We start from the raw sequence: 70512 nt of genomic DNA on the forward strand, positions 1-70512 counted from the left end.
CTAATTTGGTAGTTACTTGGTGTTTCTGGCAGCTACAATGTGACCTGTTGCCAAATATCACTAATTTTGTAGTTTCCTGGTGTTCCTCTCAATATATCTCAGCGCATCCTGGGAGTTCTTCCATGATATTGGTACCAAAATTTTCACATGCCCTTAAAGATTCACTTTGTACCTTCAATGACCACAAAACCCCCAAATTTAGCAGCTACAATGTGATTGGTTGCCAAATATGACTAATTTGGTAGTTTCTTGGTGTTTCTGCCACTTTATCTCAGCGCAGCGTGGGAGTTCTTCCATGATATTGGTACAAAAATTATCAAATGGCCTCCACGGATCCTGGTGTACCTTGAATGACCCCAAAACCTCCAAATGTAACAACCACAATGTGATCAGTTGCCAAATATCACTGATTTGGTAGTTTCCTGGTGTTTCTCCCACTATATCTCAGCGCACCATGGGAGTTCTTCCATGATATAAGACACCTTACTCAAATCTGGTACAAACATTAAATCAATCTCAGGCCTAGTAGAAATTTAGGATATTGGATATGATGAGTCATATATACAAGCCATTAAATTTGAACAAAATTGATGTAGCATGATATATTGAGACTGATTGTTTGTTTTTTTTTTTTTTTTTTTTTGGAAAGTAGATTTCAACACTTTTGCAAGGTTCAAGTGACAATAATTCATGCCTCCCCATTCCTCCTCCCCCCTTCCCCTCCCTGCCTGACTTTACAGACTATTTTTTCTCAGGAATAATTCATATGAGTATGTAAAAATGACCTATTTGATTGGCAACAAAATGAAGCTTTTACTATGGTTGAAAACTAAGAAAGGAGGAAATCAAGGGAAATAGAGATGATAGAAGGGTTATGATGTTGCAGGAAGGAAACAAATTAAAGAGAGATTTCAAAAAAAAAAAAATGATCAATATAATTTGATCAATATATGCCATATTGATCAATATATGCCTTCCCAAATTCATCCATGTTTGTAGTGTCGCTAAGTATGCTACACGTGCGCAGTGCTCCTTGAAGTTCTTCGTCATCTGGTTCTTCGGACATTGGTTCTAGTATGTAGTCCTCCAGTCGCCGAGGTCGAAGATGCATCTTGATCTTGCGCTCCCATAACGGAAAGTTAGTCCCGTCGAACTTTGGGACGTTCACGTGATCTTTGTCTGGGCTGTAAGCATCGTTCTTCGGAGCTTGGGGAGTTTGTCCAGATGTGGAGCTCGAGCCTTGCGTGCGCGTATTTACCATCTCGTACTGCTTTCAGCTGCCGTTTGGTTGGGTGGAATCGAGCGTTCCGAGACTGTAAATCTGAAAATTTTGGAGCAACTGAAATGTTTTCCTTATCTCAATAACTTATTGTATTTACATATTTATATTGAGATAAGTGAAAATGAAATCTGAATGGAGAATTTACCTGAAAGCAGCACGAGTGGGTGCTTTGCTTCTAGGGATAATGCTTCTAAGTTGCTTCGTCTGGGTTTGAGCTGAGATGAGAGAGATGACTGTCCGAGGGCGGGTCGATGCAGGAGCCAGTCAACTAAGTAGCCTGGTCTTATCCTGTCGGTACGGGTTTGGTTTCTTTTGATCTGCTTGTCGCGCATAGCTCGGATCAAGTCAGTCATCTGCTTTTTTATCCTTTCCTGGGTCACAGGAGTTGGACTACTCACCGGCTGCGGTGCTGGCCGTGATCCTATCGAGTAGGAGGGCTGGGGTCTGACTGCCGAGACGGTCTGCGAGGGATCTACAAGAGTAAAGTTGGTCAGCTTATCTGAGCCATAACTTTATCTCTCCACAAGCACGTACCCGGAGGCTGAGTCTATTCTTCCTTTCCCCGGTGCGGTTGCCGTTACGGTTTCCGTATCTGCAAGTGATCAAGCGGGGCTTGTCAGCTCGAGATTGGGTTAGGTTTTGGGTCTGGACTGCTCGAGGGGTCTTACCTCTTTGCGCAGCTGGGTCTATGTTTCTGGCTAACCGCGCGAGCTTCCTTTGCGGTTGCTGCGGGTGGTCTGGGCTTGGCCGCACCAGCTTCCTTAGCGGTTGCTGGGGGTGTTCTGGTCCTGTATTCTTACAGACTTGACTTGTGGGTAGATGGATCAGTTGCAATATAGTGATTGGACAGGGGACCCATGCTTCTTGCCACTCCAGTCTTGCTGCTTCAAGAGTTTCAGTGTGTTCCATTTATCCGAACTCTGGAAAGGAAGATGATTCCTCAGTGCTACAGGGCCATCCTAGGGTTTCTGGGCGACTATGTACGCCCTAGCTTAACAAAGTCCCTCTTCGGGATATGCTATGTATGAACCACTTTACAAAACAGGTCTCATCCAAAACAAGTGGGTGCAGAACCCACCAGATGCCTCTGCGACTTTGTAATTGAGAATTCTGTATGAATACGGGGGGGTAGAATTTTACAATCCTTTTTTTACAAGGCATAAGCCTTGTAAATTGTATCCATTGTGAAATTACCACAAGCCGGGAGGCATTTATAATTTTGCACACCTACTCCCATATTTTCCACCATTGTGAAACAAGCATTGTAAAAGATACTTTGTAATTTTTTTGTGCAACGGACTGAAATGTAATTTCACGAGTGATTGTCTTACAAGGATCTCCCTTGTAAAAAATAAGGCTCGCAAAAAAGCTCGTGGGGCCGAAAAACTTGAAATTAACAAGGGTTCACTTACAAGGGATACATTTTTGTCCTCCCAACAGTCGCAAATTTCTGACCAGGCAAAAAGAAATGAGAATTTTGCAAGCCATATAAAATTTTGCAAGTGATAAATTGCAAAGCAGGAAACAAAAAAACCAAAAAGAAACCACAGATGACCGCCCACCATCCCTCTCCCAAAACACACAAATATGAGTTTAGCAATCAAATCAAGCTTGCAACGCTTGCAAAGCTTTGCGGGTACTTGATCGTGAGCCCACACGTATGGGCTTCTGCTGTCGGTCGCTAGGTATCTTCACTTTGCCCGAAGTCTTTTGCTCTTCAATCGTTGGGTTGATAGTCGTGCTTGCCTGCCTTCCTTTGATGGGACATTTCTTCTCTTCGATATTTGAATCTGCGATCATTGGTTGAGGATTATTAGTCTTCAAGACTTTCAATCGTATCCTGAACTCGCCCAATGCTTTCCGTTTAAGATCACCCGGCTTTTCCTCTCCAGAGGGGGCGCCAATTGTTGCTTGGGCTGCTCCAGATGGAGAGCTACCAGCTTCTTGAAGTCGTGTGACCTTCTTAGGTCGCCACTTCTTTTTTTGAGCGGTGGCAACCTCCTTCGCATCCAAGAGTATTTTGGGTGCTTGCTTGTCTGATACCGCCGCGGTATGTTGATCTTCAATTGGCAAATCGTCCTCATTAAGCGGCAAATTGACCTTCTTAGGTCGCCGGTTCTTTTTGGGAGCGGCGGCAACCTCCTTCCCATCCAATAGTATCGACTTGGGCCCTTGCTTGTCTGATAGAGCCGCGATTTGTTGATCTTCAATCGGCGAATTAGGCGAATTGTTGAGAAGCATGCCCAGATGGGCAAATGGCAACGATCCAGGCGCTCCCGGGTGGTCACGAGCGATGTTCGCAATGCTCTTGGAGACGAATTCGTCTTCGCTTGAGCTCCACGGTCGTGAGTAAAACACCCAGCTCGTGTTGGGTGCACGTCCAGCAATTGTGCTCTGATCTGGACTGATCAGCCGAGCAATCCCACCGTTCTGACGGTCGTCGTGCATCCATACACCCGAGATGCCGCCGAGATTCTTCAGCATCTTGCACCAGTAATGCGAGCCGTTCCAGAAGCCGCGTGCAAAGAGGGTGTATTTGACACCATGGAACTCCAAGTAGCGGGGAAAATCCAATCCCGCCATGAAAGTCTGCTGCTCGTCTGACATTTTCTGCTCGTCTTTGTTGAAGATTGTTGAAACTTGAGCAAACAAGTACAAGTGTTGGGGTGCTCCCCCATTCTCAACGGTCAATACGGACTTTTCAATGATATGGTGAGGTTCGGCTGGCTGTTTTGTCGAAGGGCATGACTTGCAGCAAAGTCCAGAAGTGGAGGCAATGCCATCCGAGGCCCAAGTCGTAATCAAACCTTGGACCGAACAAGGTTCCATGTTTGCCGCTTCAAACATTTCCTTCTGAATCCGCAACACCGTAACATCTCGAATTCCACGAGGATGCGGCTGTTCAATGTCTGGTCGAGCTTCACATGTTGCCGTGCGGACTTCGGTGACCATGAAGAGATCTCGAGGAGGATATGAAGTTTTCGGATTTTTCCTGAGGAACGGATCAATGAGCAAGTCAATGAAAAGATTGGTTGAGCAAAAGACACCGGCGTTGAAACTGCCTGGTGATAACTTGTTGGCAGTTGAATGGAGGGAATTTTGACCGGCCGTAAGCATAGAACGGATTTGACCAGTCAGAGTCAGTTCCCAGGTGCTCCTTGCATTGAAATGCTTGACAAGGGTGGTGAAAATGTTGCTCTTGAGGCCATTTGTCCCACGAAGCCAAAGTGGGTTGAACAGGGCATATAGGCTCTCGAGTGCAGCGGCTAACCAGCATCGAAACTTCCTTGCCGGAGCGTCTGAAGCCGCATAAGAGATGTAGGTAGTCATGGAGTCCTTGATCAAGTTGCGCAATCCGGGAGGCCGGCCTCCGGAATTCTTAGGGAGCAAGGCGGCGGTAGTGTCAGGAGCTCGACCGTCATTGAGCTCGGCTTTCTTGCGGTTGGCAGGGTTGCGTTTGGGTGGTTTCTGCCAACCAATCGACAGAGCTAGGTCTTGCTGCCCTTTATTCTTTGCGCCGTATTCGATCGAAACTCCCCGCATGACAGCGTGCCAGTCGTCTTCAAGGGTCTTGACAAACGCATAGAGCTGGGCCATGCCGATTATCAGACACTTTTTACCTTCACTTGAGACTCAAACATGGCAATGGTTAGTCGTTGGTAGAAGGAACTTGAAACAAAAAGGGAAGAAACAAACCTGATCATGTAATATAGACAATGCATACTCTCTTGTGCATTTGTAGTATCTGGGAGGTTGTCTTTGCCGTTTCCCGAATCAGAGATCATCATTTGTTTTGAAGGAAATAAGATAGCCTCGACATCCAGCATGGTCCACCAGTCTAACCAACGTCTTGTTTTTGGGAAGAGCCGTCGTAGCTCGTCAATCTTCTGGTCATGAGTTGGCTTCCCTGCTTCGGGTAAGACCAAAAGATCGAGGCAGAGCTTCTGGAATTCTGCCTGTGAATCAAATGGACATGTCAGACCAGCCGGCTCAAAGAGTAAATCAAGCAGCGTACCTCTTGTTCAGGTGGGACCACGGCCCAATTACGTTTAACACGGGTGACTTGAGCTCGAAAATGCTCATGGCACCCTTTCAACTTTGACAGCGCCTGTTGACGATCAGCAACGCTGAATACCTTCATGTAAGCCAAGATGAATCCCTCCCTCTGGGCCAGGGAGAAGTCGACAACCTGACGGACAAGTGTCTCCCGATCCAAGAAGCTGAAAGAAGGCTGAAGAAACTGATCAAAGAGCGTGGTGAAATGTGCCTGGTAGTATTCGGCGCTGAGCCCTCGGATCCACGATAATTGGACAGGTATCCAGCGACCGGTCTCCTCGCAGAACATTGAGTTTGATAGTAGATAGCCCATCTCAAACAGCCTGTAAGTTACGTCAGATAGGAGTCCCCCACTGTATACCTTGTTGTTGTGATTGCAGGTGATCAGACGTTCCGCCATCCACTTGGTTTGGAATGTAAAATGTTCCACGCCGGGTCTGAAGGACACTGATATGATGAGGAGACCCACACTAGAATCTATGCATCAGCTGCTATTCAACGGGGAAAGTTGTACGCAAACAGACTTACTGGTTCCAATGAAACATGTCGCCGACACCAGCACCCCCTTTATCTGGATTGATCCCTAGCTCAGTGAGAATGAGGCGCCGATGGTAATGTAGTCAATCACTATTCACAAATGCTTCGTGTATCTTGGTAACACTCTCAAATGGGTTCAAAGGAGCTGTGGGCTTGCCTAACTGCAGAATTCAATCATTTCTTATTGGATTAGAATCCCGAGCAATGGTGATGAACAAAGATGGCAAAGGAGAACCTACTTTCAGTTTGAAAGCACCTGCACTGGGATTCTTCTTGATCTCATTTTTCAGCTTAAGTTTTGATAGGGGGTCTGGCTTTTTTGGAGCTGGCCAAGGGTGGTTGTGAGTGCCGTGGTGACGGAGAATGGCCCAGCCAGTTAGCTTGTTTTCATCAAATTGGATGAGGGTGTTCTTGCAGGCTTGATGTCCAACCTTTCCGGGGAATTTTCCGGCGGAACCGGGGCATTTTGGATCCCTATTGGCCATTGTGTCAGCAGGGAAAACAGATAAGCTGCAACTAAGAAATGAATGAGATGAAATACGTCTCCAAATATTCCTCGATCGCACCCTTGGCAGTTGGCGGAGACCCCACCCACTGGCAACCTGGTTGATTGCAGATAAGAGCCCCAAGGCAATACATTCGGACACCTTTCCAGGACCTATCGGCTCACCAATCAACACTCGTAGTCTTGGGGAATCCTACATGCCCAAAGTTGTGGATGGTCATCTCTGGGGTTTTGACAAAGATGGTCTGGCGGTTAGGATATAATGGATACCCTTCGTCATCTAGAGTGCAGTTGTGGTCAATAAAAGTTTGTTCATTTCCAGAAGGGGCAAAGAAAATTTTTCTGCCATTTATTGGCTCGTTGTCAGGGTCTTTGGGAGGAGAGTGCGGCTGGGATAAATCTTTGTGATTGCTACCGCTGTCCGACATGGCTGGAATAATCACAGACTTGAAGAGGTGAAAATAGAAGCCCAGAAGGATGGATAAATCAGCCAATGCGGTAAACACAGAGGTGGAGGCGGAGTGAATGAGGTGGGGGGACAGACCTATAAGTGGCTGGGCATCCATTGTAATCAAACTGTTGAGGCGTGCAAATTTCAACCATCATCGTGAGGGGGTATGTTTTTCCGGCCGAATACAGGCTTGTAAAACAAGGCTCGTAACCTGTACGCCGGAAAACTACATATTGTGTTGGAATGTTGATATTCCAGGTGTGGTGTCACGAGGTTTGTGAAACATGCAGTGTAATATTACATAACTCTCCTGTACACAGTATGTTTACAACGTATGTATTACAATGTATGATTTACGAGGGCTGAGAAAAGTCCGAAAGCCCTGGAAAAATATGTTTTACACCATACTTCCTGTAAAATTCCAACCCATACGTTTCACAAGTCATAAGCCTTGTGAAACAAGTTTTGTAAAATTCATGAACCTGTATGAATACATCTCCATGAACCATCCATTCTACACTCTTTCATGACACAAGTCCAAGTCTCACGCAAAGATAAACCGAGTTTCATTGGTAAAATGTTTGGAATGGGTCCCAATCCTTGGACTCAAGTTCCAAGTTGTGTATTTTTTGGAACATCTTCTCATGAAGACCCCATGATGCCGGTGGGCCGGCTTACAACTCACCCAATAAAAAGATCAGCTCGCCCGGCGCTAACCACAACAAAAAAGTAGCCAGTGCCATCAATCAATCTCTTGACCAATCATGTGGCTTCCTCATTATTTACTTGTTTTTGTCTCGATTAGCCAGCTCATGATCAACACCGGCGCCATCCTTGATCGCTTCAGTACATCAAGCCTTCTTTGGCTTCCGGATGAATTTGAGCAGAGCTCCTCAAAGCGTCTGAACATCTTTCGGTCCAAGCAGAGCTCCTCAAAGTGTCTGAACATCTTTTGGTCCAAGCAGAGCGAAGATTTGGCGTCACACTTAGGTATGTTCTCACCTTGCTCAACGGGTCCAAATCTTGACCGGAGCTTCCTGTGCATCATTTAATCAATTTTCTCTCTTGAATCTCACCTCTTACGGATGTGCACGAAGACGACATTTCCTACTTCCAGAACCGCTTCAGAACTCTAGATTTCAACAAAAAGTTAAAGCTTGTGAATCAAGTGTCAACCCATCTTCTGCGCCACAAATCTATGCCTCTGGAACATCTACAGCATTGGTGCAAAGTACTGGTCGATGAAGAGGCTCCACATGAGGAATTCCAAATCACTACGGCAATTCTCTATACTTTTTATAATCTGCTACTGAAGTATCACGGCAAGGAAGAATTCACGGGGCCAATCAATTTGATGGTGAAACAAGTCGAATCAAAATTACCTGGTTGGTATACATATGATCCAAAGTTCCAATGGGCGCAGGGTATGTCTTTAATATTATTCAACTGAATTGTCTTTTCTTTTGGGATGAGATTTACGTTCTAAAATCTTATTTCGGAAAAAAACTTGAAGAACAAAGCAGAAATTTTGGGCTGATTCTGATCATGTTTTATTAAATACGGTTATCATTCAGGCACATGGGAAGAACTCCACGAACTGTTACTCCATGAACCAAGGTTGAAAAAACTAACAAAAGCAATAAATGAGCAAGACCAAGAATATATTGACACTAACTTGCACCAAATCATGCGAGATATCTTCTCAGACCCACCTCCTAAAGACATCTCTACTCAGACTAGATTGGCCTCCATAGCTGTACTCTTTCATCTGCTGCCTACGAGGGACAAGGTAGTTTCTAAACTCATTCTTTCACTCAGATGGTGCCATAAACTAGAACTCTGGCGAACCCACTACCACCCCAGCTTCTTATTTGATCATGAGAAAAAACTACTAGAAATTTTGCCACGATTAGCTCGAAAAAATCTCTTTTCCCTCATCCCTAGATCCTCATGATCAATTATCTCATTGTCTGAAACCAATTCTTTTCATAGTCTAAATTTCATATCATCATAAATTTTGATCGGCATCTGTCATGGTAGCCATAAAACCCAACATCTAGTGGTTTATCTTCTTTTATTTGCAGTATCTCATTTAGTCTGACACACAAAAAAGCACCCAGTCTGACACAAAAAAGCACCACCCCGGGCTTCACTCTTGATGGATTCCCTCGGTCGCAGGTGGGGAGAGGTGTAAGAGCGGGGGGCAGTTGGCCTGCGTTCCCCGGTCCAAGAGCACATGCCACAGCAGTCGCGGCTCAGAACCAATTATGGACTGGCAGTTCAAGCCGCAATCCAACAGACAGATCACTCCTCCAGCACCACCCACCACCCTTGTTCTGGTCATCAATAGCAACGGTGGGCCGCTACGCTAAACTATTGGCTATTTTAGCGTTGCGTAGTTCCTGACACAGTGGTGTTAGCTGTAGCTCCCACTACACTAACGGTGTGGCTAGCAGACAACTACAAATTGTACAATTCTTGTAAATTTACCTAGAACTGGCTGAAAATTGAAGTTTCTAGAGGCCTAGATAAAGATTCTCAAGGGAAATTATACTGGTGCATATTAACAGGCACACAAGTATTGCCTTGCTCCTGGAGGAAGCTTGAGGAATAATTCAAAACCTGGTCTGAGAACTCCAATGTGAACAGTCAATGCTTCAATTTGCAGACAAATCCCAGTGTGGGCAATACCTTTTGTCTTGTAGATTCATCATCTTCACATCTTTTCCACAACCATAATTTCCTGTTAAATTTCTCCTTTTCATAGCATTATTTCATCACAGGTACCTTTGTTTCCATGTGCATGGTGCAACAAAATGGTGTTGATTGCTTGTATCACATGTTCCTTCAGTAGAACCAGTTGTGAGCTAAAACTCCTGCACAGTGGACCTGCTGGATCCTGACCACTCAAAATCATTTGAACTGGGACAGCAAGATGGGCAAAAATATGTGATTAAAATCATCAAAAAAACTTGTGTCCGGGAGCTTGAAGGTTGACACAAGTGAACTACGGCCGCGTGGGAAAACTTGGATTGGCTGAGCATCCCCCTGTTTCCACAATGAGTTTTTTTTTTCTAATGTCATGTCCACCCTCACATTTGTGCAAAAATTGGGGTGGAAATTTACAAGCAGCTTGCGCATGTACCCAGAATTTATGAGCAGTGTGTGCTTTTCATCACGCTGGGAGAGTCACATCTCAATGACAACCACATTCTGGTAATCTGCTGGGATTTTGCAAGCTTTCCGGACAGTACATACTGCCTACCAATCTCAGAAAAGCTGTCAGCTGGCTACTATGTCAGAGCCACCGTGACATAATATCAAAAGCAAACATGAAATATCATTACATAAGAAAGAGACATTATTACTACCATTACTTATACTTACACATATAAAACCCGGAATATTATTCCATATTCTTAATCTAAGCCAAATTTAACCTAGGGTACCTCACTTCAAGGTACCCTTAATTGTTATTCCTTCCTTGTGTAGATTGCCTTCAAAGTTTAACAGGTGCACCACGTCCCGTGTGAATGCACCTGTATGCTTATATACATATGTACATATGCTTATAACACTCCAATAACCATGAAACTGAAGTGTTATGTTTGGTTTAGAAGATAGCCCAACTTAGGTTGAGTTAAAACCAAACCCGCGTGCTGCGCACTTGGCCCAAAGACGGCACAGAGCTCCAAAAATGAATGAAACCCCAAAAGGGCTACCTGTACATTACAGCACGCCCACCAGGGAAGTAATGACAGCAAGTCTGCCCTTCCACCGCCATGTGAAACACTACACACATTACATAATCTGTACATATGTAATGATGTCACATGGATGTAAACAGAATATTCCTGACACAGCAGAAGGACTAGTACATGCACAGTACACTAGATTGGGAAATACTGTGGCCCATTCTGGAACAAATGGCCACCTGTCTCAGCCCCTTCTGTACCACACATGTAGCAAGGTTGAACTGGGTATCAAAATACTGATTTAGTCTCCCTTGGCACACTCCCAAAGGGTTTCAAGCCTCTATGGCGCCATCAACACGGCAAAAAACCTGTTTGCAGGCGCCCACAAGTTGGCCAGTGCCCCTGAGGCTCCCCTGGGCGCCCCAGAGGGCTGCAAAAGGTATTTAAAGAGCCCTCTGTCCGCCCAAAAAGCCCTTTCATCATGCTATTACACCTACTTTGATTATTACCCGCTTCCAACACGTGCTCAACGTGAAGGATGTCTCCACTTAACCAATTGGAGGAGAATCCCTGTGTATACTGGCCACACTGTGGAGAAACCCATTAGTTGAGTTTGAATCACCAGATCTAACATGATTTGATACATATCAGATCAATATGAGTTCAGTATAAACATAAGACTGGCCCAAAATTCAGTTACAAATGAGGCAATGGTTCATATCACTTCTAGAGAGACATGACAGTCTGGCACTCTCTGGAGAGTGCAACACATTCCCCCCCTGGTGACACCAATCTGAATGGTTTTGGAACCATTTTGCCCTCCTGTACTTGTTGCTGTGGAGTGAAAAATCACACACCAATCAGACATTTTTCAGAACAGAGGGGTATTTGCGGCGGAGCAATTTATGAACTGTGTCATCCTTGTGTACCCAGCCAAAATTCAGTTCTCCTGCTCTTGTGCAAATACTCAAATTTTTGCACTTCTGATATTTTCTTTAGGGTCGGCCTAAAGGCACGCCAAAAGATTACTCAAAGCACACCATGTTTTTGGCGTGCAGGGGTGGGTACACCAAGAAAATTGGTGTGAACTGCCAAAAAATGCCAAATTATTGGCGCATCGGGACGCGTACGCCAAAAATTTTAGTGTACGGTTCCCAGCACACCAACACCAGGAAAAAACAATGATAACTTGCCTACAAGTGACATGAGAAAGTACAAAGGCCCCTTTTTACTTTGTTATGTCACTTGCAGACAAGTGATGATTGTTTTTTCCTGGTGCAATTTTGCAGGTAAAATTGGTGTGCCTGCCTCAGGATGCCAAAAATTGGGGCATAGAAAATTGGCACGCCCACCCTTTGGGCGTTCAACCAATCCGCACGCCCACCCTTTGGGCATGCAACCAATCCGCACGCTCAATAAAATGGTGTGCTCACGCTTTTTTGCCAAGAGGGAAGTTCCTCCCGGCAAGCTTGTATGTGTATAACTCGCCAAGAGGGACTCTGCTTCTGGCATGTAGAGGTAGTATATGTTGGTACACCTCACACCTGTGGATATAGCTGATCAACGGTAGAGCAACCCAGCATGCATTGGGGAGATGCGGGTTCGATTCCCCCTGTCCGCACTATTCCTTTTACTCGCTCTACATGGCAAGCTGGTATGCATATACCAGCTCGCCAAGAGGGAATCCCCTCCCGGCGAGCTGGTATCAAGAGGGGAATCTCCTCCTGGCGAGCTCCTCTCTTGGTGAGCTGGTTGTGTATACCAGCTCTCCAAGAGGGACTCTCCCCCCGGCGAGCTTGTATACCAGATTGCCAGGATGGGAGAGTTCTTGGGGGGACTCTCCTACCAAAGATTTCTCTTGGAGAGCTGGTAAAAATCCATCTGCAGGCAATCTACAAAATCGCCTGGAAGGACACCCTTCCTTTGGGCTGGCTCGCCGGGAGGAATAGAGTTCTTGGGGGGACTCTCGTACCAAAGATTTCTCTTGGAGAGCTGGTAAAAATCCATCTGCAGGCAATCTACAAAATCGCCTGGAAGGACACCCTTCCTTTGTGCTGGCTCGCCGGGAGGAATATGTAACTCTTGGCAATCTAGAACTTTGACCTGCCCAACCTCTCCAGCTCGCCAAGAGCTCTCCAGGCAAGGAAAAATTACCTCCATCTCACTGAGAGATCTTGGCCAGCTGGAATTTTACCGGAGCACCAGCATTGGCGTGCTAAGCCTGGGGACGCCAAAAATGTTGGCATGCCCAGCTTGTATAAACCAACATTTTTTGGGGGATTGGTGTCAATGGTCTCGTACACCTGCAGACTTGGCGTATGGGAGTTCTCACACCATTATTTTTGGCGTAGTTGAGCTACACACCATTCAAATATGGCATGCCCGCTGTTATGAATGAGAAGTGGGCTGTGATCTTTGGAAGGGCTGGATATTTAGTGGGTGTTCAGCAAGATCTGGGTAGGTTGAGTTGTTTGGAAGATTGTTTGGGTCATGAACACATACATAGTTGGTGCATCCTGTGAGGCATAAAAGTAAAAAAAAAAAAAAAATGAAAATTTCAAATTCAACCCCCGCCCCCCCCCCCCCCCCCCCTCAAAGCATGCTTTTTGGGAGACACTGTATCTGTTTCTGCCTGCTAGGTTCAAAAAGCAGAGGAAAGGGGCCATTTCTGTGAGCCATGTGGGTGATTTTGGCTTGTGTTCTGGCTCTAATCATACAATAAAGATGTATCAAATACATTTTTATGTTTTTCTGTAACAAGTTAGGGTTTACAGATGTGTATGGTTGGTCCTGGTGGATATACAATTTTGTTTCCTTTGTTTTGATGGGGAATGCCATGTTGATATTTATTTCAATTTATCACCAGTTAAATGAAAACCTGTCTTGGTTTGCATAATATTATTTCTTGCACTTTCAGCAGGTCATATTTTTCCACATCTCCACTCTCTACAGAATAAAATTGACAGTAAAATCATCAGTTTATTTCAATTCCTTCTGATTATCATTTGGTGTATTAAATTATCAACTGCCCCAAGTGCCATCCACATAGGCAAAAATTGGAATTTTTCATTAAATGGATTCAAGAAGAATCCTGGTTGTCCAAGTGGTGAATATCACTATTTATTCAAAAATTAGATACTTAGAGTTTTACATGCATACTGATTAAATCTTTAAGCATTATGATCAAAGCACTTAAAAGAGAACACAGAAATAAATTACCAAATTTACTTTCCCTAAACTGTTTATCAGGCAGAAATAACATCCTACTTGGGGATCTTACATCTGATGCAAGAGGTCAGTTCTTCCCTCAGATAATAAAAGGGATCTTATTTTTCACTTGGTCTGATGATATCAAATTTTTGAGGGCATAGATTTAAGGAATAGTTGGGACCAAAACCAAGGTAAGCTTCTTTTGTTCATTTTCTTGAAGTCCTCAGGATTTTTTGCTGTATAGTTGATTCACAATGTTATTGATTCACAGATAAGGTTAAATTACTTCATAATAATTCAAAGCAGGTAGATAGATGCCAAAAAGAACTTGAAAGGCAGTTTCAATGGCTTTTGAAGAAGAAGAGGACAAATGATTTTGATTATGTAGAACTGGCTGAGATAATGAAACTATTTGAAGAATCAAAAAAATAAATCAAAATGCTCAAAACATTGAAGTTGTTTCAGCTGGGATCTTCTGATAGAAGCAGAAACATGTTGGATGTAATCTACGGGCCATGCAAGGACTCAAAAAACCCCTCAGATGAAATCCCAAGTTTCACATATCATTGAGGACTAGAGTCCAAGGCGGCTGCGCCGCTGCACTTTCAAGGGCATCAGTTTGAGTACCCCCTGTAGCCCCACCCAAGTGCCCTTTAGCCTTGGCCAGATGAGCTTCCAGCCCCCAATTTTGAATGTTGCACCAAGTCACAATATGATGTGGATTGTTGTGATATCTGATCAAGTTTTGGCAGGCCTGATCAGATGTCACATACAATGTCAGGGAAGAAAACTCTTACATTGCCTCAATTAAATTGGCACCAAACAAGGCCTGTAGAAACAATATTGAAAGTACATATTCTACACAAATTGTCTTGGCAAAGGTATTCCAATGGTATTGCTGACACCCTGAATTTGATGGTGGAAGTTTCTGACACCACCAATACAAAGGTATACATTTCTTGGTGACTTCATCATTATGAAGCCAATTATGGAAATTAATCTCTGTCCCATAAAAATAGTAAAAGGAAAAGAGAACAGAGTTTTTGTCAATTGCCTACTCCATCTTCTAGAAATAAGGCTGGAAGTGTAGGTTTATGTACATATATCTATGTGTATAACTGTATGTCCATGTCAAGCATGTAGTTACAACAGAAAGCTAGACAGAGTAGGCCAATAATCTACTCGTGCCAAGGATTCGGGTGGTCAACACTGTAGACTTAGTCAGTTTGATAAGATTGCTGCTGTTCCAATGACCGGCTGTGTTGCCCAAAGAACCCAATCAACCGGCCGGCCGGCGACTTCTTCGGGCGCTCGGCGGACGACCCACTGGAGGAGAGAATTTCCTAAACAGGCAGGATGTTTGAAGGCGTCTTCTGCTGGTCCTCTTAGGCAGGCATACTTGTGGTGTGGATGGAAAGCAGCGCGGGCTGGTTTAGCGCGGCGGGATTCCAGTGTCAAGGAAGAGTAAGATCATTTATCCAGCTGCTAATGAGGCTGGGGGACATTTGAGGAGACCGACTGACCACCTGAGGATGTGCATCTTTTTGGAGCCAGTCAGATAACACTGGCTTTGTCAAGCTGAAGGCCTTTGGGTCAGGGTGATCTTGCGGTAGCTGCTGCTTATTTCACGAATCAAATACATACCAAGAGTCGGTCCCCGTTTTCTGCGAAAGCGGTCCGGCGGTGGTGCGCGGCATGCTGATGGGTTTCTGCAGGAGCAAGATGGGATTGGCAGCGATCAAGGAAGAATCAGCAGACAGTTTCTTCCCGGTGACCAACACAGGGCCGGCGGAGGTAGAGACGATTGTACCGGGCCCATTACTCCGCATGTTATTAAGATTTTTGGGGGGACGCCAGGTCCTTGAACGCCGCCAATGACAAGCTGACCATTTCCCAGTCGCAACAAAGCATGAGTGTAAGAGCCAAAGGCGCGAAAGATAGGAGAAATTCAACGTTAGATTTGTCCGAGGGTTCTCGCGAGGATGGCAAAAGCGAGGGTGCTCGGCGAGCCAGATGCGTTGATCCGCGGTCATCGGCTCCAGTTGTCCCGGTGTGTATTCAACAGCATCAGCGCGAGGAGGAGGAGCGCAACGGCCAGTTTCATGACCGCTAAATACAGAGGTCACACAAAAAAATGAAAATCAGTTCCTTGATTTAAATAAATAAATTAAGCGGGAAGTGTGCGTACTGCATGGCCTGGATCTAGCAAGCAATAATCTCCTGAACCCGCCCAAAGTGATCTCAGGCATCGAGGGCAACAGGACGGCATGAACCCAGCGGCGGCTTCGAGTGCAAAGACTGCGGCGACAGTAGTGCTGGATGCCTTGAGGATCTCCGAATTGGCGAGCTGGTTCTTGAGTCGTGAGTTGAGAAGATTGATGATTTCCGCCGACTGTGTATGTTGTTTCAGATGGTGAGTGTGAGTGCTGTGGTCAGAGATGGTAGGGATATTGCTGAACTGAACAGTATTCCATGAGGAGGGATGGCCATGCGCTCAAGGACAAAGCAGATCTGGTCGGGCGGGAATCCCGAGTCGCACGCCCATCAGGGCTTGCATGGTTCCTGGTGGGTCGGGGTTTGGGCGCAGGCAAGCAATTGCCGTGGTGGATGGGGGCCCGGTGTTTGGCGGTGTTGTTGTGTAGGGTCTGTGTGGTGGTGGGAACGTGGCTTGTGTTGTGCTGGCGCTGATAATGATGTCGTTGTTACCATGGTTAGTTGGGGAGGCGTTGTGGCGGTTGGTAAGGACGCGGTCTTGTCAATAGGAACCGCGGTGAGGTGGGAGGGTTCCCGTGGCTGGAGTGTGGGGGAGGTAGTAAGCCTTGGGTGGTGTCCAGGGGGGGCGGGATTTGCTATAAGAAGAGGGTGGTGGTGAGTGGTATTTCCTCAGGCAACTCGAAGGCTGTAATTCCAGCTCAAGAGTCACCTCACCCCTGTCCGCTGTAGCAATTGCGCAGTCTGGCGGGGCATATTCAGGGAACCCCCTGTGCTTTTGGGCTGGGGGTCCTCCTCCCAACGCTTTTTAACCCTGCTAGACAGGGATGGGCGTTGGGCCACGGTGCGTCAGCTTGCTGCGCTGGGTGGCAGGGTGCGGGTTTTTTTGGGGCTTGTGTGCGCATTTTGTATGTATGTAATTGGTTAATTTTTTGCGTTTTTTTTGTACTTTGTTTGTTCAGGTGGCCTGTGCGGCCTTGGTCTTCCATGTTTTGTAGGAGGGAAAGCCTCTGACTTTTTTTTTGTATTTTGGCAGGTTGTAGGGGAAACCCTTGAATTTTTTTTCTACAAACCTGAGACTTTTATATACTTGGATATTCAGATATACATATTAGAAAACCTATATTCCCTGTCAATCTTTGAAGCAGTTGATAAGATCTTCCCCATATATGGGGAAGATATACCATGCTTTTAGAAGATGTTATCCTAAATAAAAGGTTCAATAATAATGTAGCCTGGGAGTATAAGGGTCAGATATGGTTTTTTTTGCTTAGGAATGTATTATGGTGTTCAAAGTTGGTTTGCATAATTTTATGCATGCATAAATCATAAAATCATACGGACTTACTTCGCGCACTGCAAAAAACTCTTTGCGCACTGCACAGTGCGCGCAGTCCCAAACACTTCGCGCACTGCGGGTGAAATACACAACTTTTTCAAGATTGTTTTTGCCCAATCAATAGAACACCTTTTAATTGGCCTCTCTGAATTTTTTGGGATTTTTTTGAAGCATTCTTTCGTGTTAACAAAATCATGAAAAAGTAGAACAAATGTAGGATGAGGGGGCCTTAAAAACAAGGTTCCCATTGCCCAACAATTCCAAATATTTTATTGAGTAATTAAAGATATGAGAACAGCTCTTTTGGAAATTTTTAGCTAATTTTTGGAAGGATAAGGGTCTGACAAATGAGGATATTTTAGAGGCAATGTGCTATCATGTGGTGAAATTTCCTCATTTTGCATACCCTTATTTTTGCACAAAGTGGCTCAAAAGTATCAAAGTAGCTGTTCTTATATATTTCATTACTCAATAAATGATTTGGAATTTTTGGGCTATAGGAACCTTGTTTTTTAGGCCCCCACATCCTGCCTTTGTTCTGGTTTTTTATGATTTTTTTTAACGTGGAAGAATGCTTCAAAAAACTCCCAAAAAATTCAGAGAGACCAATTAAAAGGCGTTCTATTGATTGGTCAAAAAAATCTTGAAAAAGTTGTGTATTTCACCCGCAGTGCGCGAAGTGTTTGGGACTGCGCGCACTGTGCAGTGCGCGAAGAGTTTTTTGCAGTGCGCGAAGTAAGTCCGAAATCATAAAAATACGGACCTGCTTCGCGCAGCAGCGGAAAACTCTTCGCGCACAGAATTGACCGTCCCCCGACGTCGAGCCCGCTGTGCGCGCAAGCCAAAAAATACTTTGCGCACAGTGACTTCCCCCGAAAGAAGGAGGTGATTTTTCCGGATTTTTTTTTGATTGATCAAAAGAGGGGGTCTTACTTGCCCCCTCCAAAAAATATTGGATTTTTTGAAGGTGTCCTTGTGATGCAAAAAAAAAATCATAATATTAATGCAAAAAAAGGCACCCGCTACCCCGATAGCCCACCCCGGGGCCTTTGTACCTGCTCAAACTTAAGCGGTCGGGTACCCAGCCCCTCGAAAACAAAGTTCGAGGGGCAGCAGCTCCGGGCCCCCCCAGCCGCCGTGCCGATGGCCGGCACAGGCCATCGAGCGGAGTTGCACACTCCCCCGATGACCGGCCAGCACATGCGTGCATGTGGCACAAATTACCGGTCATTGAGGGGATTATGTACTCCTCTCGATGGCCAATCTATCCCGGTCATCGAGTGGAGCACATACTTCCCTCGATGACCAGGTCCGTTCCGGTCATCAAGGGGAGTACATACTTCCCTCGATGACCGGGTCCGTTCCGGTCATCGAGGGGAGTGTTCACTCCTCTCAATGACCGGAGCAATCTGGTCATTGAGGGGAGTATGTACTCCTCTCGATGACCGGGTCCATGCCGGTCATCGAGAGGAGTACATCCTTCCCCCAATGACCGGGTCCGTTCCGGTCATCGAGAGGAATGTTCACTCCTCTCGACGACCGGAGCGTGGTGACCTGGTTGCTCCGGTTGGCGAGAGGAGTGAACACTCCCCTCGATGACCGGAACGGACTCGGTCATTGAGGGAAGGATGATGTACTCCTCTGGAGAGGAGTACACTCCCCTCGGTGACCGATTACTCCGGTCGTCGAGGAGAGTGAACATTCCTCTCGATGACCGGAACGGACCCGGTCATCGAGGGAAGGATGTACTCCTCTCGATGACCGGCATGGACCCGGTCATCGAGAGGAGTACATACTCCCCCGATGACCAGATTGCTCCGTTCATCGAGAGGAGTGAACACTCCCCTCGATGACCGGAACGGACCCGGTCATCAAGGGAAGTATGTACTCCACTCGATGACCGGGACAGAGTGGCCATCGAGAGGAGTACACAATCCCCTCGATGACCGGTAAATAGTGCTAGATGCACACATGTGTGCTGGCCGGCCGGTTATTGGGGGAGTGTGCAACTCCGCTCGATGGCCTGTGCCGGCCATCGGCACGGCGGCTGGGGGATAGCCGCGCCCGGAGCTGCTGCCCCTCGAACTTTGTTTTCGAGGGGCTGGGTACCCGACCGCTTAAGTCTTAGCAGGTGAAAAGTCCCCGGGGTGGGCTATCGGGGTAGCGGGTGCCTTTTTTTTGGATATTAATTATGTTTTTTTTTTACATGACAAGGACACCTCCAAAAAATCCAATATTTTTTGGAGAGGGCAGTTAAGACCCCCTCTTTTGATTAATCAAAAAAAAATTGAGAAAAATCCCCTCCTTCTTTCGGGGGAAGTCGCTGTGCGTGAAGTATTTTTCGGCTTGCGCGCACAGCGGGCTTGACGTCGGGGGACAGTCGATTCTGTGCGCGAAGAGTTTTTTGCTGCTGCGCGAAGTAGGTCCGTAAAAATATTTTGGTGAGGAAATTTTGTATTACATAATCAGACAGTCATATCCCCTGCAAAAAAGATTTTATAATTTTATGATTTATGCATGCATAAAATTATGCAAACCAACTTTGAACACCATAGATTTATCAGTGAAAATCCTCAAACTTGGTTTACTTGAGCACCAATCATAAACAAGTAAGCCATAAATCCATAGATATGATCCGGTGGGAAAAATTTATCTAGATTACAGATTTGTATTGGCAAGATCCCCTGCAAGGAAATTTTTACAGTTTTACAATTTATGCATCCAAAATTCTCTTTAGATCCTTATTTATTCAGCCTAATTGCAATTCAAAGATTTACAATGTGCTGTCAAGATGATTGGCTTGGAAAACTCAGTACTCCAAAAGACACACTTGGAGTGCTGTGATAGTGTACTCCAAAACTCAGCAGTGCCTTACAGTCAAGCACTCCATGGGCTTTGGATTGATGTTCCCGCTAGAAGCCTGCTCATCAGTTGCCAACACTACGGCATCTGTGGTCAAAAAAAGAAGAGAAGAAGGCTGCTGCAACACTCACATTGAAGGTGCAGTGTCCCAATCTTCCATGACTTGCTTGTTGTTGTTTTTTTTTTTTTTGATGGGGAAGTGCAAGGCCTTATCCCAACGGGTTTTATCATTGGACATTGGAGTGAATGAGATGCCCCAAACAAGGATTTTCTGGTGCAGATATCCAGCTCTATGATAGAGATAGCCCCGTGGGACCCGGGTACCCTTGCAGGACCAGGGTACCGGGTCTTTTTTTCTGAAAAACAGACACCTGGTACCGCACCTGGTACCGCCTGACAGGGTACCAGCGGTGCCTTATGGGGGTACCAGGGGTACCTCCCAGCTTTTTCTAGTAGTAAAATAATTTATTTTCCAAACTTCAGGCACATAGCATTTTTTACAAAACTATTGAAGATCACTTGTCATCATCCACAACAATGACCTTTCTTTTACCTTTTCGCTTTGTCTTGTCTTCTAATATGCGCCCTTCTTTCCACTTCATCAAAGTGCCAGGTTTGATCTTGTTGTTCTTTGAGTAGAAGGCAACTGTCATCCCCCTGGTCAGCGACCAATGCCCAAGTCTATGCCGCTTTGATGTGACATAATCTCGCCCAAAGCTAAATGAGCGCTCTACGTCAACGGAAGTTCCTGGAAAGTTTAATCATATGTATGTGCATACATACAATGTCTGAACTCCTTGGAAAAGCTGTGTGGTGGACAGATGGGTACACGCATGGGGGTCAAGTTTTTCTTGCGCATGGTGCGCGCCGGCGGCCCTCATTAGGTCCCGCAACTCAATGAAATATGATTAGGTAATATGATTAGGTCCCACGACTCAATGAAACTTTGATTGGGTCCCGCAACTCAATGAGAGTTATGGCGCAGTCCCCAGCCCTCAAGACTTTCTCAGGTCCGATAGCGCGGCGTGGCGCGCATCCTCAAGGCGTTTCAGGATTTCTTCCTCTTTCTATTCTCTTCTATGTATAGAGTCTATGAGGCCCAACTCTCAAGAGATGTGGTGAGGGTGAAGGAGGAAGGGAAAAGTACCATGTGTGGAACTGCAGGATCAAAGCAGATGAGCACAGTCTTGACTCTTCCTGAGTTGATTCAGAAATCTAGCAAAGAAGTCAGTAGCTTGGCTCCACAGGCTAGACAATGTAAATGGTTTGAAACATCCACTGTCTTTCTGTTGGTAGTTTGATTGGGACAAGCCTCAAAGGCCTTAGGGACAGTTCTGGAACCAACACAGGAGATTAGAACTTGCTCAGAGAGAATGAGCAGTTCTCTACTGAGCCGGGACTAAGCACATGGGCAAGCTACACCCCGTATGTCTCGGTCAGGTGTTTCAGTCATCACGTGCTCCACTCCACTCTCACTACATATCTCTCTCCAGCTTTTCAAAGAAAAAGGGCAAGAGGATGGAGGTGAAAGCAAAGAGATATAGAGAGAAAATGGAAGATAGGAGGCATGTCTGTGTGAATCACTGTATATTTAGATATGAAACAAATGTGGAGAAGATGAATGGGTTATCTATACAATCGTGAACATGATGATCAAGATCTATAAACAAAGCAGAGAAAGAGAAAGAACAAAACAAAACAAAACAAAGTGTGCTTTTGTAGAATGCAGAGACAGAGTGGAGGATGATCAATGGTGGTGGGCGCCGACGAGCTGGGTGAGCGACCAGGGGAAACACATGCCGGAGACCATGAGGGCGCAAGTGAGCAAGGGGCCGACGGAGACGTTTCTGGGAGGAGACGGGTGGGGATGGATGTCGTCGTGGGGACGCGAGGAGGGATGGGCGGGGGGTTTTGGGCAGCAGGGGTCGACGGGGTTGGAGGAGGTGTTTTGGAGGGCATGGGTGGCGACGAAGAGGAAGGTGCCTGCGGAGAAGAGCAGGGTGACGCCGATCCACCATTGGGACAGGTCTCGTCCGGCGGTCGTGCCCGGTGGTGGTGTTGAGGGCGGTGCGGCGAGACGGTGGACGAGGGTGAGGGCGGCCCAGGTGGTCATAGCGCCGACCGGGGCGGCCAGACTGAAGGCCGCGAGGATCTTGCGGACCGCCGATGGAGCCAGTCCCTCGGCTAACAGAACCATCACCATGCCGAAGGCCGCGGGCGCCTTGTGGACCATGATCGCCAGGAAGATGATCAGCGCTAGCGACAGCCCTTTCCCCGTCCCGCCCGCGCCGTCCGTCGTCGCTTGGCTCGACGACGCCCCCAGCGCAATCCCGTCCGCCACCGAATGGGTCAGCAGCCCGATGACGGTCGCGAACGAGTGCGTTTGTAAGGCCTTCTTCGCCGGCTTCCGGCGCCCGCTCTCCGGCGCCCCGCGTTCGGCCGAGCTCAGCCCATCGCCATCCTCCCCCTCATTCTCCTCCTCCTCGTCGTCGTCTCCTTCGTGTTCTTCGGGTGGATCCGACGGCCCAGACAGCTCGTGACCTGTGTATCGTCGCAAAGAGAGCACGAGATTAGGGCCCCTCTGTGTCGTGCCCTGCGCAAGCCTGTCTTGTGTCTCTGACTCAACTAGACCGTGATCTTCAGTCCTTCCCTCCGCGGAAAGCAGCCCGGTGGTCTGCGACGCCGAGCCCGCCGAGCACGCCAGCTTGGCCGCCCGTGCGCTGCTCCCGCCGCTCGAGCCCCGTCGCGGGCCTGCAGGCGGGGTCGAAGGCGACAGGTCGGCGTGGGTCTTGGCGAACGAGAGCGGGATCCGGGTGAGTTGGTCGATCAAGAACCTGGAAGAAAGCGGATGAGTTCGGCGGGACGAGGCAGAAGCAGAGAGAGGGGGGGAAGTACATGAGCATGAACCCGCCCATGAGCGCCAGTCCGATAGTCGAATGGTGATGGTGGGTGGGCGAAGGATCAGGCACGGCTTCGGCGGGTGTCAAAGCCGGAGGGGGAGCGGCGGAGACAGCCGAGTTGTAGATGGTGTCGATGCCCTCGGGGATGACGATGGTGAGCGCGGCGCCGATAAGCAGGCCGACGCTGAAGATCGACAGCTGGTGGAACCGGACGGGGGAGAGCGTGGTGGACAGACTGAGCGGCAGACTGCCGAGGAAGAACGCTGCGAAAACCACGTGTCAGTGTGGCTTCTCGCGCGCGGCAGGGAGCTGGGGGGGTACTCAACTGGTGATGGCCATGACGGTGACGAGGATGAAGAGCTGGAGGAAGGCCATCGTTGGCGGTCGTGGGGCGGGTCAGGTGGGGTTGTTGGTGGGAGAGTTTTCTGGGAAAAGATGGCGAGGGTGTGTAACCGGTGAGGTGCAACCCCCGGGGGAGAACTCAGCCAGCTCCCCAACAAGGGTCCACCACCACCAGGGCTCAGCTACACTCTCATCAACTATACATGGCAGGTACAACCAACCCCCGAAAAAAACACTCTGTATACTCAGAGGGACTCTATTAGATTCTAGCATTTACATAACAGAAGCATTCTGGAAAATGCAAACGGACAGTTTTGAAGTGCTGACAGCTCTAAGGAAGTCTAACGCGCAGATGAGCATGAGACAGTCGGATGGAGAGGCAGAGAGAGGGGGGGGATTTCAAGAAGCGCTAAGTGCTAGAACGCAGGGTGCTCGAAGGGGGGCACGAAAGGGGGCCCGGGATGGGGATGATGGTGGTGGAGGTTGTACGGATAGTGGGGATGGGGCGGGGCGGGGGGAGGATGGTAGCTGGGATAGGGGGAAGGATGGGGGCCGAGCGGGTTGAAGAACGGCTGGGGATAGGGCGTGGCCGGGGCGTAGGGCTGGCCGTAGGCGGGATTGTAGGCGGGCGGATGGGCGTATGCGGGCGCGACGATCTCGCCGGGCCCGGGAGGCGGCGGGCCGAGGGCTGCGGGCAGAGGGAGGGGATGGCCGGGGCGGCGGGGAGGCCAGGATCTCCGCGGGCCCCACCGCATCAGCATCGGGCCGCCCGGCGCGTGCATCCACCCGCCCGGCTGTCCGGCCCCGTCGGCGTCCATCGGCGGCCCGCTCCCGCCCTCGCCGTCGCCCCACTCGCCTGCGCCCTTCATCATCTTCTCCATCCGCCCCTCCCCCCCGGCTCCCCTACAAAAACACATTCGTTCATGTCAGGCTTTCCGCCCCAGGCCGCACAGATCCGCAGAGAGGAACACGCAACTTGTTCTTGCGCTTCTTCTTCCCCTTGCGCCGCGAATACGCCGCCGAGACGACGCTGGCCGACGACGCGTCGGGCGGCTGCACGAGCCGTCTGTGCGAGGAAGGGCGAGGGCAAGAGAGTCATTAATCGGCCGGAAAACGGTTTCCTGTGGTCGGAAAAAAAGGACTGAACTTTGTGTGCGGGTTGGTTTCCGGGGGAGGCCGGGCGGGCGGGGGGAGCGTCTCGAACAGCGGAGGCGGGGTCGTCGTCGGTGTCGTACTTGGGGGATCGGCGGTGGGGGGCCGGAGCTGCCGGCCGATCAGGTGCGGAGTGCGGAGCGTTTTGAGGGCAGGAGCGGGCGGGTTGGGGGGGTGTTCGAGGATGATGATGAGGTCGTCCGAGTCTGGCTGGTCGTCCTCCTCGGCTCGGCGCGCTCGTTGCTGGCCCTCCCCATCTCTTCCCTGCTCTTCTTCCAGCTGGTGCTGGGCCTCGGTCTCGGTCTGGCTCTGGCTCTGGCTCGGGTCGGAGGGCAGGCTGTCGAGGCGGAGCGCGGCCAGGAAGGGCGGCGTGGGCGGGCGGACGGGCGTGTGGGCGAGCTTGGCGAGGTCTCGGTGGAGGACCAGGTCGAGCTTGAGCAGGACCCGGGAGAGGATGAGGTCCAGCCGGCGGTGGATCGCTGCGCCGGTCGGTGGTCGGTTTGCCGCCGCCATCTCCGCTCGACTCGCCTTCCTTCGACTTGGCTCGGCTTGGTCTTGCTTCAGTTGGTTTCGGATTGACTTTCCAGCGAATGATCTGCCAAAACACTGCTTATCCACTTCCCACTAACTTAACCCACGCCTCCCAGCTACACACACTCCCCTCCAGACATCCTCATCGGACTGCTGACGTAGCCGAGCCCCTCTGCACGGCCACATGTGAATAGCACTAGCCAAAATAAAGCAAATAGGGGGGCTCATGTGAGGCAGATTTCGCATATTGGAGGACTTCCCGTCGAGTCTGGGAGCCTCCCAGATCTCAATTTACAAACCCAAATTCTTAATTTTTGACCAAAAGGAAAATGTTTTCCTAACCCTAGAGTTCATTAACTTCATGTGCACTGGTTGAGTTTTTGATAGCTGTCTTAATTTAGGATTTAGAGGGGCATCTAGAGCTCTCTAAACAACGACGGGAAGTCATCCATTGTGGTTGAACCTTCAAGGACTGCTCATGCAGCTTGATGCTTGAAATATGTAGCAGCTGGCCTTGCCTCAGCAAGGCAAACCAGCACTGGGCCTAGGTAGATTTGCCCACCTGGGCAGATGAGAGAACTCGGCAAGTTCTCAGCAAAACCTTTGTGGATGAGACATCTCATGAAGGGTGTACTTGTGCTAGATTTTTTTCAAGTTGATGCAGGTACCATTATAAAGCAGTCAAACCATCCTTTGGCAGAATGAGCCCCCCTCATAAACCTATGGAAGAAACAAACATCAAAAACAAAGTCCCAGTGCCAAGGGGTTGCAAGAATGCATCCCCAAGAAAGTTCTGCTGCTTCCAGGACAGTGGAGTGTGTCACTTTCAGGCAGATACAGTCCCACCAACATCTAGCTTACTAAACCCAAGTATCTTGCCTTGGAGGGTTGACCCACAGCAAAGCGCCCACCGGGAGGAAAAGGTGGTGCCGGAGTGATGTCAAAAGCCTAGTATGTGAGCTTTGAAAATTCTCAGGTCTGCATGGGAAGTGATTGGAGGACTTCCCTTTGGTTTAAAATACCAGCTAGATCTAGCTAAACTCTATTTTTGATTTCTATTTTCTATTTTCAAAGGGGAGAAAAAGCAGTTTCTATGCTAAGAAATAGAAAATAGGAAATGGCCTGCTTTCTAACTTGGCAGGAAGTCCTCCAATAAGCAGTTAGCACTGTCTTCTGATCATAGATGGGTTTGTGTTCCTTGTGATTTATTTTAGGGGCATTCAAATTTACACTTCACAGAATCAAACCAAGAAATAGGAGATAGGAAATGGCCTGCTTTCTAAATTAGAGGGAAGTCCTCCATTGAGCAGTTATCACTGTCTTTTGATCATAGATGGGTTTTTGTTCTTTGTGATGTATTTTAGGGGCACTAGTAGGGGCATCCAAATTTACACTTCACAGAATCAAAAATGCATAAAACTTGCATGCATAGTTTTTTTTAGGCAGAATTAGCTGGTTTGTCTGCCAAAATAGATTATGCAGATTGATATGATTCAATGCAGCTCACTGGCAAGCTACAATGTTGAGTCTGATACACCAGTCTATCAGCAATAGCAGCATGCAGAATAGCTGGATACTACACAAACTAATGTGATTTTCCAATTAGCTGTTGGTGGTATTAAGCTAAAAGTAACCACACCAACTACCCTGTTTTATGCCACTTATTAGTTGGTTTTTCTGCTAGAACATAAGTGGTATAATTACTAACACTATGGCAGAAGCAGAAAAACACCACTAGGGCCTGCTAGCACAAGGTGGCCATAATTTATTGTGGCAGAATTGGACCTTTAGCTTAGCTGCCCACTGTTGAGCTCAAATTTGAATATTCTTATTGTGATGCATGTAGAAAATAACAATGTGGACCCATTGCTAGGTACCCAGCACTGCCCTGCACCTTCTGGGAGGTGCCTCCTGCAGTGCTGGGTGCCTATTTTTTTTTGGAAACAGTGTTGTGGTAGCTGGGTACCACCTCTAAGTACCAATTGACTTCCCCCAGCCAGGGGGCGGGTATCCCTGGTCCTTGGTGCGCTTTGAACCCTCCTTGATAACCAAAACCAACAGGTCATCAAGGAAAGTGAGAATCCTTGATGACCTGGACAGAAAATTACCATCAAGAGGAGTTGGTACCTAGGCCTGAGTCTAACTGTTTATTTTCTAGATCTGTTTGAAATTCATAAAAATTGGCTCCAGATCTCTACTGCACAGCTATCACCATCACACACTAATCCATTAGGGGCACAATAAGAATTCTCATTTCACCCTGCACAAACTTTTGTAGCTCACAGGGGACTTACAACTTGCTAAATTTAGCCTAAAATTCAAGAAAGAAATCATCCCAAGAAACCTCATAGTGATACTCGCAAGCTCCCACAATCATTTCTGGGTCCAGTCAAAACTGTGAAACGGCATACCCCTCCGTGGAAGCCCTTTGCTATGCAGTTTCACAGGTTATGCCCTTATGGAAAAACCTGTCCACCAGGGGATATTTTGACACACGCTCCAGAGAGTGACATACTGTACCCTTTTTTGGTAACTGTGCCGGATGCCTTTGACAAAATTAGTGTAAGAATTAATGATACATTCTGGAACTAATCCACAAATGATCTGAAACTGATCCTGGATTCATACATAAATCATGCAGAAGTCATGCAGAAGTCAACTGGAATGCAACTGGAACACAGTTGAAACCACTAAGACACAATGGCCACAATCAAATCATAATTCAATTTGAACTGTTTGTTAATTGTGATGAATTCTTGGGGTTCAATTCATATTGTTTACATGCACATGAAGGTGGTCATTGTTTTCACTTTGCTACAGTAGCCCTCATGTGCGCACGTAAAAGGTTGTCAAAAATTGCAGGTTGGGCCTCCCGCAGATCAAAAACATGTACACCCCTGTTAGAATGATGTGAAAGGCCCATCTTAATTGGCATATTTCCCTAAAGAAGGCCGGTATCATCTAGAATTGAGCCAAAAAAGGATGAAATTAGGGTGAAAATATGAGTCAAGTCAAGCTTGGAGGTGCATGCTACCAGATTTCAGCTAGACATCCTGGCTTCTCAACAGATATAAGCTTGTGAGTTGTTTTTGTGTTTGTTTGTTTTCAAATGTCTCCATGCACATGCATGTGAGCTGTTTTCCACTTTGTCCATGTCACCTTCGTGTACGCGCGTACATTGGGGTGACAGATCACTGGAGGGGCCTTTCACAGCTCCATTGCAAGTACAAACTGGTCAGAAATCCATTAAAGCCCCCGCGAGCCAAATTTACCTTGTGTGAAACCCCTTGCACATACAGAAATTGATCAACAGAAATTTGCCATAAATGATTAATTGTTGGGCATTGATTGACTACCATTTCATTACAGGTTGTGATTAAGTTATCCTTAGAAAATTAAAGGGTCCTACACAACATTGCACAAGGTCCTGTGGCAATTCTGCATCACTTCTGACATACTTCCCATTGACTTCTGAAGAATTTATCAATCATCTACTAATCCACATCTGACTCACATCCAACCCAGAACAACATGAAATCAGACTCTGAACTTTCTGGAGAGTGCGTCAAAGTCTCCCCTGGTGTGTCTAAGGGCAGACTAGTGAAAATTATGTGGTTTGACAGGTTTTGGTTGGATTATCAATTTTTTGAGTTTCCAAATGTATAGAGCAAATATTTCAAAAGGAATCATTCATTGTAACATGAATATGTATGATTCAGGAAGAAAGAACACACTGTAAGTGCTATCCGTTTAGAAATCTCAAAAATCAAAACAAAAAACTCAGACAAGAAACATAAATCAAGGATTAAACTAAATCAGGAAAAGGTTTGCAACTTGGGCCCAAAAAGGATTGGGTGATTGGCTTGAAATAATCTTTTATTCCAGCTTGTTGACCGCCAAAGTGGATACTTTTCAAAAATTCCTGTTGGATTACCTCTGAGTCCAACTGAGGAACCAAATTGGGGAACTGAGTGTTGTCCTCATCCATTTAATCCAAGGACAGAAGCATCTTTGAGATCATTTGGCACATTTTTGATTTATTGGGAGGAGTGACCTTTTGTTTGTTGTCATCAATTTTGTTCCCTCAGAGGCTGTTTTTTACAACTCACCACTTCTTTGTAACTCTAGTACTCCTTCCCTGAGTTCTTGAGTTGTGGTGGACATGTGCAGCTGTGATGTGTGAGCGCTACCAGGTGCGCCAACCGCATGTACATATGTAATTACATAAGCAAACTGTGAAAATTTTTGAATTCAGGATCCCCCTTGTATCAGGAGGATACACAGACTTCAGACAACCAGAACCACACCCCAGATAACCCAGGATCACCACCAAAGAGGATACCACGCTCCCAGTACACCTACCATCACAAGCGCCTAGGACAAGGGTGAAAGCGCTGTGCTTCAAAAAGCGCAGCGCAGCGGTTTTAGTGGCCGCTGCGCTGCGCTGAAAGTAGCGGCCCTGCCCGCTGTTCTACCGCTTCTTGGGTCTGGCCAGAAGCGGGGACCCACTACTTTCAGCGGTAGCGCGGCGGAACCATTTCTGCGCTACCGCTTTTTGAGCTGGCTACGTAGCGCTCCCCTGCTGCCAGCCAAAAAAGCGCAGCTGCTTTGGTGGCCGCTGCGGGGCACTGAAAGGAGCGGCCCTGCCACTTTCTGGGTTGGGGAAAAAGCAGGGGCCTGCTATTTGCAGCGGTAGCGCAGCGGTAGCGCAGCGGTAGCGCAGCGGTAGCGCAGCGGGACTGGCCCTGCGCTACTGATTTTTGGGCTGACCGCGCAGCGGTTCCCCGCTGCGCTGCGCTAAAAGACCGCTTTTTTGTAGCTCAGCACAGCTTTTCAGTTTTGCCTGGGATATTGACAGTAAGTATACTATTTCTTTGAACCTTGCTTATACAGAGTGAAACTCTGTGTCTCTTGACTGTTTATTCTTTATTGCTCCTCACCTCAAATCTACTCAAGATCAAGGTTACTCTGTTAATCCTAGACCTAGTCTAAAAATCAGATCAGATTATTTTACTATTATGTGTCCCCCACCGTTTCCTTGGTGCCCATTGTCCTGGAGGCGGTAGCCCCTGTTGGTCTGGTACAGCTGTCCTTACTACTTTTACAGGTTGTTCAAGTTGACTTTGAGGATCCTCTTACAAAGAGCAGATAGACCCCCTCCATTCTCTTTCTCTCTCTCTCCCTTCTTCTGTTTTTAGTTCTTTATCACAAGAAATAAAACCAGTGCCTTCCCATTTTCTTGTGCCCTGTTGTCATTTCAGAGAAACAGGCTCACAGCTGTGCTGCCGCTTTTTGGGCGGGAAGCGCATTGGTCCCCCGCTGCGCTATGCTAAAAGGGTGATTTTTATAGCTTAGAGTAGTGTTTAAACCCTTTCTCAAATCATGGTTCATCTTCCACCAGGTGTGCCTCCACCTGAACTGTTCATCAGACCGTTTGCGTTAGCTCACAGCATGATCTTCACTGCCCTACGTTAATATCATAATGTTGTTCTCATTCTCATTCATCTCATTGTTTCCAATATCATTCAACTCACTCAAAGTTATACACTTGGTCTGCATGTGTGCCTTCACCTGAACTGCTCATCAGAGTCCAGACCATTTGCGTTAGCTCACAGCATCATCTTTGCTGCCCTAGGTGTTTGCCCTTGTTGTCCATTATACAGGGGGAATTTCCTGCTTGGCAAGCCCATGCGGAAAAGGGTCCAATAAAGCTTGAGGTATGTACCCCAACTGGCCGCGGAGTTTTCCTGCTGGGCAAGCAGGTGGGAAGCCAGGTTGGCACCCAGTGCGCGCCCAGCCAAATGCAAACAAGAGCATTCACAAATGGCTTGCGCGCACTCAGCGCTAAGTTGATGCCAACAACCCACACAAGGGTCAAAAGTGTTGTGCAGCCTCTTCTACTGGAAGGATTTGGAGTGTCCTTTGTGAATATAACAGAAACATTAATCAATTGTAGTCCAATATCCTGAATTCTGAAAGAGATGGCCTTAACTGAATGTGGTAGGATTGAATGGAGTTTTATCTGGCTAGGGAAACTTTCAGTTTGTCACAGATTCTTTCAAAAATTTCATCCTGATCCAGAAAATGGAATTCCTTCTTGTTAGGGTGGACATTGGGATCTACTTGATTGGGTGCAATTTCCAAACAAATGTACATAAAAGGGAACTGCCTTTAAGTTTTGGGAGGATTGATAGATACATAATTTCAAGCGGCTTTTGCAATGGACATCTACCAGACAGTTTGCAGCAAAGTAATTCAGCATTTTTCTTCTCCTTGGGGTGAGACAGCACAGCAATACTTCGGACTCACTGTTGATAAATATCATTGTAGTTGCTTTTTTTGCAGTGTAATTTGCAGTGTAGAAATAACCAACCACCTTAAAGCCAAGCTTCTTGTCTGTAAATTCCAGATGCATCAACTCTTTCTTGAGAGTTTTGGAAAATAGTTGACTGATTTTTTCCAGGTAGCGCTTGCTGTAGGACTGTAGAGCCTTTTTGACTGGAAAGATTCCCTTCCAGTCGGGGGGCTGTAGAGCCTCTTTGACTGGAAGGATTCCCTTCTGGCCGAAGGGGCTCTACAGCCTCTTTGAATGGAAGGATTCCCTTCCGGTTGAAGGGGCTCTACAGCCTCTTCAACTGGAAGGATTACCTTCTGGTTGAAGGGGCTCTACAGCCTCTTTGACTGGAATTCCCTTCCGGTCAAAGGGGCTGTAGAGCCTCTTTGAATTCCATTCCAGTCAAAGAGGCTCTACAGCCCCTTTGACCAGAAGGGAATCCTTTCAGTCAAAGAGGCTCTACAGCCTCTCTGACTGGAGGGAATCCCTTCCAGTCAAAAGGGCTGTAAACCCTACCAACTGGAAGGAATACCTTCCAGTAGACAAGAATACAAATAGGGTGTCCGTTTTCACAATTGATTTTCCCCCACGCTCCCCCACCTAGGCACTTTAGAGCCACAGGGGAGTGTCAATGGCAATGGGGGCTGAGCATACTGGTTAGCGGGATTTGTGCCAGCCCTACTGAGTTGGCTAAAACCATAAACTCATGGTTTTTGGTTCAATAAACAGGGGAAACCCATGAGTTACAGGTTTTAGTAAGCTCATGTTGAGGATTTGGCCAAAACTGATGTTGATTTCTGGGATAGATGTTTTTTTCCGCAACAGTGAAGGAATATTCTGGTTTTGGTTGGAATATTTATGTGGTTTTAAAATTTTGCAGGCAGGTCAGTTTTTCAGATGAACAAGAGCCAGGGCTGCAGGTGTGGGTTCAAAACCTTTCTTATGTGAACACTTGCACAAACAACCGATCCTGCTCTAACTTTTGAGCTTACAAATCAATGGAGGACTTCTGGTCAATCTGGAAAGTCAGACCTGAGCCAACAGATTTCAGATTTTGCAGGGAAATCTAGGTCCCCAAAGATCCCCAAAGCAATCCAGAGTTTCAAATGTCAGATTTCCCAGCAAAATCTGAAATTCTGGATTTATTCAGTTGACAGGAAGTCCTCAGCTATTAGTCTTCTTGGAAAATATAACCACCAACTCTGTTAACCCAAACATACTACAAATACATAAACTATAAACTATCTATTTTTTTCTCCTACTGTTCACTGGTTGAACTTTCCATCTTCCTTCTTGGTTTCTTTTTTCTTTCATGTTTCCAGAATTTCCTGTATTGATCTGTCCCAACATGCATTATACATGGTAGCCCAGTTCATAATGGTGACTTTGAACAATTTCTAACACATTTCATCTTAAATTTTGTACACATTTTTAACCATCAGCAAATTTAGTGTCAGAAGCATCTGAGAAACCTGAAAAATTTACAAAATTCAAATGGTAAATGGGATAAAAAAAGTGTTGAAAATCCAATGCAAATAGGGCTGGTACACTTCTGACAAGATAGTTCTCTTTTTTTTTTTGATAGAATTTCATGTGGAATTACTGAATATGTATCAAGTCAAAAGATAATTCATTGATGTGACAGATATCCACATTATCACTGTCAGGAAGTCGTAGCATGCGTCAAATATGTTTTTAGGTACAAGTTCCATGAGGCAACCCGAGCTTAACTAAGTCTCTCCAAGGAGGCGCAAAGCGCCTCCAAAGGAGAGGCTTACCTCTAAAGTCACACCATTGGCCCTACAAACTCAAGAATTTCTGGCAAAAAAAACCTATTTTCTTTTCAAAATGTTTTTCAAAATGTAGTTTTTAGTTTAAAAAAGATCTGAGTAGACAGACTTGTAGCCTGCAATCTCAGCTTCCATTTCACCATTTTCTACCCAACTGGCCCCCATGATTACTAGCCCACTCCTCCTGCCCTGGAGTGGTTCTGGAGTGGTGATCCAGCCGTTTTGGGGCTCAAAATTTGAAATTCCCTGAGCCCGCGCGGTCTCGAAGGGGGGGATTGGTCACATAAATCTGCCATGTAAAAAAATTTACAGGACGTTTCTTACCAGGGGGGGATGGATATGGGGGAGTTTGAAGTGGGCAAAAATAAGCTAAGAAGCTTGCCATTCCAATGGTGCAAAGGGCGCGGGATGAATCAAGAGGAAACAGGGAGGTATTGGGGAAAATGGCGGAGCGTAGGGTCCTCCCTGCCATTTGTCTCGATCCTGTAGGGCGAGACATGCGACTTTACAGGCAAGTCCCTCCTTCGGAGGTCGCTACGCTCCCCCGAGGAGGGTACGCTTGTGTTAAGTTCGGAGGCAACCCAGCACAAGTAGAGGGTGGGTGAAGCACTGGAAGCGAAAATTTAATGTCTTATTAACACATGTTCTACTTCGGACTAGCCAGTTTGTTTTTTGATAGATTGTTATGCGGAAATACTGACTATGAGCTCGGAAGGTAATCGATGTGACAGATGTCGTCAATGTCCTGTATAAAAGGGAGGCCGTCAGTGAGTCTTATCAGTTCACCGCGTCAAGTGTGTTTTGGGGAATAAGTTGCGTGGAGACGATCTAGCACATATCATTCGAGGTGGATGAAGCATTAGGTACTAGAGGCACCCGCAAATGATTTCTGGTTTTCGAGAACTACCCAGGGAAGTCTCCATTTATATAAGAAAGTGATCTGTCTCCAATAATCTGGATCTTTGATTGTTAATTAAAGTGCCCGACATAACAAATCAAGTTGGACCGACGAGATGATCCGATCAACCAGATCTTTCCTTTTTATCGCTTTTTACATCTTGAGAACTAGCCAGCTTGCACTATCCGGTCCGATGTATGTAGATATCAGCAAACGTGAAACCGGGGAGTCCAAGAGTACGATTGATTGATTCATTTTTCTTTCGGGGGAGTTCCTTAAACTTACTTTTTCATGCTTCTCTACTCGCTGTTGTGAGGTGTAGTTGTGACGCCGCCCGTGTCCACTATGCAATCCGGATCTGAAAATAATCTCAGCATAAACTTATCCAAGCAAGGACCGCCATTAGAATGTCATAGCGATGATCAGTTAAGTGCACTTGAGGGGAAGGACATCAGCCCCCATCTGGAATTAATTTCGGCAAAAAAAGGTACATTGTTCTTGTTTGCTTTGTTGATAGAGCTCGTCCACCTTGATCCAAATCGACTTTCCCTTTGATACAGATTTGAATCATAATCCGATGGAAGAAATTAATAAGCATCTGATCAAATTTTCCAAGCCTGTAAAAGACAGGAAAGATGAAAGTAAAAGAGTGAAAGCTGCCGCTGAAAATTTGAAACGGCTTCCTTCTTATCTAGGTCTAGGGGTTGGGGAGCCTGGAATCAGAGCGTTAAAAAAACTACCAAACATAGTCGCCCAAAGATCAGAAAAGAACCTTAATAATGCAGTGGAGGCGCAAATTCCAACTTGGAAGGATTTACAAGCAAAATTTATCCTTCACAAGTGCAACCACCCAGAGGAAGATACAGCAATCAAGATGGAGTTGCTAAAATCATTATTTGTTTTAGGAGATCATATATATGGAAACAAGCTGCTCACTATTGAGGAGATTCAGCAATTTGAAATCTTCAAGCCAACAACTGTCATCAAGCTGGTCCAGTTTTATGTTGAGCTTCTCATCTCCAGTAAAGGAGAGCATCTCGGGGGAAGTTCCAAATGGGTGAAGCCTTGGATAGGTGACCTAATAAAAAACCCTGCTTTGAAACACTTCCGCAGATCCATAATAGGTAAGTTTTTGATCTGCTTTGTAAAATGGACGTTTGATGTGGCTAAAATTTGACTGACTGTGTGCTTGTCCAATATACTTCCCTGCATTTCAACTCCAAACACAAACACTGATTGTGGAATGATAATTCTACAGCCCTTGAAGAACCACATCAAAAATACCTTGAATATCTGATCCTGAAAACCATAATAGAAAATCATCAACTTCTATCCCCAAAAAATGGTGAATTGATGCATGCAACAGAAATTAACTTTTGGAAATCATTTTTGAAGGAAGATTGGGTCAAGGATGAAGATGCGTGTTTGCTCCATCCAGCAGGTAAAATTATAAAAGAAGAAGGGACAATTCACAATCCAGCAGATGAAATTACAAAAGAAGAAGAGTATTTGCCCAATCAAGCAGATAAGAATATAAAATTAAGTGAAAAATTCAATTCAGATATATGGTTGATAGCTGCCATTGTGAAGAGCGGTAAAAAAAAGAGAACCAAGAATTTTTACAACTCAACATCATCTTACATCCTAATATTCCTCAGGTCTTACTCTCCTCATAGGATTCCAGCAGAAAGTTGGCCTACCAAAAAGTCTTGGGTTACAAAGTACTTGATTCAGCCCCAAAGGACCATAAACTACCTGGTCAAAAAAAGCCTGGATCCTGCCAGGCTGAAAAGGTTGAAGGCATTAGCAAAGAATAGGCTGTGGAGAACTCCAATATTTGAATGGAAGTTTTGATCTTACTTGGAAAGTGTTCTCACAAATCTGGATGCAGTATAACCTAATTCTTTATCATAAGTTGATAGTGGTAGAATATTCTAGATTTGTTATCACCTTTGCCTCTTCACTTGAATAATATCTTTTTGCCTTCAATGCGTAACCTTCAAACCACCCCTTTCAATCTTAAATAATCTGATTCATAAACTGGAATAGCCAGATTTCTCCCACTTGGGATGTTTAGAAACCCAAGTCATAACTCATCTGGAGTTTATTTGATATGATTGAGGATCTTTGCTAGCCTCACACAATTTCCTCCTTTGGAGGTCTGCTTTGCATTGCAAGGGGTGGCAGGTGTTAAGCTACTAATGTTTCGGAGTCGACGAGTTCGTCGTAGACGCAAAGACTAACGCTGTGAGGGGCTTGGCCCTTGGGCATTTCGTCTGATGTCTCCTGGAGTCTGACCACCTGTTGGTCGGCGACCTCGCAGCGGTTGTGGATCAGGCCCATCACCCTAGGCTGGTCGCACACCTCCCGGGGATAACGTTGCGGTTCGGCGATCTTTCCCCGGTGCTTCATACCGGGGCAGCCCGGATAACAAGCCCTGTAATCGCCACGATCTTGTCGATATCTCCCGGATTCAGTAGCCGCATACATATTCACTACTCAATGGACCGGCTGACCGGCGGTGGTCGCGGGACTGCTTTCGGGTGACTGGCCCGCTTATACACACGGGCGGATCTTGTAGCTCCGGTCCTCCATTCTGATTCTAGGTCTCCCCTCTCTCAATCCTCTTCGGCTAATTCGGTCACGCAATCCTTAAGTAGTTGATCGCATATCGGAATCAGTTCTTAAGGTAATTGAGGATTTGGTTCTATAGATTTTTGGTCGGTGGGAACGCCAGTAGATGGATCAAGTCCGAGCTAGTCCGAGTTCAAGTTTATCTGTGACTACGCGCAATAAACCAACCAACAAATGGGCGATTAGTATTGGTGAATTGGCCAGAAAAGAATTGCGTGGTGTGTAGACTTACAGTAAGACGCATCTTGCGCATATAGTTTGCATAGAGCAGTTGGTCGCCGTCAGAAAGCGTGGAGGCGTCCTCGACGGAGATTGTGAGGTCGAAAGCCAAGCGATATGTTTTCTTGAAGCCCTGCATGTACTGACGGAAGGTCTGCATCGAGTCCTGGAGCGGGACGAGGGTTGCCCCGATGGCTGTCTGAGTTCCTGGCTCGGGGGGCGCGGCCTGGCTAGAAGTTGGGTGCTGGGAAGGAGCCTCGGAGCCGAGCGCGTTTGGCGTTTGGCCTAGCCCAGCGCTCGAGGAGGGGACTTGCGGGTGCAGCTTCGGATGTACGGATGGGGACGAGAGCGGGGGGACGGTAGAGTGGATGTCGCTTCGTCGGTTCGATGGGCAAGATGGACGTGGAGTTCATTTGAAGATCTGGATCGGATGAAAGATGCACATTCAAGGTCAGTTTGGATCTGTGAAACCATGAAGCTCCGTCGTGCTACACTTACGGTGGAAAGAACAAGGGTTTGCTCGAGGGCTTCGGACGGCCGGACCTTCTACCAGTGACGGTTGAGTTTGAGGAGGGAAGCGCAGAGGAGATGACGATTTGAGATCTGTCGAAGAAGGAATCAGAGACCACCAATCAATCCTTTTCTTTTTCAAATTCCGAAAGCCCGCAATGCAAAGTTCTGTTCATGAAGGAAAACTGGCGAGTCTGTGCTGATCATCTGATTTCTTGGACGCGTGAGCCTGATCGGGGTGCCGCATCACTGCTCGGATGTGCTGCCGATGAGCTGGGGAATACCATCGGGCTGCTGCTTGCATCTGGTACCAACGAGAGTTGCAGACGCATGCGTTCTTCATTGTTGGAGGGAGTCGACACGCTCACGAGATGGTTGGTTCCAGTTGAGGCTGCTCTTCTTCGTGGCGGAGCGGCGAAGTGACGAAAGTTCTCTCAACCCACCCCCGCACGCGTCACGAGTCGGCCAGACGCGTCGAGAAGAGGAAACACACTGGAACAGACTGGAACCTGGGATGTGCATCCAGGTGCATCCTCATCGAGAAATCAATCTGTTGTATCTGGAAGACTTTCTGGCAGAAATATCTCCTATGATCAAACGCTCCTCATGGGCCATGAAAATACCAGCGAGTTGACTACATCCATAGCCCTCAACGAATTCGAGCGCCCATGCAAAGTAATCAAAGGGAGCGAACCCCTGGAGGACTTGTGCAAGAAACATCAGCATTGTTACCGATCTTAGCAGACAAGCGCACATCAAGAAAAATGGTAAGGAGATAAAATCATGTGGCATGTTAAGACGGATGAAAATAATAATGACATCATTCCCAGGATATACAGTGAATCAATGATGTAGCACACAGGTACAAGTAGAGTATACACAGATGGACAGACAGATGAGAAAAAGTAGACATGCAGGTATTAGGGGAAGAACGAGGAAACTAGTGGTATGTTGGAGGGAAGGCCAGAAAGGATATGCGAGGCGCGGGGGTGGTAAGAAAAGTAAAAAGGGGGGATGGGGAAGCCGGGGGATGATTAGACGATACAGCAATCGCTCGAGGACGCTGATGGGTTGGCCTGCTTTGGCCGCGTGATGGGCGTGCCGGACGACGTCGGGGGCGGTTGTTTCTGGCGCTTTTCGTCCTCCAGTCTGCGGATCTCTTGCTTGTCTTTCTCCGTCAGCAATCTACCATCCAAAAAAAAAAAAAAAACAATCAATCCCAGCACTCATCATTCTCTGTTTTCGAGTGAACAAAAAGGAGGGAGAAAATGTACGCACTGGTTCTTGATCCGGAACTCGAGCGCTTTCTGTTGGGACTGGAGCTCCGCCTTGGAGCGTTGGTTGGACTTGATCTTCGAGAGATGTTGTTTGAGAGAGAACGGATTAGGATCAAAGTCTCCAGGCGAGATTTTCGGCGCAGGGGCGGGCGGATTCGCAGTCGGATGGGGGCTAGGTTTTGACGAGTGGGTGTCGAGAGGATTGGCCAAGTAGTTCTTGAGGAGGGCGACGTGTTTTCCTAAATTGTTGGGGCCAGAGTCCGATGATGATGGAGCGAAGGATTTGCATAAATGGTCCTGTTCTAGACGGTGGCTGGGACAGTATGAGAGCGTACAACTCGGACAATTGATGGGGGCTAACATGATCGTCTTGCATTTGATATACGAACATTTCTTGTTCTGCTGAGCCCCGACTGCTGTCCTCGTCGGCTTGGGTATCCGTTCTTGCTGCTTCTTCTGGATAAACAAACGAAACACCTTGTTGGTACTCTCTACTCCCCACAAAAAGAAATCATAAGAGGATGCTTACTTTCAAGATGAATGGTTCGCATAGATGGTCCGAGTCCGAGCTGACTAAGGATGGTTTAAAATGGCTCGAACAGAACGTTTTGTGGCATTCGGGACACCTGTTTAAGATTCAAGATTGGGGATGAGTTGTTTGTAGGTAGCAGAGCGAGCACAGGGGCAGGACAGACGCACTGTAGAGGCAAGAAGTCGAGCAAGTTGCAGGTTTGCAACGAGCAATGAGCGCCCCATTCCTCGAGCTGGTGCTGGTTTGCGTGGTTTTTCGGTGCGGCTGTCGAGTCAAGGGCAGTGGTGGTGTTCATGATATGATGGTGTAGTGGTCGTTGGTGAAGATGGGGATGTGGGAGTCAGCAAGAAAAATACGCAAGTGGTCGTTGTTGCTGATTACGTAAGATGGCCGAGCATTGCCCCGAGTCGACCCCGGGCAACAATGAGAAAATCCATCCTTCAAGTTCAGCAGAAAACATTCTCAAATTGAGTCTCTCTGAACAAATCAACACTCACTCTCAACAAATATAAAATATACTGGATAGAAGAACCATCCTGATCAATTGACTATGTACTTACAATTGCTCAGAATATTCAAAATAAAGCTACCAACAAGTACAGGAAATTGAAACCCCCCAAAAACAGAGCTCACTGACACTAATTGTGTTTATATGCAATTAACTCTAATTTAAACTCCACACCAAAATTTAGGCAAACCTTGCATTTAAACCTTTCTTTGAGCAAATGCAGGTGCAAGATCCAAAAAACTTGCCACCTAACTTTCAAGCTTTTTCAAGAACATGCGTCTGACATGTGCTTGTCAATTTCTGCAAGAAGCAGCATTGATTTTGCAGAGCTCACGCTCAATTTTTAAGATTATGCAACCATCAAAACTAGAAAAATTGAGAAATCATCCAATAATTAAGCACAAGACGATACCTGTGGTTGACAGTCTGATGAAGAATAGGGGGTGGAGAGATTAATAATTAATATCTCCCAAGTATCAAGACAGTAAAGCTGGTAAAAGATGCTACCCTAGTTATATAAGACTAAAAATTAAAGTACTCCTTGAAAAAAGGCAGTTAAGATAGTGTTAATCTCAGTAGTGATTGTACCTGTTCTGGGATTCTAGTATACGGAGGAGGTTGGATAAAATATTAATCAACTTTTCTCTGCCAAAGAGGGCAGAAGGGCTTGTTTTCCTCATCATTTATTGGGAGCCCATGTTCTCTCTTTGCGGACTTCTGCAATGATTCTATCATTGTGCAGGATCAAAGTTTTTTCAGGAATTATCCTGTTGCTCTTTATTTCTTGTTTATAGTATCAATTCAAATGTGGTGTTTCAGTTACATATTCATTATCTATTCTCCCAAATTTTCTATTAATTTGAAACCCTTTTGACATGTAAAATGTCTGAAGGGTTGACAACATTTCAGGAAGAATGGAATACACTGGGCAAAACCTAAAGCTATGTAGTAAAGAAGTAGATGTGTCAAGACACTGCAATGTTTTCTTGCACCATATCAGTGAGTTATTGAATGTTACAATTCTGTTTTCAGGTCAACAAGATGGGTTGGGCATAATAAAAAATGATAGAAAGATGGGGACAGCTTGGGCCATGCCAGAAATGAAAACTAGATCAACAATGGTGCAGAAAATTGCGTGTGAGGATGGTTGTGAAAAAGTCCCCACCAGAACAGCTAATTCTCTACTCCTGTGGGGTCGACATAGCCTATAAGTCTTTTGGAGGGTCCCTGCGGGACACATCCCCCTTCTGAATAAGGAATTAGTTGAGTTGGGCTTTGACTTTCCCCCAAGAATTCATGGGCCCATGGGTTTGGTTATGATCTGGAGGCAAGGTGGGATCTCCATGACCGTCTGTTATGCAGTTGCAGCCAGGAAGCACTGCACACATGCAGATCTGAAATCTTGATGATTGAGTGATAGCGTACAATGAATTGATACTACTGACACATATAGGTGAAATTCTTGATTAGATGTATATGAGGCGATGTTAATGTTTTAAGCTTCCACATCGAAACAATCAATTAATGAGGAAAAGCTATGCTTGGAAATGGTTTTGGATACTGGAGGACAAATTTGATTGGGAGACACTGACAAAAAATGAAGGATCAATAGTTCCATGGAAGAGGCAAAGTAAGTGGGTGTTAAAAGTAAGCGAGAGTTACGGCCAAGTCAGGCTTCACAGTTTGACTATTGTCAAGGCCATGCTGGTGAGTGATAAGCTTGCAATGAGATGATACTACAAACACTTATTCAACAAACTCCTGTCCAATAGTATCTAAGGCGAGTTGAAAGTTTGAAGTAGCCACATCCAAGCCGTCAATCAATACGGAAAAGCACTCTGTGAACATGGCGTTGGATTCTGTGAGGCCAAGTTGATTGCGAGGTACCGGCACGAGGTGAAGGCTCAATACTTCCATGGCAGGGGCGAAGTGAGTGAGAGTCGCGGCCAAGTGCTGCCTCAGGACGCTGATATTAATGCTATCCTGCTCGAATAGTATAGTCACTTCATCAGTCACGTCCTGCAGCCTGACAAAGAAATCGACCAAGGTGTCCATCTGAGCTGAACTCATTCGATCATCGAGCGTGAACGATGGTCGGCTGGCTGGAGTGACCAAGAGCTTGTTTAAAAATATTTGACCTAGTTTGACAAGCGGGACCGCAGACTGATGAAGCTTCAGGAGGTAGGCCCTTCGGGTGATGTCTTGCGAGGATTCTGTCGCGACGCTGTTATTAGACTGGCCATTCCCATGAGCAGTGGGAATGCTGGCCGCAGATTGATCGTCTTCATGCACATTTGAAAAGCGAGTTTCGGAAGGAGTTCCATCAACCGGATCGCGCGCTTGGGCCAATGGGTTCAATGTGTTCATTGCCACGGTTAGTTCCGCCAAGTGGTGTACGTAATCGTCCAATGCTAGTTGCCAACTCATTTGAAGGATACCGAAATCGGATTTTTTGAGCCATTGGATTATCGTATCGATGGAGTCAATCGTATTCCTATTTATATTGTGTAAGCGTATATGACCACGGTATGTCCTGGTTCCTCCTTTCTTTAAGTTTTGCCAGTGTTGGAATAGATTGGCATGACAGGCAAGCAAGTCACGGAGGTCGTCTCGCATCAAGGAATGGAGTTTATCCAGAAGAGCTTTGGTTCTATGTCTTTTGAGAATGCCACAGTCTCGATCCTCGTTTTTAGGTGCTTGAGGCGCATCGAGGACGGCAGTACTGACGGAGGCTCTGATTTCTTTCATGATGTCGGCGATTCGGCATGTGGTGATGTTGGTCTTTCGAATGTTCGTATCTGGATCTGTCTGCAAATTGGTCAGATCTTGCGATATTAGGAGATCCGCCAGAAGCTGTCGCAATTGTGGTAGAGTTTTTTTGCGTAATTTGATCAGGATATCTTTCCGGGCATTGGTGTGATTGCGCGACCGAGTGGGCAGGATGTAACTGTCATTCACTGATATTTTCCTCCTGCAAGTTCCGGAAAAGCTTTCAAACCCATCACTAACTGTGGACACTCAGACCAGCTGGGTGTGAGTTTCTATATTCATTGGAGTAACGAGATGCGCTTTACCCAATGCTTCGATTATCCATAATGGCGCATTCTTCATTTTTTTAACTTGATTGCGGATGAAGACTCGATGGATCCAAGTTGCCAACTTCCAATTTGGCTGGTTGTCGGCTAGGGTTGACGGCGCCATGTTTGGGACAGGGGCGCGCCCAGGGGCGCCTTCCCATTAGGCGGAGCATGGCGCCTTCGGCAGGCGGCGCCCCGGCGCACCAGGCGCCACCAAAAAAAAAAATCAGGCTCAATTGTGGTTCAAAGATTGATTCCACATGTATAAAAGGAGAAAAATATGTACAAGGAGATATCAAGACAAATGGAAAATTGTTCAAGGTGCCCAAATTTTGTCTGGGCTCCAGTTGGTTTCAGCAGGGTCTTCTCGGATTCAATCAAGGTCGATTATTTCTTTTTCTTGAGTGGGGTTTTCCCATTTATCAAAATCAAACAGTGTTTCCATGAAAGCGTTCTCCCTCACAGTAACTAGAGCTGTTTGCTCTTCGGTATAAACGCCGTTTTCAAATTATTCCAATTCTGTTGTGGCGAGAAATGCATCGTAAATATTCATGTTTCCGTATTCGGATGTAGAGTCTTTTCCGTCTTTTTGTTTTCTTTTTTTTCTGTTGTTGAGTAATGAATCGCCTTGAAGTAGATGAAGCTTGAGTTGAGTCATCATCTTCAACGTGTTTGTAGACATTTGATTGCAAGCTTTAGTTTTAATTGCATTCATCATTGAAAATAGGCCCTCGACTCCGGCAGCGTGAGGAACGATTTCAAGGAGACTGATGGATAGCTTTTTTAAAGCATTTGACTCGGGTGTTTCAGGAACTGTCATCCAGTAATCCAAAGGCTTGTCAACATTGTAATACCAATTGGTAGCATCTTGTAGAGTAAGAGCCTTGCCTTTGCTATTTGTGGGATCTCATGTGTGTCATTGAGAGTTGCATAATGTCCTCCTTGAAATGCGGCGCGAGCCCCGTGGCCACTCCCAGACTCGGAACACTCACTCCACTCCCCGGCTGGGTGTTCGCTGGTGTGACAGGTGTTGTTGCCGCCGGACCCCTTTTGGGGTGGCGTTCTCCCTCTGTGGGGCTTCCAGACTGCTTCCTGTCTGGGTGGGTAGTCCCGGGAGCTACTCCTGTAGGTCCCCAAGGCTAACCCGTACGGGCTGAGGGTGAGGGAGGTCTTCCTTCTCTTCCTTCACTCAGTACTCCTGAGCGATGGGAGAAGCTGTTTGGGGGAAGTGGTGCTTCCCTCTTCAGTTAGACCTGCCTCCTTAGGCGGTAGATCTCACACGTCAGTGTGGAACACTCTTGAGAAAAGGCCGGAGCCCGCACCCATAACTCAGGGGGGGGGGGGAAATCCTGAGCCTGGCTCCGCGCCTATGCCTATCCCTCAGCGGTTGAACCCGCCTGTCTGCTGGTTTACGTCAGTTAAGCCTATGGCTCTCCTAAGTTTCCGTGGTTGGTATATCATTGCACAACTTGAGAAATTAGCTCCTCTAGATCACGTGGTACCGCTATGATGAGTTGATCTTGTGCCCTGTGGCCGTTGCGTCGTCCTCGCGAGAGCGCGTCTGCGCGGTTTTCTGCGGATATCACCCGTTTGGCCACTAGATTAATCTGGTGTCTGATGAGTATTTTTTGAATTATTTTCCACTCCGAATTTACGAAGCGATCCCCGGATTTCCTCCGGAGGATGACTGATTCTGTGGTCAAGTTGTCGGTCCACACAATAAATGTTTTGCTACTTTGCGCTCCTAGCTTGATGAGCATCAGCAGACCCAGCCGCACGGCGATGGTCTCTAGTCGTGCGATGCGTTCCTTTTCTGAGTTTGAAGGCAAGCCTTTCGCCAATAGCTCAGCCGACCGCAGTCTGAATTGCGCCCACTTCCGGCCGATCAGAACTCCTATTCCAAACTTCGTCGATGCGTCTCCTACCCAACCGACTTCTGTAGGGTCTGGGTTTGCGATGAGCCTTGTTGCCTCAAAGTCCTTCAGGGATGTCAGCCACTCGTGCAAGTCCTCGTTGACGTCCGCGGGTACTGGTCTGCGCGACCTCCTGTCTTGCCATTTGATCATCCATTTGTACAGGCTGCAGATGTAACAGCGCAGTTGTGGTAGCGCGTAGGCTACATGGTTTAATCTTCCCGCTAGTATTTCGACCTCCCCGTAGCTGAATTTTGCGCCTCGTCCCAGAAACTCCTGGATCTGCTTGATTCTCTTCTCTAACTTATCTTTAGGGAGTCGGACTGTCTTGTGCTGGCCGTTCCATACAAATCCGAGGTACTTTTGTTCTTCTGCAAATGGAGAGAATTTTTCCTTATTCGTCTTCACCCCCAGCTGGTCGGCACGCCTCACAACATCGGTCATCTCTAGGTCTGAGTGTGCGCTCTTGACGAATAGGTTGTTGTCTACCCATCGAAAAATGGCGAGGACATTGAATTCCTTCATCATGAGTGTCTTCCACGCATCTGCCGGTCTACCAAACGATCCGCATCCCGCGACGCCGCCAAAGCTTATCCTTGTGTCCAGCAGGAATTCATCTTCGAAAGTCCTTACCATTAGGTAGGGCCATTGGTTTGGTGCCGTAGGGATTTGGCGGTAAGCCTTCTCCCAATCAAATATGGCGAGAAGGACCGGCTCTTCCAGCTCGCGGATGAACTTAGCCACCGTGTTGAAGTCGTCCCACGTGGTCGGAAATTCGGCGGAGTTCACGAATGAGTTGACAGAAGGTATGCCTTGCCTTCCATGCGGGAAGGAGAGGTCGTTTATGGGGCGTAGTGAGCCATCCCCGTTTATCACGGCGCCGAGTGGGCTAGTTCGAAAGAACTCAAAGTGCCGAAGAACCTCTTCCTTCTTGAAGGGTCCAAACATCCTCCCGGCTGCTAGTTCTTTCTGGAAAGAGTCCTCAATTTTTGCCCTGGCTTCCCACGCCAAGTCGTGGTTTGGTGGTGAGTAGAAACGTTCTGCTGTATCTACAAAATGTCGAGGAATCCCCTGGGTGAAACCCCTCCTGAAACCTTCTAGCACGTCTTCGTATTCATGCAGCAGATCCCACTTCATGAGTGCTGTTGTCCATTCTTGGATGTTCATCTCACAGGACACCGAGGTTGGCCATGATTTGCTATCACTTCTTCCGCCTCTCTGGTACCCGGTGTCCTTGCTCATCCTTGGACCTTGCTCGGATCTCACAATCTCACAGGGGTAGGTGCCTGGATTCATGGCCTCATGACCTATCAGCCTAGGGTTGCGCAAAAATAAAATTGTTGATTGTATGCATCAGCCCATTGCAAACATACATGGGTCAGGCGAGACGGGATGGTGGCCAATATGTACAAGGCAAGCGTGGGGGGGGGGGGGGGGGGGGGGGGGGGAGGGTGTGAACACATGTCGTTGAGTGGATGGGGGATATCCATGCCGTTAACCATGGTTAATGGAGCAACTATTGCTTCGTCTCCCGACCATGCGCAACAGTCGATGATGGTATCAACGAACTGGGCCTTACTGGTTTTGTCGGCCTCTGCCTTTCCCATTCCCGCGCCAATCTCCTCTGGCCTCTCCTCGCTCGTTCCCTCGCTCCTTGCGATCTCTGCTGCGGTCGCGATTCCTCTCGTTGTAGCCGCCATCCCACCGGTTACCTTTGTACCCTTGAGTTCGCCCCTGCCTGCCTCCGCTCGGTCCGCGGTCGCCTGGTGATTGAGCTCTGCTTGACGATGCCTGGTGTCGAGCCTGGTTGTTGTTGTTGTGCTTCTGACTCGGTCCGGGGTTCGCTTGGTTGGCGGCCTTCGCTGGATCCTGGCCGGTTACCGGGTCCCACGTCTTCCTTTCGCCTCCTTTTGCATAGGGGTTCTCGGTGAAGTCCAGTTCATCGAACTTCCTCGTTCGGGCGATGATCTTTTGTGCAATCTCCTCGTTCTTGATGGAGATGTTGCTGATGGAAATCTTCCCGTCTGGCATGACGACCCGGTGGGCGAATGCGTTCATCCGAACGTTGATATCATAACGGAGCCCGGTCATGAACCCATACTGGGTGACGAGCTGGTCGCAAATCTTCTTGTGGGCTTGGACCCACCCTGCGAACTTGACGTAATTACACACTTTGATTAAAGCTGCCAGGAATCCCTGGTGGTTGATGGACCATTCAGCGTATGTCTGGGTATACTCGCACGGGTACGGGTATCCGGTATATCTGTATTTATCGGTGTTGTTTTCATCCGCTTTCGAGCGTTTCTCTGCGTAGTGGATTATGGCTTTGTCTTGCCAAACCTCATTAAAGATCGTCAAAGGCAGGGGGCTCCTCAATTCCCGGAGGTTGCGTTCGAAAAACGGTGTAAAGCCGACGTCACCGCTAGTCGGTCTTGCTGCGTCGTCAAAGACTACACCAGAAGGCATGGTGTCTACCGGGCCTATGGTCGGGATTGTGTCCGCGGTTTGGGTATCCGTGGGGTTTGGTGTGGGAATCAGAGCGAGCAGTTTGTTGCTGCTGGAAAGTGCGCCGACTTTTTCTGGCAAGCGCTTGACGGTGTCGATCAGAGGCGCTTGTTTAGAGATTGGTTTGGGATCGGCTTTCCCCAGATTCTCGCTGATCTTGAAGAACATCAGTGCCAAGTCGGCATTCCCTGCTGCCTCTGCCGCTAGTGCCCGATCGACCATAAGGGACACCTTCGATTGGACCTCGGCTCCTTGGGTCAGGGGTTGCCGTGGGTTCAACAATTCGATCTCGTCGTGGTCGACGAGATTGGCAGCTAAGTTGTGGTAGCAACGTGCGCTCAGTTATTCCTCTGGGTCGATCGCGCTTCCTTTCGCCTGGGATTTCTGCGACTTATCCCCCAGCAGGTCTCGGTAGAGTGCTGCTACCGAGGGAGCGCCGTCGGTCAACGGACCTTCCTCCTGGATGGTTTGGTCGTCCCGGGGTGTGTTCGATCCGGTTGGTGTCTTAGAGGATGACCTCGTCGCGCGGTCCGTCGGAGGAATGACCTTCTTCGAGGGCTTGGCCTTCCCTTTCTCTAGCTGTCCCGCCTCTTCGCCTCCTTGAAGGTTAGGTGGTTGCTCTGCTTCTTGGTCTTCGTCTTGCGTTTGGGTCGGTCCCCCTTCTGGTTCCGGTGGTTGTCGGTTTCCAGTCATCGAGGATCTGGCAAGGTTTGCGAGGTTGGATAGTCTGTTGGCCATTGGGCAAATTTTTCTCTCGGCGGTACGGCGACGGCGAAAAGGTTGCTGATCCTGCGATGAGTTCTCGGTGCTGGGTCCTAGATCTTCTAGGTTCAGCTGCCGGGACCTTGGCGCTAATGTCTGCGTCGTGGTTCCTCTCCCGCAGCCGCAACTCTTCTCTCTTGGGCCGGGCTGCGCCGCGTCGCCGGCCCGCGCGTATTTGGGGCTCACTGGTCGCCGCTCCATGGACCGGCCCACATCCGCTATGCTCCTGTAAACTACCATGATAACATTTTTGGAAAATTAGGTTTAAAAGGGCGCGCCACCCCCCTTTTTTCCCAAATGAGGGGTGCCAGGGGCGCGCCCGCAGGGGGCGCGCACTTTGGCGCGCCACTACCTGTGGCGCCGTCAACCCTATTGTTGGCATCAGGGCAAGGGGGCGCATAGGTGCGCCCGCTTCGCACCCGCGCACGCAGGCGTGCGCTAAATCGGGGGGGATGCGCAGTTGTGACGTGTCAGCGCTACCAGGCGTGCCAAACCACATGTACATATGTAATTACATAAGCAAACTGTGAAAATTTTCGAAGTCAGGATCCCCCTTGCCTGAGGAGGATCTACAGACTTCAGCACACCAGAACCACACCCCAGATAACCCAGGATCACCACCAAAGAGATTACCACGCTCCCAGTATACCTACCGTCACAGGCGCCTAGGATATTGACAGTAAGTAAACTTTTTCACTGATCCTTGCTTATCCAGAGTAAAACTCTGTTGCTCTTGACTGTTTCTTCATCTCTTCAACTCTTTCAATCTTAAAAGATCACAAGGTTATCTCTGGTTAAGACCTATAAAACCAGAGCAGGGTAGTAACCCTACTTCTGAATCCCACCAATGTTTCCTTGTTGTGAGTGGAGGCTGTTGCACTCTTTTTGGCCTGGCACAGCTGGCATCCAACTTTTCCAGGTTGAGAATAGCCCAGATCAATTAGTACAGACTTCTATTCTAGGCCTGATCTTCTCTTTTCTCTCTCTTTCTCTTCCTCTCTCTCAGTTTGTATTTCTTTATCCCAAGAAATCCAAACTATTCCCCCTTTTTTTCCTTGTGTCCTGCTGTCACATAACAGACACAGGCTCACAATTGGGGGCCTCATTGGGAAATATCCTCCCTTTTCATACTTGTAGACTGCTCAGAAGCCAAGGACTGATCATCCTGATTAAGTCAAACAAAAAGTTCATAAAAATTCAAAAATTCACTAAAAAAATCTTTCTACTTATACTACTAACGCTAAAATTCTCTCAAAACTATTCCAAATTGGTTCTACATTGATTAAATCCCTAACTGAACCCTTGAAAAAAACAATTTACATCCCCTGTACCCGTGAAAGTGCAGAACTGCAACTCTTCTGCGGACCTCTTTATTCCTTTGTTGGACTTATCCTCTATTGATTCCTCAATACCTTTGGATCAAGAGGAGATAGCAAAAAACAGAGTAAGCTCAAAAGATTCCTTGCCTTCTTATCTAAAATTACTGCGATTGACCGTAGAAAATTTCTCAACGGCGCAGGACAGCGCAGAGGAAGAAAACTACGACAATAGAATTGTAGCAAATCCGCAAAACAGAAACTTGATCAGTAGTTCTTTGTGGACGCCCATTGCCACAACTACATACCCAAAAGTCCGTAGCAAGAAAGTCACAGCAGCCGTTAATATAGCCGAGTGGACTTCTGAACCCCCAGAAAATTCCAGCGCAAAAGAAAAGAAGAAGAAAGTTTCTTCTACTACGCTTAAAAGCCGCAGACTTTCCGCAAAGGCTAAAGCTTCAGGTATTTCTCCTTTTCTTATTTCTTTACGTCTAAAAATATAAAACATAAAAGAAAAAAACAAAACAAAATAAAAACTAATGATAAATCTTAAACAAAATGCCCCCCCATCTTAGAAATTGAAGGGACCTCTCAGCCAAGCAACAACTCCGCTACCAGCTCAGCCCAGCCTCAGAGGAACGGCTTCAGCAAGCTAGAGTTGGCCTTGCCGCCGTTGGACAAGGATTTCCTCACGTTCCCTCAAGAGGAACCCTTGCCGCCAGACACCGGAATTCCCCCAGCTCTGTACAATCTGAGGGAAACGTCCCTGGCACTAGCTTCGAACAGGTCTACGCCGGTACTGCAGCCAGTGGAGAGGGAGCAGATAATTCCAGCCAGACCTCATCCCTCCCCCCAGCCTACCAACCCAGAGGGTTTACGACCGGGAGCACCGCTGGATTTATCCCTGGTTCCCCCAGCTCAGAACCTGCACTACAAACATTTATTATTTTGCCCAAAAAAGAAATAAAAGTCAACATGAAAAAAATGAAACCAGAATTTCACTCAGGGGAACAAACTGAGCATGCTGAGCCAAAAAAATAAAATGTCCCAAACTGAGCAAAAATCATTGGACAATGTTTTGGGATGGTTTTTTTTCACGGGCCTGGCGGGCCTGGAGCGGGCTTGAGCGGGCCTTGAGTGGGCCTGAGACAGGCCTACCCCAAAAGCACATTGGGTCAGTATTAAAGGAGTTTTGCCTTGCCCTGGGAGCTTCTGGGGCTTTTGATGGGCCCAAAATCTCAACATGGGCTTTTGGTGGTCTAGAAGTATCAACCCGGGCCACTGAATAGCCCATGGGCCTTTGAATTCCCAGAAAGCCCACCATGAGCCCCCACATAGCTAATGGGCTCTTGTAAGCCCATGAAGATCTCCATGGGCCAACAGATACCCTCATGGGCTTTTGGTGGCCCATGAAGATCTCCATGGGCCAACAGATATCCTCATGGGCTTTTGGTGGTCCAAAATGCTCCCCATGGGCTTTTTGTGGCCCAGAAAGGAGGCAAAAAGCCCATGGGATCCCATGATGGAAGTATCTGTTGGCCCATAGGGATCTTCATGGGCAACCAAGAGCCCAATAGCTATGTGGGGGATCATGGTGGGCTTTCTGGGAATTCAAAGGCCCATGGGCTATTCAGTGGCCCGGGTTGATACTTCTAGACCACCAAAAGCCCATGTTGAGATTTTGGGCCCATCAAAAGACCCAGCAGCTCCCAGGGCAAGGCAAAACACCTTTAACACTGACCCAATGTGCTTTTGGGGCAGGCCCGTCTCAGGCCCGCTCAAGGCCCGCTCAAGCCCGCTCCAGGCCCACCAGGCCCGTGAAAAAAAACCATCCCAAAACATTTTCCAATGATTTCTGCTCAGTTTGTGACATTTTATTTTTTGGGTCAATCTAAATGCACGCCAAGTTTTGACTACGTGCACGCCATAAAATTGGAGTACACAAGTCAGTATGCCAGGATTTGAGGCGTGCTCAAAGATGTACGCCAAGAAGAAGGGAGTGCCAAGGGATGCACGCCATATTATTGGGCGTACGGGAATACATACGCCAATCATTATCAATTTTGAGGCGTGAGGACATTGGCACGCCAATTTTATTGGCGTGCAAGAGTAGACACGCCAAGGAGTCCCCATTTCTTCCACTGGAGTGCACGGCTGCTCACACAAAAATTTACAGTTCTTGGCGTCCACTGGCTTGCACACCAAATTTGCATATTGTTGGCGTGCACTGCATGTGGATTGCACGCCAATCCAACTACGGGCTCCAAATCCAACTAGGGGCTCGTAAATTAGTTTTCTTTAAGCTCCTTGTTGTTGATTCACGGCAATAGACCAAGGAGTAGATAGAAAACAACCAAGAATAAAAAAATAGATGAAATAAAAGGGAAAATCAGGAAACAGTGTAATAAATAAAAACACTTCACTCAACACGCCTGAGTGTAGAGGTTCAGGCCCTTCAGGATATGATTTTGCCAGCCGGCTCCACTTCCCGAGATCAGACGGGTGGCCAGAATAGGAGGGGGAATGGGTTTATCCTCCCCCTTCATAGTTACCAAAACCCAGTGGTTTTTGTTGGCGTGGAGAAGGTAGATTGGATTGGTGTCTTTGGAGTCTTCGGGTCCGAGCTTTAGGGGAAGGAAGGTGTTGCAGCATTCTAAAGAAAGGAATACTATTGGTCGAATATAAACGTTTGCAAGGACCTGGCCATGGGCCATCTTGTTGAGCCATTTTGCGCGAGTAACCTTGGAGTTGATCGTTTTCAAAGTAATTCCTGTGATGATCTTTTTGACGGATTTGCTGTTGCCCTGTAGTTTTGAGTAGAGTTCGAGGTTTGCTTCAATTTTTTTGATCATCTCCCCCCTAACCTCGAACCATCCATCATCGTTGTATCCAAGCGCTTTGGCAACACATCGAAAGCCGCAATTAACGTCTGGTTTGGGATCAAAAATCCCCTTAATGTGCGGCCAAATTTTTTGTGGGATCTGGGATTCATAGAGCTGAATAAATCATTGATTGATCAGTTTCATGTTATCATAAATAAACTTAGGGAAATCCTCACCGCTAAAGAGAGGTTTCCCGCGGCGGAATCAGATTCTACTTTATCATCATCTCCGGCAATGTCACCAAGATGAGATTCTTGCTCATCATTGTTATCTCTGTCGCTATTTTCATACGGAATGGCATCAGATTCATTGCTGTCGTCGGATTATTCAATGTGGCTATCAGAAAACTCCAAATCTAGCTCAACGTCATTGCTGCCGCAATCATCATTGCACTCGTTTTGATTGTTGTTGTTATTGCTTTTTTTTATTCTTTTTGATTTCCGTTTGGTAACCGTTGATTGGGCTCTCTTCTTCTGGTCGGACTTCAATTTAGCTTCCACCAATTCAAATGCCAAAGGATCTCTCTTTGTTGATCTAGATCGTCGGACTTTTTTTAGCGCTGGCCTACCTTTAGTTTTGATTTTGCCAGCAGGACCTTGAATTGGGATCGCAATATGGGTTCCGGCTATAATATTTTTGATTTGTTTAAGAACTTCAGGGAGTTTTTCAGTTGATTCGTTAGCAAGGGAAACTGTCAGGGTCCTGATCTTGTCATCCAAGTCTATCTCAGACTCTTCGGTTATCTATAAAAACATCTGAACAAGTCAATAATCTTTCTGGATGTTAAAATGAACCTGAAACTTGACTCACAGTGGTCTCAGGATTGTATTTGAGATGCCACTGGAAGTGGAAATTGCTCGGCAATAAAGTATCTCTATTGTTCAAAATTTCCTGAATCTTGTGCGAACAAGGGATTCCAATCCCAATCAAGAATGTTTTTGAACATGTTTTGGTTGGATCGAGTTGAGCTATCTTTGTGTATTGTGGCAGGCATTCTTTAATCGCAAATGTCGAGATCTTTCCCAGGAGCGGTACAAAGCACTTTGGAACTTTCAAGAGGGTCTTGATAGTATCTCGACCAATGGACTCGTGAACATGGTTAATTTGGGAGTCTACGGCGTTGGCTAACGCCTTAAAAACTGCCAGCAAGTCGCCACGTGAGTTCTGCACAAAGGTCTTCAGATACGCATGGCCGGACTCCACTCTTGAAGTGTTCAGATTTTGGAGGTGAGGGTGCTGGCACGCCCATGCCACCACAAACAATTCTTTCTCCGGAAAGATCCAAGTGTCAAGGTACTTGAGAACAGCCGGGCGAGTCGAAAGAAACTGCTTCAAAATTGTTAACCACTCCTCATAAATCGCAGGTGTCTTTGAATAGGTTGTTTGATTCCAAAGCGCCAGAAATTTATCCCAGGGACTTTCTTTTGACTTCGCTTTCTTTTTGGATTTGGATTCGGTAGATTGGGTATCAGGTTGATCAGATTTAGTAGAAGGGAAATACTTCTTGCAGTTTGTGGTGATGTTTTTGTTGAGGTGCCATGTGCACAGGTTTGCTTGAGATTCGGGGGAATACCTGTTGCAACGCCTGTCGTAACGCTTCGTCTCGATTGGTTATGAAAACCTTTGGCGTTCGTTGAGGGCGCCAGATATGTTTCTTGAGATTTTGCACAGCCCAAAGGGTGTTTGGAGCGTCCTCGGACGTCATGAAGCAGAACCCAATCGAGAAAGTTCTGTTGGAAGCCGCCTGACCAATTATATGGAGCAATGGAAGGTCATGTCGATTAGTTTTGTAGGTTGAGTCTAGCAGCGCTACATGATGGTTGATCCTAGCGAGATGAATTGACCCCGGATGAGCAAAGAACAAGTTCATGATGGTGCCATTCGAGTTGACATCAACGTCCCAGGACCAGTTTGATTCCTTCAACACACTCAAGAGGGCCTGTGCTGGGGACCTTCCATCCAAGTCTTCGCGACGTATCTTCTGAAGTGCGTTGCTTACAGTCTTGTTGGTGGCGAATGTTTTGTTTTCCAAGGTTCTTAGTTGCAGAAGAATCTTTGCAGGCTTCAGGTTCGATTGGGAAAGCCTTTGAATCTCCTTGACTTGTTCAGGGAGCAGTTGTCAATGAGCAGCGTGCGCAGATGGGGGAGAAGCTTCATGGTTGTGTGTGGCGTTCTGGATCTCTAAGGTCCAATGCTTTGTCTGGAGCTTTCTGTTGGTGGGCACCGACCCTTTCACTTTAAATGGGCAGTCAATCTTCATCGAGGCCGTATTTCGTCCCGACTGATTCAAGAGAGTACCTCGGAACTGTCCCAATCGATCGCATTTGATATAGACATTCTTTCCCCGATGCGAGTTGGCCTTAAAAACCGCGTATCCATGCTCTTTGGCCCACATTTGACAGAACAATACCACATCGTCCATGGATTCAAATTTTCCTGATGGGGGAGGATCCATGGGTACTAGAAAATTGTTGAGGAGAAACACAAAAGTCAGGAATAGTCAGATGGATTGATATAAGGAGAAAAAAAGAGTTACATGCAAATTACTGACCTCCTGTGCAAAAGTTGTAAGTCTTGAGATTGATGATTGCATTTGGTTCGGCGTAATTTTTGATTTCGGGCTTATCAGGAGCTGGTACTACTTTGGCTAGATCTGACGTGACCGAAGCGTACTCTGCTTTGTCTTTGGTATTCATCACTGAGTTAGAGGTTGGAGAGGCGCCAACAGCCGGCGAAGGAGCCGTAGACGGGACTGATGATGCTGCAAGCAAGGAAGTTAATGGTGCTGTAGATGCAGGGGGAGGTGCCGACGACTCTGGAGCAAAGGAAGCTGGAGGAGCTGCCGGGGAAGGTGCCAACAACGCCGCCAACGCCAACAAAGTTGGAGGAGCTGCTGGGGATGGTGCCGAAGAAGCCAAAGGAGCCGCCGCCAAAGAAGTCGGAGGCAAAGATGCTGGGGGAGGTGCCGATGATGCCGCCAATGACCCCAAGTTTGGAAGCAAACCCAGCAGCTGTTGCATCTGTGCCCATATCTCCGGAGAAACCGTCACGGCATTAGTCGGTGGGGTTGGAGCGTTGGTTGGAGGATTGGTGCCGGTGATGTTGGCTGGTGGGGTGGTTTTGTGTGCCATGGGGTAGTTGGTGGAATGGCGAGGAGAGGAGAGATCAGGGACTTGGCCGCTGGGCTGATGGACACCCAACTTGGGTGTACTTGGGTGTGGATGCTCCAGAGCTACATGTATGGCGTGTCAAGGGGTGTACTCCTGTTAATTCATGCCAAGGTGCTATCAGGGTGGGCGTGCGGTGCGTGCATGCCAGTCCCAGTGGAGTACAGTGGATATGTACGCCGCTTCTGGAGCTACTTTTGGAGTGAGGGAGCTGTTACGCCATCTTTCATGGCGTAACTAGGCCTGCACGCCTAAAACGTTGGCGTACCAAGGCTTTGGACGCCTTTTTGGCGTGCACGTAGTCAAAACTTGGCGTTCATTTAGATTGACCCTTTTTTTTTTGGCTCAGCATGCTCAGTTTGTTCCCCTGAGTGAAATTTTGGTTTTATTTTTTTCATGTTGACTTTTATTTTTTTTTGGGGCAAAATAATAAATGTTTTTAGTGCTGGCTCCTCCAGATTCCTCCGTCCCAATGGAAATTACGCCGGAGGACCAAGAGATCCTGAATCTAGTCAATCTACTCAACAAGCAGTTTGACATGCACGTCCGCGCTTGGGAGGTGCAGAACACACGAGCTCTGAGGCGCCTGCTCTCTCAGGCCGCTACGACCCAAGAGATGATGGAGGACATAGTTGGGAGAGAAGAAGCTATCCGTCTCAGCCAACATTGGATCCCCAGAGAGGACCTCAACGCCTTGGAGAGGAAGCTATACCATCAGAACCTAAATGCAGAGCGCAGAGCACCACCTATAACAACTGCGCAGACCAGCACGAACCTAGCTCTATCCCCACACCCAGGCCACCAACCTCTGGTAGCTACGCCAACGCCGGAGCCTCAAACTTCGCAACACCAAGCGCCAGAGACCGGTTAACAGGGTCCTATCCCCCCTTACGCGCCCCAAGCGCCAATGCGGTCCCCCTACGACCATCAGGCTCATCAAATGCCGCCTCCGCCCCCTCTGCAACAACAGAAAATGGCGAGACTCCCACCAGCTTCTACACAGCTAGATGGGACCCAAGCGCCGCACCATCATCCCTACCAGCGCCCCAACGCGCATTAAAATCAACCTCAACCCCACTATCAACAGTGGGGAGGTCAGCGCGGGAATTACCAGCATCAGTCCCATTTTCACGGCTCGAGAGGATCCGGGAGGAACTGGAACCCGCCCATGGCAAACACCCACAGGACTATCAACGTCGGGGAGTTCTTGATGAGGTTGACCAGATCCAATGGGAGAGGCCGCGGCAGAGGGAGAGGGAGAAGCAGAGGCTTTCACCAATAAGTTCAGCCTCTCCAATGGGTCTAAGTTTAGATCTTGATAATCTTTCTAGCCAATCCAGCAGAGAAATTTTTCTTAGTCATCTTAATAATGATTTTTCTAACAATGGTCCCATTTTCTTAGAAGAAAAATTACATTCATTGTTCTCTAAGTTTCTTTCTGAACTTTCTGGTACTGTAGAGACAATCCCTGGAACTCTTTTAGAATCTTGTGTCCAAAACTTCAAAGAAGTCCTCAATGTTTCCATCATTGATATCTTTAGAGAGGAATTTATGCCCCACTTGCTTGACCAATTCCTGAATCAAATGAGAGACTGTGCCAAGGAGAGGCCTCCTGTGAATTCCAGTGAATTTGAACAATTGAGAAAACTCCTTGAAGAAAAGCTAGAAGGTGTTCAAGAGAAACTAGAAGGAGTGCAAGACCTCATTCTGGTCAATGAATCCCAATGCCATTCCAACATGGACACACTTGGTAAGAATTTGGATGAGATGAAAGACAAAATGTATCACAAACTTTCCTCTTTAGAGAGTCAAATGAGTGACCTTCAAAATAATGGTCACAATAGATTTGAGCAGACCAAAAGAATATTATGCCCAGAGTGAGAGCCAACACCACCAAGACAATCTGAGAAATCCTGCTCATTTTGCTTCTCACAGACCACCTCCTGCCAGGGAAGATCCTCAATCTGACCCCCACCCATCAGATAAACCCAACTTCTCCAAACCAGATAACAATAATCACAGTCCATTTTCCAATGATTAATTCCCTTACATTGATCATGGATCAATTGAATTTGATATGAGAAAAGAACTGTGGAAAGTTATAACAAAAAACAGTGACTGGGAGAAGTTTTCAGGAGAATTGCCTTACAATCATAAGCTATGGATCAAGAACACTGATATACTTGTCAGGGACTATTTAATGTTGGACCATATGATAATCAGTAGACTGACAATCATCTTGACTGACACTGCTAGAAACTGGTACCTTGGAATCAGAGATAAGTTTGGGAACAAATCATGGGCTTGGTGGAAGAATGCCATCAGAACTAAATTTGGTACTGACAATTGTGTGAGATTCAGAAGAACTAAGAGCAATTTTATTCCTATCAGGTTCACACTTGAGATCATGAGGTAAAGGAAAAACTATGAGGAAACAATTGTAGTGCAATGAAAGCGACCTTGACTCTTACCTAAGAGCAAGGGTATTGACAATTGTGAGATCAGACAGAGATTAAGATAGCGCAAGTATGTTTGTTGGAGAAAGATTTTGTGGAAAAGATTTTGAGGAGACAAAGGAATAAGGCTGAGAGTTGGGCGACTCGATGTCAAAAAGAAAGATGGTGAGGTTTGATGGACAGGTAATTAGGTCCAGGAGATTAAGGAGATGAAGGAATAACAAGGTTGCTTCGCTGAAATGCGGATTAAGCGGAGGAAGTGTGTTCTAGGTTTTTGTCATGTTTAAGTTTTTTCTTTAGAGTTTGGAAAGCAATGTGTGACCGTGATTTAAGAAGCAGTGGTGCAGATGGCTGAAAGTAAGCGAGTAAGAGCAAGAATGAAGATGAGGATTGTCAGTTTCAATGGAGAAACAATTCCCTCTTATAGGCACAAGTCAGATTACTGACTGGTTGTGGACCCCGACGAATCGAGGCTCCCTTCTTGCTGAGGGTTTCAGGGTTTGGGAATTATAGACGCCGCACCTGACCTAGTGTCAGGGTTAAAGGCTGAAACGTCGCCTGCCAAAGAGGTTAGAAAGCTTTCAGCGCTTTATTCCAGAACCTGACAAATTGGAGATGGAAAATGCAACAGGAGTTTGAGAGTGACCACTTTATTTATGATGGGAGGAAAATTCATAAGTGGTTTGGAACTCAGAGAGACTGTGTGAAGCCCCCACCTTCGACGGGGTTTCACACAAAGGTTCACGGCACTACGTGACCCCCTCCGCGTGGACAAGTAACACTGTCTCTCCTGGCTAGGTGAGCACGTTTCCATATTACTTTCATTCTTCTTTAGTCTTACTCGTTTTACTTACTGAGAGACACTGTCTCTCCTGGCTAGCTCCCCTTGAAATACAGCCCCCAGCAATCCCAGCAATTGGAACTAGAACCCTTTGAGCTTTGGCTCCGTCCCTGCGCCCCTTTTCCAGCCGTTCTCCAGTGAGGGTCCACCGGACCCTTACACTTTTTTTTTCTTGCTCCAATCCACCCGTGCTAAAACAATCCGACACTCGTACACTTTTGATCCCTCCCAGCACTCGGCTGGTTGTCATCCGTATTCTACACTCGTAATCATCCGACCTCTCCCGGCACTTCGGCTGGTTGTTATCCGCACCCAGAACTTCGTCTGCTCGATTCAATTCCCCCGCAATTTGGCTGGTCGCTTTTCCCAGGAACATTTGCTGGACGCTCCGATTCATCCAGGACTTCGCCTGGTCGTCCTCACAACCTCCGCCGCCTCTTAAGACTTTTGCTTTGTCGCCCTCCGCCGCCTCTGAGACCTCCGCTCCTCCGCCTCATCAACAGGACACTTGGCCCCCACCCTCCCGCCACTTCCTCCGCCGATCCTTCCAGAAATCTTGTCTGATCGCTCTGAATCTCCGCAAACACTCGTCGATCGTTCTGTACCCAGGACTTTTGGTCCTTGTTGCATCCCTTGCTGTCTTCTCCATTTCAACCTCGTCAACCAACCCTTCCCCATGACTATCCAACAATCCCAACTATTAGCCCGCCTCTCCGACCGATTCAAAGAAAGAATCAAGTCGGGGTATGCTGTGGACTCCTTCTGCCAAGCGGTTGAGAAGGCTGTCCCTTCGCGTCAAGACTGTACAATGTTTAGCAATTTCCTTTTCGTCGATGGACGCCTGGTCCTCCCAGCAGACTCGGCGCTGCTTCTCGAGCTCGTCACCAGAACTGATACAAAAATGGAACACCCAGGGTTCCTTAAGCTATTTCCTGCTCTTTGAGGGACCTTCTTTTGGCCGCGCATGCGCGATGAAATTAAGATTTTTACTCAGAGGTGCCCCAACTGCCAATGAACACCAACACCAGCCTCTACTACCGCTGATAAGCCGCAGAAAAGTGGATCCAAGAGCCCTGAACCTGTCAAATCCAAGCGGAAGTCATCCCTTCACCGTCACGCCAGAAATCTGAACCTCGGCCCCGCCTTGAACTGCTCGCCCTCTAACCAAACCGCTTTCGACCACGAGGAGCGCATTGCTCGCCTGGAAGTAGCGATACAGACACTCACTTGCTTTCCCTCAACCTCTCCACGTACACCTCCCCGCACGCGCACTCCTTTTCCTGCGCCACCAACGACCTCAAGCTACCCAAAAAAGATGACCTCCCTCCCGCCCACCACCAATTGTTGCACTTTACTCCGCGCTGCATCTCCGACACCCAGCCGCTTATCTGCCTTTCCCGCTCCCTCCACTACCTACCAACACGTACACTCGCACGATCCCCAAAGCCCTTCAACGCCTCTCTTGCGCAAAACAGCCCTCCGGACTTTGCCCTCAGCTGGCTCCTGGCACTACTCTATTGCTCGGGGCCTGGTCCCGATTCTACCGGCGCAAACCATTAAGAGGTTAGAAAGCCCACTGCTTGGGCCCTGGAACGCCTCGTTCTCTTTTGAATTCAATCCCCCACTGACCCTGACCCATCTGAAGTCCCTGTCGGAACCCCAGCCCGCTGTTACACATGACATCTACGCTCTTAGCCACGCTTCTCCCTGCATCTTGCCCGGCACCGTGCCTCACTTGCCCCACCTCAACAACACCCGCTGACGAACACCATTCAACACACAGACTCCACCACCGTCCGCCAATTCCTCATTACCATCCACCATAGCCGCCTTGCCCGTGGAATCCCGCCTGCCCCCGCCTCCTCTGTCCAGAACATCACCACCGCACTCACGACTCTTCCACCCGTCATCCTCGCCACCTAGCACCTGTACCCGCCGCTCTACCTCACCACAAGCTTTCTCAGCCTCAGTGGCCTGCTCCCCGCCGACTGCCTCCTCTGACTGTTTTCCAGCTTTCCCATTGCACTTAACCAAGCCTCTGCCCCCTGCTTGGGCGCCCTACCAACAAACACAATTGCCTCAAGCTTGCCCTCTAGCTTTAAACTGCTGACCCGCCTGCCTAGGCTAAGGCCTAGGCCTATCAAGACCCCCTGCCACCAAATCCAAACCCTTCCAACCGTCACATGTCCCTCTGACTACACATGCTCAGATATGTAAACCAACCAATTTTCCCACTCCCTCCTGTGCTCATCTTGTTCTTCACGATTCTTTCCTTATCTTCTTCCCGCTCACCCTACCTCCGGTTATTGTTCCCTCCCTCTTATAGGGGGGGAGACTGTGAAGCCCCCACCTTCAACGGGGTTTCACACAAAGGTTCACGGCACTACGTGACCCTCTCCGCGTGGACAAGTACTTATACTCACTTCCCTTGCTCCCCTAGTCCGGCAGAGACACTGTCTCTCCTGGCTAGCTCCCCTTGAAATACAGCCCCCAGCAATTGGAACTAGAACCCTTTGAGCTTTGGCTCTGTCCTTGCGCCCCTTTTCCAGCCGTTCTCCAGTGAGGGTCCACCAGACCCTTACAGACTGATAGCATACCAACCTGAGCTCAGTGAATATCTCATCTGTGAAAAAATCCTGAAGCAATGTCCTCCAAATCTTGAGCATGCTGTTGAAAGCAGATACAAGAGAGATGCTACTGAAATGAGCTTTGAGGACATGGTTATAATTGCTGAAGAAGTCATAGACAGAGTTATCAAAAGGAACAAACTTGTGACAAACAATTATAATGCGTCAAACAGATCCCAATGGAGAAATAATCCTGCCCCTGAGAAAGCTGATAAGCCAACTGAGTCCTCTTCAAAAAGGAATCCTGTCTCTGCCCCTGACAAGGACAAACTTCTATGTCATTTCTGCAAACAAACTGGCCACTTCTCCAGGGAATGCCCTAAGAAGAAGAGCAGGATCAACAATCTAGGAATGGATGATGATGATGATCCCAAGAGTGACAATGGAGAAGACCAAGGTGAGCCACAAAAGTCTGAATCAGAGCTAGATGAAGAAGAAGAGAATCATAGAACCAACCACATGATCCTTGCAATGGACAATGGAAATGGTGGCAATTATGATCCTTTGATTGACTTTGATTTTGGAGCACATGCTGTAGAATGTGAGATAAAGCAAGACTTCTCCATTGCTGAAATCCAAGCTGAGACTCATCAACCCCAAACCTGGGATAAATCCTGCCAGTCTTCCCATGTAGAGGATGCCAGACTAATGAAATGTAAACCTGATAGAGGAAAAGCTCATCTCACTGGGAAAGCAAATCTCACTACTGTCCTTATTGATTCCAAAGAGCACTCATCTCTTCTTGATAGTGGAGCTTCTTGTTCAATCATCAGCAACAGATTGCTAGATTCTATAATACCAGAATGGGAAAACAAACTCATGCCAATCAATCATGCTAAATTCCACAGCTGTAGTGATCAATTACAGCCAATGGGCATAATAGAAATGGCTTTAATTTTCCCTCACACTAAAGGTTCCATTAGAATTCTAGCAGAATTTGTAGTTATGAAAAATGCAAGAATAAGTTGCCTTATACTTGGAAATGATTACATGTCTCTTTATGGTTTTGATATCACAAACAGCAAAGAAAGATTCTTTACCATTGGAAATGAGAACAAGAGGAAGAAATTCAGTTTTAAATCTCATCATCTGGAGAAAATGACTCCTTCCAATGAAATTTCTGCTGTAAAGAAGTCCCATCCTCAACTGCAGCAATTTATTGTAGAAGAACTCTGTGAAGCCAAGTTCAGTGATAAGCTAACCATTGAGCAGAAAGATAAGCTGTTTGAAGTCCTCTATAATAAAAAAACTTGCCTTCTCTAACACCAACCAGCCCCTTGGTGCCATTAAAGGCCATGAAGTTCATCTCAAGTTGACAACTGAAAGGCCTTATCCTCCTCTTCTCAGAAGACCTCCTTATCCTGGCAGCCCCAAAGCAGGGAAGCTCTTGAGCAAAATATTGAAGAGCTAGTACAACTGAATGTTCTAAGGAAAGTTGGCCATAATGAAGTAGTTGAGCTCATCACTCCTGTTATCATTGCCTGGCATAATGGGAAGTCCAGAATGGTAGGAGATTTCAGAGACCTAAACTCCTACACTGCTTCAGACAGATATCCCATTCCCAAAATCAGTGAGACTCTGAAAAATCTGGCCAAAGCTAAATTTCTGACTAGCATGGATGTACTCAAAGGTTTTCATCAGAATGTCATTGCAGAAGACTCCAGACACCTGCTCAGGATCATCATGCACAATGTGAGCCTGTGTCTCTTATGTGGCAGCAGGACACAAGAAAAATGGGTGGGCACTGCTTGGATTTCTTGGGATGAAGAAATAACAAACAGTAAGAGAAAAAGAGAGAGAGAGAAAGAGATGATCTGAGAGATGATATTCAAGGTTCTGTTGACCTGTAGGTGGGAAATAACATCCACTAGCAATGCTACTCCTTAAGGGAGTGCTGCCAAGCTGTGCCAGAGATTGCAACAGCCTCTTCTCACAATGGAAACGTGGAAGGTATCTGAATTAGACAAGTCTAATCAGCCACAATTTTTTAGACTTCTCTGTGGATAGTCAAGGTTCTTTAAAGGGAAACCTATGTGGTTTGTTACTGACAAAAAACACAGAAAAAGAAGGATATGAAGTGATTTGATCCTTGAGAGTAGATGTCTAGAGGTATATGTACCTGTGATCAAAGAGGAGAGAAACAAACAAGAGAGGAGAGAAAGCAGTCAAAGAGACAGAGAGGAACTCCTCTGAGATAATCAAGGTTCAATGAAAAGGGTACTAACTGTCAATATTCCTGTTGGTGATACTGGGAGTGTAGTGGCTTTGTTCTGGTGATCCTGGGTTGTCTGGAGGTGTGGTTCTGGTCTGCTGAAGTCTGTAGATCCTCCTCAGGCAAGGGGGATCCTGACTTCGAAAATTTTCACAGTTTGCTTATGTAATTACATATGTACATGCGGTTTGGCGCGCCTGGTAGCGCTGACACGTCACAACTGCGCATGCGCGCCACAACTCAAGAACTCAGGGAAGGAGTAGAGTTACAGAGAATTGGTAAGTTGTAACTAGGGTTAAAATTGCATGAGGAAACAGAATATGAAGTCAAAACAAGGATATCTCTTAAGATGAAAAAGATATGAAGTAATTCATATGTAAAAAGTAGAAAAAGGCAGACTTTAGGTCAGCTGTGTTGACTCTAAGGCTGACACACAAAGGAATCTATGAGTATCTGAGGATGCCCTTTGGAATCAAGAATGCCCCCTCTCATTTCCAGAGAATGATGGACATTGAGTTCAGAAAAGAGATTGATGAGAAATGGGTCATTATCTACATTGATGATATCATCATTATGTCTAATACTTGGGAAGAACACCTCACTAGGATAGACAGGATACTTAAAGTTGTCATCAACATGAACATGAAAATCTCCCTGAAGAAGTGTAACTTTGGATTTGACCAGATCAAAGCTCTAGGCCATCTTGTTTCTGGAATTGCCATAGGAATAGATCAGAAAAAAGTAGCTGCTGTCCTCCAAAAGCCTGTGCCTAGTAGTAGGAAAGAAATGCAATCTTTTCTTGGTTTTGCTGGTTACTACAGAAAACACATTGAGAAGTTTGCAGAAATAGCAAAACCACTTACTGAGCTCACCAGGATTGATGTCATATATGAGATGACTCATCATAGGATAGTGGCATACAACTTGTTAAAAGAGAAACTGACCACAGCTCCTTTGCTACTGTTCCCAGACTGGGTACATCCTTTCACACTATATGTAGATGCTAGCATGACTGGTCTAGGTGCTGCTTTACATCAAGTCCAAGTCATTGATGGAGTAAGAAAAGAAGGACCCATTGTTTTCATATCCAGGCAACTGAAGGACAGTGAAAAAAGATATGGTGCTAGTCAACTTGAATGCTGCTGCCTGGTTTGGGCCCTGGAAAAACTTCACTACTACTTGGATGGCAGTGTATTTCATGTTGTAACAGATTGCACAGCTTTGAGATCTCTTCTGAACATGAAGACTCCCAACAGACACATGCTTAGATGGCAAATTGCTATTCAGGAATACAGAGGCAATATGACCATAATCCACAGAGATGGTAATATCCACAAGAATGCTGATGGACTTAGCAGATGGGCTTTGCCAAATGATCCAAGCAACCCTGCCTATGACCCTGAGGACAAAGATGATGATAGATTCCCCATCATGGTCATCCATGTCTCTACTTTCAAGAATGAGTTCTTTGACTCAGTGAGAGAAGGTTACTGACAAGATAAGAATACTTTTATCTTGTCTGAGCTCTTGCTGAAAGAAGCCAAAGATTCCCAACTGAAAAACTCTCTGCAGGAACATTGGAGAAAGTTATATGATGAAGGAAGTGTCAGCTGGCTACTATGGCAGAGCCACCGTGACATAAAAATTTACAAATAAAATATAAAAAGTAGTTTTACATATGAAAGAGACATTGTTACTCTTACATATGTAAAACTACGCAAAAACATTAAAAACATATATAAATAGTTAATTACTTAGCTTTGTGTAATTAACAAGTAAAATATTATGGAAGATTCTGATTCTACGGGTAAAATAACCTAGGGTACCTCACTTACACGTACCCTTAATTATTATCCCCTCCTTGTGTAAACTAACTTCAAAGTTTAAGCAAGTGCATCACGCCCGTGGGAATGCACTTGTATGCTTATATACCTAAGTACATATGTATACACCCAGTCTCAGTGAGGTAACTGAGGTGTTGTGTATAGTTTAGAAGATGGCTTTATTTGTTACGTGGCGCACCTAAGCCCGCGTGCTCTGTTGCCTAGAGCTCAAGCCCGCGCGCATGGTGTACATATATGCATATTGCATAAACTAGCCCGCAACCAATGCGCCTAGGCTAATAGTAAGTGAGAATGGGCCAGAATACGCCCCAATAGCAATATTACATGTGTTATATGTCTTGTACACATGTAATTAAACACCAAACAAGATGTAATTACCACATCATTCAATATAAAAACATTCTAGACTGAAAAGAACTCTTGCAGCGTGCTCAGGAGAGACTAGAAAGCGCCCCAGCTTCTCCCAAGCCTCACTACATGTAAATTACAACTGTAGTAAATATGTAGAAGGGGTCAAATGAACTGGAGCATTCAATAAGCACCTCCAAAACATGTATAAAGCACTGCTTGCACGTTTACAAGTGCACAGAAGCTAGTTCTAGTACCTTCTGTGGCACATTTCCATGGAGATAAGCGTCACACAACCCCCCAACCAGCCCCTATGACGTGGTAGAGATGGTATAAAATCACCCAGAACCTCTGTAATTGGTCCTTGGCAACCCTTGTATCCAAGCCCCAAGGTTCCACAACCAAAAGCGCCTCCTAGAGCTACCAAATTGCCTCAGAAAGCGCCCACAAGTGTCCCCCTGTCCCCTGGGCGCCCCTGGAGGCCTGCCTAGGCTATAAAAAGGGCCCTTTCTCCGCCCAAAATGAAATTTCCCAGCTTTAAATTACATATTTAAATTTTAACCGCCTTCAACAGCTTCAATAGCCTGTGATTTGCCAGGTAAAATACCTACTTTCGTGATTTTTAGCCCACATTTCCACCTTGAAGCTGTCCAGTAACCACCCTGCCCTCAAGATTACCTCCTCTGAGCGCCTCCAACTGCTCAACTTCACGCCTGAAGAACCTCAAGTGACTCTAGGGTCTTATACTAGTAAGTTTAAGCCCCTTCTCTTGAGATTCTCCGCCATTTCTTTCTGGGATTTGAAACACCCCTGTTTACAGGCCCCAGTTCTTTACTCTAGAGGGATTAAACACCCCTGATTTATCAGGCCCCTCTTAAAATTAATCATGTCAATTTATTAAGTCTAATTGGCCCAAATTGCCCTATTTTTACGCCATAATTCCCAACATTTACGTTGGAATTATCCCTTATACCTTTGTCTTAGAGTTTTACAACTCTAATCTCTTGCTTTGAACCACGTGTAGCTAGAAGGATAATATCCTTGGCATCATGTAGGCTGACAGGAAGATTCTCTCTATTTGATGGCCTCATCTACTTCAGAGAAAAACACAATTCTGTCCTGGTTCTAGCTGACAAAGACAGCATTAAAACCATCTTGCATGAATGCCATGACAGTGTCTACTCTGGTCACCTTTCTGAAGACAGGACCTTGGAGAAAGTAGCTGATACTGCCTGTACTGGTGAATATTGCTCTTCTTGTGACAGATGCCAGAAAGCCAACAAGGCTACAGGAAAGAGATTTGGATTACTCATGAAGATAGAAGAACTTTCTAAACCATGGGATGTGATAAACATGGATTGGGTAACTTCCTTATCTCCTGGAGGAGCTGCTAGCTTCAATGCTTGCCTGGTGATAGTAGACAGATACTCCAAGACCCCAATATTTGTGCCTTGCTTCATAGATGACTCTGCAATGGACACTGCCATACTGTTTTGGAACAGAGTAATGCCTAGAACTGGCATCCCAAGAATCATCATCTCTGACAGAGATCCCAAATTCACATCTGAATTCTGGACTAGCTTGCATAGTATGCTAGGAAAAAAACTCTCCTTTTCTACTGCTTACCACCCCCAGACTGATGGTCTAGCTGAAAGAATGATCCAAACACTTGAAGATATGATCAGGAGATTCTGTGCCTATGGCCTTGAATTCAAAGAAAATCATGGATACACTCATGACTGGGTCTCATTTTTACCAATACTTGAGCTAGCCTACTGCACCAGTATACATTCAGCCACTGGAAAGCCTCCTGCCATCCTGAAGAAAGGCTGGATCCCAAACCCTCCTAGAAATTTCTTGAAACAAGACTCTGTAGACATTCATCCTACTGCTCTTGCTTATGGAAAAATCTTTGAGAAAGCAAGGAAACATGCTGAACAATGCATAACAGAAGCTACCTCTTACAACAAAGAGAGATGGGACAAGACTCACAAAGAACCAACCTTTAAAGTTGGTGATAAGGTCCTGATATCCACAGCAAACTTCAATAACTTGTCTGGTCCTAAGAAGATGAGAGACTCCTTTGCTGGACCATTCCTTGTGAAAGCTTTGCATGGGAAGAATGCTGTAGAGGTAATACTGACTGAAGAGTTCAGCAGGAAACATCCTACATTCCCTGTCAGCTGAGTGAAACCATACAGAGACCCCAATCCAGATAAGGTCCCCTTGAGACAGAAAGTTAAGGTTGTCATTCCCCCCATGGATAAGAACCCTCAGAGTAAAGTGATACAGAAGATTCTCAGAGATAAAAGATTGAGAGTGGAGAGCAGAGATGTCATGATGTAATTAGCTAGATACAAAGGTTTGACTGCTGATCATGATGAATGGCTCCTTGAGAAGGACATTCCAGACTCTGCTATCCTTCTCAGGAAGTTCAGAAGTGAGAAGAGGTCTGCCCCTATGGTTTAATTTTCTACAGAAATCCAACCCTTTTTGGTGGTATGGAATTTTAGCCTTAGAGTCAGCACAGCTGACCTAAAATCTGCCTTTTTCTACTTTTTACATATGAATTACTTCATATCTTGTTCATCTTAAGAGATATACTTGTTTTGACTTCATATTATGTTTCCTCATACAATTATAACCCTAGTTACAACTTACAAATTCTTTGTAACTATACTCCTTCCCTGAGTTCTTGAGTTGTGGCGCGCACGCGCAGTTGTGACGTGTCAGCGCTACCAGGCGCGCCAAACCACATGTACATATGTAATTACATAAGCAAACTGTGAAAATTTTTGAAGTCAGGATCCCCTTTGCCTGAGGAGGATCTACATACTTCAGCACACCAGAACCACACCCCAGATAACCCAGGATCACCACCAAAGAGATTACCACGCTCCCAGTATACCTACCGTCACAGGCGCCTAGGATATTGACAGTAAGTAAAATTTTTCACTGAACCTTGCTTATACAGAGTGAAACTCTTTTGCTCTTGATTTTTTCTTCATTTCTTTAACTCTTTCAATCATCAAAGATCAGAAGGTTGTCTCTGATTAAGACCTATAAAATCAGAGCAGAGTAGTAACCCTACTTCTGAATACCACCAACGTTTCCTTGTTGTGAGTGGAGGCTGTTGCACTCTTTTTGGCCTGGCACAGCTGGCATCCAACTTTTCCAGGTTGAGAATAGCCCAGATCAATTAATAAAGACTTAAAGTATAGGCCTGATCTTCTCTTTTCTCTCTCTTTCTCTTCCTCTCTCTCAGTTTGTATTTCTTTATCCCAAGAAATCCAAACTATTCCCCCTTTTTTCCTTGTGTCCTGCTTTCACATAAGAGACACAGGCTCAAAGCAACGGGCCTGATTACTCATTCAGATTTATTCCTCTTGATGACCCTTCTGACAGGTCATTGAGGGGATTTGCAGGTCATCAAGGGGATTACACATCTCAATGACCCTGACTCGTCAGCCCCAGGTCACCAAGTGCAATCAACCTCTTAAGCTTGCCTTTACACAAGTTTGTACAGGCCAGTATTGTACGCCCTGTAGGGCCCTGGCAACGGAGGTGGGGTGTGAGGGCCCAGGGGGGGATGGCAAGTGTGAGCCTGAGTCTCTATAGTGACTACAGGAAACAAGAAAGAAGGGGGGAAATAGTTGGATTTCTTTGGATAAAGAAAATACAACTATAAGAGAAAGAGAGAGAGAGAGAGAAAACAGAGCAGGATCAGGATAAAGAGAAGTACTAGGTTAATCTAGTGGGAATGCACGTCCACTGGCAATGCTACTCTTCAGAAGAGTGCTGCTAATCTGTGCTAGAAAAGAGCTACAGCTTCCTCTCAGGAGGGTATCTGGATTAGATAAGTTTGATCCAGCCACAATTTTTTAGCTTCCTTCTGGATAGTCTAGGTTCTTAAAGGGAAACCTGAGGGACAGCCCTGTAACCTAGATTTGAGGCAAAGGCCAATTGATAAGAAGGGACAGCCCTGTGATCAAGATTGAGGCAAAGGCCAGTAGATTTGGAGGGACAGCCCTATGATCAAGAAGAAGATAAAAACCAACAGAAAAGAGCAGATCAAGCAAGACACAGAGTTGTACCTCTGAGATAAACAAGGTTCAGAGAAAGAGGTTACTTACTGTCAATATCCTAGGCGCCTGTGACGGTAGGTATACTGGGAGTGTTGTAAACTCTTTGGTGGTGATCCTGAGGTTATCTGGGTGGTGGTTCTGGTGTGCTGAAGTCTGTAGATCCGCCTCAGGCAAGGGGGATCCTGACTACAAAAAGTTTCACAGTTTGCTTATGTAATTTACATATGTACATGTGGTTTGGCGCGCCTGGTAGCGCTGACACGTCACAACTGCGCATGCGCGCCACAACTCAAGAACTCAGGGAAAGAGCATAGTTACAAGGAATTGGTAAGTTGTAACTAGGGTTAAAATTGCATGATGAAACAGAATATGAAGTCTAATTAAGGTTATTTCTTAAGATGAAAAACATATGAAGTAATTCATATGTAAAAGGTAGAAAAAGGCAGCTTTTAGGTCAGCTGAGTTGACTCTAAGGCTGACAGCAAGGTTGGATACTTAAAGAGCATGGAAGAAGCTGTTTGTCCCCCCGGCGGATCCGGTTTTGTTCCACCCCCTCCCTGAAGGCTCTAGTACTCACTTGAGTAGGCACCTTCTTGATTTCACAAAACAACAATTTTGAACTTAATTAACAAAACTTGAACAAACCAAAAAATTTAAACTCAAAAATGATAAAACAAATCAAACTGAAACAAAACAAAAAAA

At 46.7% G+C, this 70512-nt stretch overlaps 9 protein-coding genes across 9 annotated transcripts; 1 reads left to right on the top strand and 8 right to left on the bottom strand.

Annotated features, from left to right (window-relative positions):
* Positions 1-15836: 15836 nt before the first annotated feature.
* Positions 15837-16445, bottom strand: PtA15_6A614 (uncharacterized protein; the record flags this gene model as incomplete). Its single annotated transcript, XM_053170338.1, has 4 exons — positions 15837-15845; positions 15925-16128; positions 16196-16381; positions 16443-16445. 4 exons carry the CDS (start codon positions 16443-16445, stop codon positions 15837-15839), a joined length of 402 nt encoding a protein of 133 aa, XP_053021539.1.
* A 5450-nt stretch (positions 16446-21895) lies between these two features.
* Positions 21896-23423, bottom strand: PtA15_6A615 (uncharacterized protein; the record flags this gene model as incomplete). Its single annotated transcript, XM_053170339.1, has 4 exons — positions 21896-22543; positions 22775-22982; positions 23044-23311; positions 23375-23423. The coding sequence occupies 4 exons, from the start codon at positions 23421-23423 to the stop codon at positions 21896-21898; spliced, it is 1173 nt and encodes a 390-aa protein (XP_053021540.1).
* Positions 23424-24311: 888 nt separating this feature from the next.
* On the bottom strand, positions 24312-25055 carry PtA15_6A616 (uncharacterized protein; the record flags this gene model as incomplete). Its single annotated transcript, XM_053170340.1, has 3 exons — positions 24312-24456; positions 24538-24764; positions 24966-25055. The coding sequence occupies 3 exons, from the start codon at positions 25053-25055 to the stop codon at positions 24312-24314; spliced, it is 462 nt and encodes a 153-aa protein (XP_053021541.1).
* An 11230-nt stretch (positions 25056-36285) lies between these two features.
* PtA15_6A617 (uncharacterized protein) lies at positions 36286-36585 on the bottom strand (the record flags this gene model as incomplete). The annotated part of the gene is made up of 1 exon (XM_053170341.1): positions 36286-36585. The coding sequence occupies one exon, from the start codon at positions 36583-36585 to the stop codon at positions 36286-36288; it is 300 nt and encodes a 99-aa protein (XP_053021542.1).
* Positions 36586-36851: 266 nt separating this feature from the next.
* PtA15_6A618 (uncharacterized protein) lies at positions 36852-38184 on the bottom strand (the record flags this gene model as incomplete). Its single annotated transcript, XM_053170342.1, has 7 exons — positions 36852-36878; positions 36962-37192; positions 37263-37369; positions 37447-37551; positions 37645-37731; positions 37827-37967; positions 38082-38184. The coding sequence occupies 7 exons, from the start codon at positions 38182-38184 to the stop codon at positions 36852-36854; spliced, it is 801 nt and encodes a 266-aa protein (XP_053021543.1).
* Positions 38185-38492: 308 nt separating this feature from the next.
* PtA15_6A619 (uncharacterized protein) lies at positions 38493-39562 on the bottom strand (the record flags this gene model as incomplete). The annotated part of the gene is made up of 4 exons (XM_053170343.1): positions 38493-38643; positions 38737-39191; positions 39265-39361; positions 39435-39562. 4 exons carry the CDS (start codon positions 39560-39562, stop codon positions 38493-38495), a joined length of 831 nt encoding a protein of 276 aa, XP_053021544.1.
* Positions 39563-41521: 1959 nt separating this feature from the next.
* On the bottom strand, positions 41522-42202 carry PtA15_6A620 (uncharacterized protein; the record flags this gene model as incomplete). Its single annotated transcript, XM_053170345.1, has 1 exon — positions 41522-42202. The coding sequence occupies one exon, from the start codon at positions 42200-42202 to the stop codon at positions 41522-41524; it is 681 nt and encodes a 226-aa protein (XP_053021545.1).
* A 4063-nt stretch (positions 42203-46265) lies between these two features.
* On the top strand, positions 46266-46535 carry PtA15_6A621 (uncharacterized protein; the record flags this gene model as incomplete). Its single annotated transcript, XM_053170346.1, has 1 exon — positions 46266-46535. The coding sequence occupies one exon, from the start codon at positions 46266-46268 to the stop codon at positions 46533-46535; it is 270 nt and encodes an 89-aa protein (XP_053021546.1).
* Positions 46536-54773: 8238 nt separating this feature from the next.
* Positions 54774-55361, bottom strand: PtA15_6A622 (uncharacterized protein; the record flags this gene model as incomplete). Its single annotated transcript, XM_053170347.1, has 1 exon — positions 54774-55361. One exon carries the CDS (start codon positions 55359-55361, stop codon positions 54774-54776), a length of 588 nt encoding a protein of 195 aa, XP_053021547.1.
* Between the last annotated feature and the right edge of the window lie 15151 nt (positions 55362-70512).

The sequence above is a fragment of the Puccinia triticina genome, chromosome 6A, assembly GCF_026914185.1.
Source record: "Puccinia triticina chromosome 6A, complete sequence".
NCBI lineage: Eukaryota > Fungi > Basidiomycota > Pucciniomycetes > Pucciniales > Pucciniaceae > Puccinia > Puccinia triticina.